Source organism: Eschscholzia californica, unplaced genomic scaffold (genome assembly GCF_041429995.1).
Source record: "Eschscholzia californica isolate CP2 unplaced genomic scaffold, dmEscCali1.0.p SCAF_5, whole genome shotgun sequence".
NCBI classification, from domain to species: Eukaryota; Viridiplantae; Streptophyta; class Magnoliopsida; order Ranunculales; family Papaveraceae; genus Eschscholzia; species Eschscholzia californica.
In genome coordinates this window covers 38,846,910-38,918,998 of record NW_028238472.1, presented here as the reverse complement: position 1 = coordinate 38,918,998, position 72,089 = coordinate 38,846,910, and the positions used below count along the sequence as shown (strand labels likewise).

The 72,089-nt window shown below is 35.2% G+C and overlaps 5 protein-coding genes across 5 annotated transcripts; 1 reads left to right on the top strand and 4 right to left on the bottom strand.

The window, feature by feature from the left end:
• Positions 1-12,923: 12,923 nt before the first annotated feature.
• LOC147539079 (protopine 6-monooxygenase) lies at positions 12,924-14,723 on the bottom strand. The gene has a single exon (XM_086644801.1). The coding sequence runs from the start codon at positions 14,631-14,633 to the stop codon at positions 13,059-13,061; it is 1,575 nt and encodes a 524-aa protein (XP_086500927.1). The 5' UTR covers positions 14,634-14,723; the 3' UTR covers positions 12,924-13,058.
• A 7,969-nt stretch (positions 14,724-22,692) lies between these two features.
• LOC147539078 (uncharacterized) lies at positions 22,693-33,592 on the bottom strand. Its single transcript, XM_086640573.1, has 10 exons — positions 32,405-33,592; positions 32,105-32,170; positions 31,845-32,025; positions 25,576-25,772; positions 25,293-25,343; positions 25,096-25,187; positions 24,117-24,235; positions 23,729-23,814; positions 23,353-23,457; positions 22,693-23,104 (listed from the first exon to the last, which is right to left on the bottom strand). Exons 1-10 carry the CDS (start codon positions 32,744-32,746, stop codon positions 22,967-22,969), a joined length of 1,377 nt encoding a protein of 458 aa, XP_086496699.1. The 5' UTR covers positions 32,747-33,592; the 3' UTR covers positions 22,693-22,966.
• A 5,758-nt stretch (positions 33,593-39,350) lies between these two features.
• LOC147539077 (egg cell-secreted-like protein) lies at positions 39,351-40,197 on the top strand. Its single transcript, XM_086643065.1, has one exon. The coding sequence runs from the start codon at positions 39,466-39,468 to the stop codon at positions 40,195-40,197; it is 732 nt and encodes a 243-aa protein (XP_086499191.1). The 5' UTR covers positions 39,351-39,465.
• A 913-nt stretch (positions 40,198-41,110) lies between these two features.
• On the bottom strand, positions 41,111-44,228 carry LOC147539076 (Calcium-binding EF-hand family protein). The gene is made up of 6 exons (XM_086643426.1): positions 43,854-44,228; positions 43,463-43,587; positions 43,192-43,288; positions 42,991-43,100; positions 42,181-42,255; positions 41,111-41,440 (listed from the first exon to the last, which is right to left on the bottom strand). Exons 1-6 carry the CDS (start codon positions 43,921-43,923, stop codon positions 41,390-41,392), a joined length of 528 nt encoding a protein of 175 aa, XP_086499552.1. The 5' UTR covers positions 43,924-44,228; the 3' UTR covers positions 41,111-41,389.
• Positions 44,229-47,699: 3,471 nt separating this feature from the next.
• LOC147539075 (pyrophosphate-energized vacuolar membrane proton pump) lies at positions 47,700-52,333 on the bottom strand. The gene is made up of 8 exons (XM_086640572.1): positions 51,954-52,333; positions 50,468-51,042; positions 49,956-50,335; positions 49,743-49,829; positions 49,297-49,627; positions 48,664-49,074; positions 48,518-48,577; positions 47,700-48,245 (listed from the first exon to the last, which is right to left on the bottom strand). Exons 1-8 carry the CDS (start codon positions 52,198-52,200, stop codon positions 48,039-48,041), a joined length of 2,298 nt encoding a protein of 765 aa, XP_086496698.1. The 5' UTR covers positions 52,201-52,333; the 3' UTR covers positions 47,700-48,038.
• Between the last annotated feature and the right edge of the window lie 19,756 nt (positions 52,334-72,089).

Below are 72,089 nucleotides of genomic sequence, written 5' to 3'. Positions count from 1 at the left end.
ACAATGGGACGTAGAATAGTGTAAGCATATGTTTCACTAACAAAAACGAAAAAAGAAACCTTGGACTGAGAAGGTAATAAAAGGAAAATCGACCTATTTTCTTTTCATTAGTGATCGTAACAGAAGCCTGTTAAATTATTAAACTTTTATACTTTTGAAATCTTATAATCGGACAATAAAAGAACCAAAGTTTCAGATATTATATACCCAAGATCATATGAGGAACTTAAATCATGTAACAAAAGATAATATGGAAGAAGTAAATAGCAAATTACCATTACATTACACCACATGCCATACGTAACTCAATAAAAGAACCAAAGCAGTCTAACATTGTACCCAAATTGGTACGAAGGAAGACGCCTCAAAGGCTCAAACTATGCAGGAGCTATGTGAAATTTAATGATTTTCAAGAAAGAACTACAAACTTTTAGCCAATCAGGTATTCTAACTTGGATTTTTCTATAATACACCTAGTATTCTTGAAGCCGAAGCTATATGCCTGTCTTGGGTTTTAACCAGGGGCGAAGCCAGAATTTTGTTTAGGCAGCGCTGACTCAAATAAAGTTTTGTCTATAAAATTTTAAGATACTACTACTTTAAAAAGACGATGACATTTTTTGTTCGATTACAATTGCTTCATTCTTTTATTATTTACAATGAAATTTTCTATTTTCTATCGTTAGACGCGCCAACATTTGAGAAGACAAAAAAAAAATTCGAAGTTAGATTTGTAACAAAAACAGAAAATTGAGGACATCAACTCTTTTGTCTTACCAAGTAGTTGGAACGAAATATGGTAGACATACCACGATAACTTCGCTAACAAGAAGTAGGGAAGAGCCTATGGTGATAGTTGAAGTGGTATTAGAAAAAAAGGTGGAAAAAGAGGAAAGACGGAAAAGGGGAAAGAGAAAAGAGAAAAAGTTGAGAGTGAAGGAATTTCACTGCTTGCAAAAGATAAATACATTTTTGCGTATCAAATTTGTAGTCAGAAGACATCCGAGTTAACAAAAGAAAAAGACATTTTTATTCAATTACAATTGCTTCATACGTTTAATTTTTATATGATTGTTTCTTTTCTCGTAATAAACATGCCTAAGATTTACGATAAAACGTTAAACATAAACTCTTTTGTCTTACAAAGTAAATTAAACAAAATATGGTAATATACTAAGTTGTCGTGTATAAAGAGGAAAAATCCCGTCAAAAGAGACTCTCCCCTTTACTACAACAACTACGATAAAAGAGAATACTGGAGAAAGACGAAGAGGAAGAGAGAAAGATGAAATCTAGAAGAGGAAAGATGAAGTGAAGAAGGATTAAAGAAAATAAAAAATGTAAGAATAACAAGAAAATTAAAATATAACAAAATAAGTGAAAAAAATGAGGGGTAAAAAGAAAGTCTAGACACAATTGAGTGTCAAAACGGCAGTTGGTTACTAATTAAGGGTATCATCAAGACTTCGTTATGAATTGGGGGTGTTCTTTGTGCCTCCCAAAAAAATTGAAAACACACTCGTACGGCATGTGGTTGTTTTCGAACCTCTGACCTCATATGCAACAAATAAACGTTTTACCAGCTGGGCTACCACGGTTAAGTGATAATACCATGGTGCAGAACTTATAAGAGGTAACCCAGGCTATAGCCTGATTAACCCTCACATAGCTCTGCCCCTGTTTTTAACCTCACCTAATGGCTTCAAGGCCAAAACCCAAATTTTAACTGCGTGTATAATCATTTGCTCAAGAAAAGAAAAAGGAAGTAAATGAAGGTGACAAGAAAGTGAAACATATCTTAGTTGCACAGTTTTGAAACCTAATACCATCTCGAGACAAAGGGTTTTGAATCCCCTCTAGATCTTCAAATCAGAGGGCTTTCAGAACCCTTTGGCTTGGAGATTGTGTAAGGTTTGAAACCTCGATGGATCAAAATCCTTTACCTTTCAAAGCGGAGGGAAAGAGACATTTTACGAGAGAGAAATCAAGGGACAAAGACATAGAAAAACAAATAAACATATCCATGGGGGGGGGGGGGATGAAGAGAAAAACAATAACTCGTCGGTGAAGGGAAAACCCCTTGGCCTTCGGTCGAGCGATCTTCCTATTCTTCTTATTATCTGTCCCTCTCTCTTTCCTTTCTAAAATTTTAAGGTTCAAGTTTAGCAAACACTTTTGTCCGAGTGAGTGGACCAAGTCAAGACAATTATGGATCGTAAATTTCGAAGACAAACAATGAACGTTTTTGTTTTTGTTACTAATTCTTTAAATGTAACGAAACAACTACGCTAACTAAGTGTTGTGTTAATAAAACTTAAATATTACATAAGAAGTAATGTTATACATGACCGAGGTTGCATTTTTTTCAAGCTCAACTAGTAAAATTATTTACTTATGAGTTATTTTGTTAAGGAGTGTAATTGAAGTAGACCGAGGTAAAGGAGGGAACAAATATCACGATTTGTTTGATCACGGTCTTAATTTTCCATGAAATGAATCAAGATTCGTAAGGTTGTGGATGATTGCTTTGAAGGATATATATAATTGAGGTCTGAAGGTATATCCTTCCGAAGGAATATCCTTCGACCAAGATGACAATGCGTACGATTTGGCTTATAGGATAATGATGACCTTATTTGGAGGATCAATCAATCCGGTTCAATTAGGAGTCGTAATGCTTAGCTAGAAGCCGCTTACAACTGTCGAATCACTTCGGTTATCCGCGTCTAACATAGACCGGATCCTACTACGGGTTACACATAAGAATGGTAACTTAAACAGTGAGAATAGACGGATGGGAACTAGTATATAGATAGATATGCTCCAGTCTGCTAATACTTAAAAATTAGAAAAGAATCGGACTCGAAAGGGAAGCCCGGAAAAAGAGCAAAACCCACTTTTAATGACCAACAAGGGATTCCCTTAAGGGGGGATCCCTGGCTGGCCTAATAAAAGGGGTCGGCCGGACAGACTAAGCCCATTAAGGGCTAGTCTGGCCGGCCATAGCATAAGGAAACCCTAATTAGGGTTTTACCCCTAATTAGGAGTTTTAGTTAGATTAAACTCTAACTTGTGCTTATCTTTTCTGAGGAACTCTTAGGATTCCTTATTTGAGTGAGACTCCTCTAAGGTAATGCCTATATAAGGACCAGTTATGAGTTCAGAAAAGGTGTGGAAATTTCTAAGAATGAAATCCCTTTCTTCACACAAATATTGGAGAGAAAAGATTTTAGAGAAAAAGTTCACAATCTATCAATTACGTCTAGAAGAAGAAGTTCTTCATCTCAACCTTCAAGAAGGTCCTAGCTGACTGCAAGGAGGGAGTTCAAGTTATACATTCAGTGTGTCAAGTAGAGGAGCTACACTTGAAGCTCTTTATCTTCCGAATACTGGTCGAGATTTAGTTCGTGGGAAAGCGAATCCAGGTATTCTTCTTTCTTCTAGTTCATTGATTAGTTCATGTATATGATCCTGGACAACTTAGTGTTAATCATATGATGATTGAGATTCCGCTTACGACACTAGTAACATGATTAGGATATGTATTAGATACATGTAATTTCCAACATGCTTGGTTGTCAGTTTCAATTTCGATCAAGGATATGTTAAATGATATCACCCAGTTGATGCCTCACTGGAGTGGGCTTTATAAATATTTTTTTTTGTTGCAACCAAGTTAGATATAGAATTATGAATAACCATACCAATTCCTAAAATTTCTTGTAAGTTTGTTGAGCACTAATATTAAGTTTAACAAACGAGGACAGCGGTCCCCGTTGGGCGTTGTCCTCGTGTGTGGTAGATCTAGTTCTTTTAAGTGCTTTAGAGTGGTATAATGGATTCGGGAGTGCTACATGTACAAAGTCCTTGACAAAATTCTTGACTTAATGACTCATTTTCACTAAAACACAAAAGTAGATCAAAGTTTTTCAAAGTTTGACTTTGATCGGGACCGTTCACTTAGCATTTTGTCAAGAATCTTGTCAAAGATTCTTTGTACATTTAGCATTTCCCTAATGGATTTTGATTGTAAGTAGGTGAAAAGTGGAGTAAATGAAATATGGTTTCTTTAATCGGACATCACATCTCACTTTCTAAATGTGCCCAAGGGTCAAACATAAGGGGCGGTTAATATGTTTCTTCGTACTTTTTATGAATTTCAAAGAGGGCGCCCGTTCAATTACAGTATGAGGTAATATGTGACTATAGAGAAACATAACACTATGAGTAAAATGACAATACAAGAGGATGAGGTTTATAATTTCCAAATGAATACCACAAAAAACACATGTCTAATCATTTTTGAAAGTATTGACCTATGAAATTTGACTGGTAAAGCATGACTACAAGATTTTCAATAAAAAAATGTTTCAGTTTTGGTAAAATATCAATATGCCAAATAAAGTACCAATCGATTAAGGTGGTCACAGAAATGTTTTCTTGGGATACGGGAGCTTTATACATTAAAGATAACGGTTATTTCCCAAACAGCCTGCAACTTTGTGACTAGCTTCCTGTCTAGCCCCCTACTTTATCAAAAATATCCAGATGACCTCCTTTTTCAGTTACCGTTATAACTCCGTTAACTAGTCATCACCTCTATCTCCTCCAATTTGTCGACCGACGACCTTCAAACATAAAAAAAAAAAAATTAATTTTTTCCTCTCTCCTCTCTTTCTCTAAAGAGCATTTTTGTTCTTCTCTCCTCTTTCTCTCTCTCTAAACACTCTAGCGAAGAGGTTTCCCTTCGTCGGAGTGTTTAGAGAGAGAGAGGAGAGAAGAAAAAAATAATTTTTTTTCAAGAGGACAGAGGAAAAAAAATTATGTTTGGAGGTCGTCGGCCGACGACACTCGCCGGTGAAAACGATGAGGTGACGAAAAGATAAGGTGACAGAGAGAGGCGATGAGATGGAAGAGAGATAGGTGATGACTAGTTAACGAAATTATAACGATAACTGAAAAAAGGGGTCATCTGAGTATTTTTGATAAAGTAGGAGGCTAGGCAGGAAGCTGGTCACGAAATTGGGGGTTATTTGAAAAATAACCCTAAAGATAATATGAACTAGGCTAATTTGGTGACTTTGTGATGGAGAGAGTTATTTTGAGAGGGGTGTGAATGTGTGGTCAAGATAGTGGAAACTATAAGAGGTTCAAAAGTATTGTGTAAAAGTGGAATATTCTAAGTGGAATTATGAATTAGCTATAAAAAACTTGGTTAAATTAATCTATAATAGAAGGGAGGGGGTGTATTAGGAATCCAATCATTCCAATGTGAATGTTGTTACCTTTATGAACATCTTAAATCAAAGTGAGAGAGGTTCTTCCTTAACAACAAAAAAGAAAGTGAGAGAGCTTCTAAATGAGAGTGAATACTGTTGTTACAAAACCCCACGAGTGATAGGATTTAAAAGTTCCAAGCTAATTTAGCTAAAAGGACTTCAATATCCAAATGACGATCATGCATTCCAAGACCACCTAAGTTCTTGGATCTGCGAATGTGGGTTAAGAACTTGGTGAAAACTTCTTTAGGTATCCCCCGGAATGATCGTTGAGCGGCTATAAGAATTCTGCAAATTTTTTTGGGATTGTAAAGCATTGCATATTGTATGTGGGGACAACATCTGTTATAGCAGGCATTACATTAATGCCACTAACTTGTGGTAGAAGCTTATCATGCCATTGAGGAAACTTCAATTTAAGTTGATAAACAATAAGGGTTATTTCCCTAATAGCCCCCAACTTTGTGACCGATTTCCTGCCTACCCCCTATTTTATAAAAAATATCTAGATGACCCCCTTTTTTTTACTTACCGTTAAATGTCCGTTACTCTCTCTCCTCCATCTTATCGCCTCTCTCTGCCACCTCATCGTCTAAGGTCGCCGACCGGAATCGGCCGGCGACCGGAATCGGCCGGCGACCTTTAAAAACCAAATTTTTTTTTTTGTTTATCTCTCTCGCTCTCTCTACAAAAAATCCTTTTTTTTTATCTCCTCTCTCTCTCTAAGTACTCCGGTGAAGGAGGTTCCCCTTCGTCGGAGTCTGTCGAACAAACCTTCAATGGTCTGTTCGACAGACTCAGGCAAAGGGAAACCCCCTTCGCCGGAGTACTTAGAGAGAGAGAGAGGAGAGAAAAAAAAATTTTCTTTAGAGAGAGAGGGGGGAGAAATAAAAAAATTGTTTTTTGTTTTTGAAGGTCGCCGACCAGAAAATTGGTCGGTCGACGCCTTTCGCCAGTGAAGACGATTAGGTGGCGAGAAGATGAGGTGGCAGAGAGAGGTGATGAGATGGAGGAGAGAGAGATGATGACTAGTTAACGGTGTTATAACGGAATCTGGAAAAGGAGACTATCTGGGTATTTTTGATAAAGTAGGGGGCTAGGCAGGAAGCTGGTCACAAAGTTGGGGGCTATTTGAGAAATAACCCAAAAAATAATGAACAAATAGTGATCTTATTGTTTTAGTATACAGTTTTATCGTCCTGTTTTTTTCAACAACAATAATTTCCTTCTGAAACTAATCAGATATAAACAAGTTCGATTTTAAATAAAAAGTCCTTTATAAAAAAGACAAAGTTCGTACTTTGTATTAAACACTAGTTAGGAATTGTATTTCAAATAATAAAGTGAGAAAAGAGGATAAAGAACAGAAACTATTTTAATCAGAACCGAGGCGAGTGATCTATTTCCTTAAGACAATCATTCGCCCTGTTTATTGTACCAACAGTATAGGCGATTTATCTCCCAGGATACAACGGATTACCTTTTCGGACCGAAGGTACTTGGATTCGAAAAAATTTCGAACGTCAGTGAGTATTGAAGAACTATTGAATGCTTTAAGCTCTGTTAATTCGAAGTGAGTTTTGAAGTTTGATTTTATGACTTATTTATAGGTGAGAGGTGACTATTAACAGACAATCACATTTGGAGGGAACAACCACGATCCTTTTAAAGGGAGGTACTAACCCACGGGTTTAATCTGGTTCGGGACTGTGATCGTCATAGTTAATCACAATGGTCACAATATCATCTAATTACGACCGTCAAATCCCAACGTTCGGATCTAGATCTAATCTTGTCCGTCAGATTTTTTGGTATAAAAATAAAAAAAGGCTCCTACGCTGCTAGCGACGATGCGCACGTGCAAAGTGCAAAGTGCGTGTGGGCGCCTCTAAAGCGCCCTAAACGTCCATTGGCTCATACGTGTGCGCGTGCGTGGTGCAAACCACGCAAAGCATTGGATCATGTTTGATTTATACTATAGTATGAGAGAACAACTTCTTATAAATCCTTCACCTTCTTTCTAATTACTCGATATGGGACTTCTCTTAAATGTTTCACATATTTCCATATTTAACCCCAAACTTCGAAAATCAATATCTTATTCACCGAATATTTAAACTCAAACTTCAAAAATGAATATCTTATTCATACCGAATCGGTTTTGAGCAAACCAAACGTTCAAATTCAAGCCCTCGACGATACGAACGCAACACTGCAATTTTGAGTTGTTTCGGCAATCGAAACCTTGTCAAAAGGCAAAAAACACTTCTGTTGGAGTGTCGATTCCAACATTCTTAGTGTCTATGAAAATTTGGAGCCCCTGCTATCAGTAAGCATGGGAAGGAAAAATCTCTAGGACCTAATGGTCTAACTACGGAGTTTATCATCTTTTGATTGTCGACAATTAAGACAACTTAATGAAACTTATGATAGAATTTAGCTCCAAAGAAAAACTTGGTTAGTGGTTAAATTGCAACTTCATTGAACTTATACCGAACTATTCATTCTACAAAATTGAAAATTTTCAAACCCATCAACTGGACATGGTTCACTTACAAAATTTTCTCTAAGGTTTTGGTTGCAAGGATTAAACCAATTATGCGCAAATTTTACGTTGAAGGGTGTCAAATTGTTTGAAAATATGTTCATTGTTAGAAAATATGTTCATTGTTAGAAAATGTTTAGATTCTAGACTACGAGGCAACCAAGCCTAGTTTGCTTATAAACCTCGATATGAAGAAGGATTTTGATCATGTGAATTGGATGGTTGTCGTTAAGCTTTTCAGTAAGATGGGTTTTTGTTAAAGATGGCGAAGATGAATGATATGGTGCACTTCAAGTCCTAGATTCTCTATTTTAGTGAATGCATGGAAAGTGATGATGTCGAAAAGTTATTTTCGTGGTTATTGTCTTGATAATCAACATGCAGGATCAGATGATGAACTTTTATATATGTGATTTGACAAAAATAGAGCCTGCAAAAAACTCAGAAACCACTTTGACGCTCGAATCAATAGAGTGTTTTGTAGTTTAAGGAAATGAATTCAATGTCTAAGTTAGAAATCAGACCCTTGGTCTTGGTCTAGGGCAAACCTGATATGCTTAAATAGGTTTCGTTGATGCTCGATTGAAATGATGCGGTGATAAGACACCGACTTTGGTCAAAGCCACATGTTGATGGTTGTTAGGAGGATAATATCTGATGATTGTGTATTATTTGACATTTGATAGATCCTCCGACATTCAATGATATGTGTATGAAAATTGAGTTTTTGTTCTTTCTAGCCTTCCACATCATTTTACTTTATTCCGGTTGTTTTGGAGCTCCGGATGACTGAGCTTTTCTCGGCTGTTCTCTCAACTCTAAACCTCAGACCAGATCAGGTCTTAGATTGGACAAATTACACCTCTGGTCCACCTTCCTGTGGATCGAGGCAATATGAGACTTAAGTTGTTGTGTTCATTTTCGTATACATGCCTTACTTTTTTCGGACTCAGAGCAGAGCTCTTGCCAAGGTCGACCCGGTTGTTTCCTCTAGCTTTCTAATGCAGATTGGGATCAAGGCACCTAATAGATTCATGTTGACCTTCCATGTTAGGGTCAGGTGGCAGGGATCCATCTGATCTACCTCCTTAGTGACTTTTAAATCGGTAGTTGCTCGGTGTCGCTAGCTCTGAAGTTTTGGATCACATGGCTGACGTTCCTTAGCCTTGTTCAAAAATCATCTTTTGTTCACCAGCTCTACTCAATCTGAGCTTTTGTGTTGGACTCAAAGCTTTCTTGTCAACTTCGTATTCTGATGTTTGCTTTTATATTTGAATTAATAAGAGATTTGCATACTAACACAGGGGATCTTCTCCCTTTCCAGTGCAAAGTGTAACAACGTCTATTCTAAGACTCATTTAACACTTTTCTTTTTTATTATTTGTCACACTTATAGATTTCTCCTTGTACATCACAAATTTTTCATGGATGGTTTTTCCCATTTCTCGAAACTCTTAGTTCTCTTGGTTTATTCTGTTTATAATGTTCTTCTTTGTGATATTGTTATTAAGGATCTTGTGTTTTTAGTCAAAGAGACTCTGCTAAGGTGGAGGGGCACTCAATGAGACTATGCTAACTATTGGAGCTCACCATTCTTCCATCGTCGTTGTTGGTCGTGGAACCGATCAGATTAGCTCTTGCTGCAATCTAATGGTTAAAGTCTTCCTTCTTCTCCCCATCCTTGTTAGAACTTAAAGGGGGTCAATTTCTTCCTTGGGGCTCATTCTATTTTTCTTTCTTTTTCCGGTGGACGCTCCACTCTGCAATTTCTTCTATAATATATTTTGGCTTGGCCTTTGAGTTTGTTCTTCTAGTTGTAATTTCTTCTGTAGTGAATCTTGCGATGTTGATAGAAAAATCTTGTTCTTTTGTCCATGTTGTACTATTTTCTTTTTTGTAGTGTGGGGTTTATTCTGAAAAGGCCGCGGCTTTGGGGAATAAAGAAAATTCTCCGGGGAATAAAGATTTTTCTTAAAACTAGTCAAATAAGATTGACTTTTTATGTTTCTTTTTATTGCTAAGGGGCTTCTAATTTTAGAATATGCTATAAAAAAGGCTCCTCCATCTCATCACCTCTCTCTGCCACCTAACCTTCTCGCCACCTCATCATCATCTTCTCCGGCGAAGGTCGCCGGCCGGCAAATTTTCCGGCCGGCGAATTCAAACATTAAAAAAAAATAATAATTTATCTTTTTCCTCTCTCCTCTTTCTCTCTCTAATTTTTTTTCTCACAATCACTCTTCTCTCTCTCTCTAGATCTGGTGAACCAGATCTGGTTCACCAGATCTAGATGGTCTGCGAACAGACCTTGTTGAAGGTCTGTTAATTTGCAGACCTTTAATGGTCTGTGAACAGACCTTCAACAAGGTCTTCGAGGAAAATTGGCCGGCCGGCGACCTGCGCCGGAGAAGATGATGATGAGGTGGCGAGAAGGTTAGGTGGCGAGAAGGTTAGGTGGCAGAGAGAGGTGATGAGATGGAGGAGAACTTTTAAAAAAATGTATTTTGTATTCCCTATAAAAATTTATTCCCCGGAGAACTTTAAAAAAAATCTGGATTCCCTCGAGAATTTATTCCCCGGAGAATTTTCTTTATTCCCCAAAGCCGCGACCTTCTGAAAAATCATTTGCGTTTTAGGCGTGGCCCTTTTTCTGAAGCTATCCTCTTATTTGCTCTTGAGCGGGAAGACTTCCTCGAATTATTGGCATAACTGCCACTTCGGTTACGAAGCGACGAATCCCATTTGACTTCTAAACTTGGACTCTGATTTTTGCTTTTGATATTCCCTTGACCATATTCAAAAGATTCCTTTTTAGAATTTCGTAATGTTATATGTTGAATGTGGCTTGATATTTAACCCAGTTTGCCACCTGCCAACCTAACTAAATTTTAGACCTCTCACCAGGGTTGGTTGCTTTACAGAGTATGCAAACCAGGGGCTCACGTAAGGCGGTTACTAATGTTATCGGTATTCATGTATATTTCAAGAATTTGTTGTTCGATTTGTATTTTTTTGAACATTTGTATTTTATTCCTAAGGAGTTTGTATCAGATTTATTTTGATGAAAGTATTCTAACTGTCTTTTTATTCTTCAATAATGTGATTAATGATTTCATTAACCTTAAATTGAATAGTTTATAAATGAACAAATGCAACATTAAAATACCAGCTAGATGCACTAGACATTTCCAGTTACATACTAGGTAATGCATCAAAAAAGTTCATCTGTGTCGGAGGCACGAGTTATACCTAGTACTAACAATAATAAGTTTGTCAGGCAAATGTTGCTAGGGTTTAGGCCCTTATAATCATTGGTTTAACTTTGGCAGTTATCGTACTTATCACATCATGATGATATATCAATACCTTGTAATGACTAACACAGATAGTAGTCGATTTCTCAAAAAAAAAAAATGGCAGTTGAAGCAAAAATAATTTCACCGAATGGAAGTCCCGCTGGGTTTATTCACGAATGTGGTTGGTATCCTCATTTGATGAAATTAGCTTTTCGTGTGTTATATTTCTTCTCCACCTCTTTCTCTCTCAATTTTTCTGTTCTTCTTCCATCAACTAAGAAAACCAGCTTGATTACAAAAAGAGTTTGAAAATTATTTTTCTTAATTCCTTCAAGCCACAAATTGTACGCATTAGAAGTTTTTCGATGAAGATCGATATAAAGAGATAAACGATATGGATGGGATCTTTAAATTCTGAAGCGGATAGTTTCTTTCACTGGATTATATGACTCGAACGACTTGCTATAAAAAATGTCTCTGATTGCCTAAACTGAGAAAATACTTGTGATGAAGAAGACAATAATACTTTTGTAGTCCAACAAAAACAATTTGTTCAACACAAAGATAAGTTTGTTCAAGACAAACAATATTTTCTTCGAGGCGAACTGTTCAAGATAAAGAACAGTTTTTGTTTAATAAAAGCTATTATTTGCTTGGCACAAATTTATTTTCTCGATACAAACTATTGTTTGCTAGATAAAAACAGTTGGGCCGATGATACAAACATGTTACCTGAAAAAGAATGAAAAGAGAAAAAAAAAATATCGAACAACCAACAATTTGTTCAAGGCAAACAACTGTTGTTTGTTACATACAAACTAATATGTGTTCGCTACTAAATGTTGTTTGTTCAATACAAACAATAGGGGCTAATGGGATAAATCGTTACCTAGAATGAAAAAGAAACTAAAATAATTAACAAGTGCAATAGTTTGTTCAAGGCAAACAACAGTTTGTTCGGGCAAACACAATTTGTTTGGTAGACAAACAAGTTTTCTCATCGTCGACCCAAGTAGGAAAAAAAACAAATCGAAAAATATGTTTTGAAAATAACTTTTTGGTATAAGAACATACAAAAAAATACTTCAGAGATAACAAAAAAACAACAAATACAACAGTAACAACGACAAAAATGACAGAAAAATAAAATCTGAAAACAAAAAAACAACCGAAAAACAGTAAAAAAAAAATGGAAGGGAATGAGAACAAAGATAAATGTTATTGTCCTTTTGGTAATTTCACACTTAGTGATTTTGTTTGCCATTACCAGTCTTTTTTTGTCAAATCTTCTATCTCCTCTATATATAAATACATTTGTATGGGTGTGTTGGTGAAAACACTTTTTTTTTTAACCTGTTGGGTTACCTAAAACATATATATTTTTTTGCATGTTTTAGGTAAAAAGAATTTAGTAGAATTCTACTGGATGAGCTTTTACAACGGAAAAATCAAGCTCTAATTCAAAGATTGGTGAAGCAATAAGATGATTTTTGGCTCTTCACATGGTCAAGAAAACTCTGCAATGATGCCCGGGAGCATCATTACTAAAGCCTACCACACCGGTTCAAAATTGTGGTATGAAATCTATATCTGACCAATAAATAGAAAAACAAGAAGGTAAAAGTGAATCAAACACTAATTTAAAGATTGGTGAAACACTAAAATGACTCTTTGGCTTTCCACATAGTCGAAAAAAAACTCTACAATAATGCCCCAAAGCATTACTAAACCAAACTACACCTGTTCAAAATTGTGGTACGAAATCTTTTATCTCACCAATAAATAGAAAAAAGAAGGTAAAAGTGACTTGAAATGAAATTTCATTTGTATATTACACGAATATATTTATTTTATCTTGTAAGTTGCAACAGAAAAATTTAGCAATTAACCGATCTTTGATTAAAATTTGAAAGAATGAAAAAGAAACCACATATAAAACTATTCGTACAACTTGTAATGTAGACGAGGGGTAAGGATGAGATCAAGAGGCGATGCTTTGTGGTTCACATGTCCTTCTGGGCTCTCCGTCAGATCCACATTTTCTTCGTTTAGAGTATTCAAATCGTATCCATGGATGAGGCGAGCAAGTACTAAATGCATGAATTGTAGTGCAAACGACACCCCAGGGCACACCCTTCGTCCTGCTCCAAATGGTAGCAACTCAAAATGCTGACCTCCAACATCTATATCCGCATTCTCCGTTAGAAATCTTTCGGGTCTAAATTCTGTTGGATCAACCCATACATTTGGGTCTCGTTGCAACTTCCACACATTCACTAGCAACCTAGTCCCACCTTTGACATGAAACCCGTCGATCTCACAATCCTCCTTAGTCTCACGTTCGAGAAGAGTACCTAATGGGTACATTCTCATTGTTTCCTTAACAATAGCATTCATGTAAACTAAATTCTTCAAATCCGAATCTTCAACTTGTCTGTCCTTTCCTACTAGTGCATCTAACTCTTCTCGAGCTTTCTTCAAAGCGTGACGATTATTCATTAATAAAGAAATGATCCATGTTAGACTCACTGCTGTGGTATCTGTTCCGCCCATGATCATGGCTAGACAAGTAGCTTTAATTACGGCATCAGCATCGTGACCAGACAACTTGCTCTCCTCAACAATCGACAACATAACATCCATGAAATCTTGCTGGCTTTCAGCAACTGAGTTCTTCTTCTTGCGATGCTCTTCCAACCAGTTCTCGAGGATTGCATCTACCTTCTTGGCATTTCGTTTCATGGCACTCAAGTTTCCTTGAAAGATGTCCACGAAACCAAGTAAAGGAGCAAAATCCGAGAACATAGACAAGCTAGCGAGACGTAAGAGCTCATCCATGACCTTCTTGTAATGGATAGCTTCCTCCTCACCTTGCACAATCTTAGACCCAAAGTTTTGTCTCCCCACAATTACCCTCATCACCACGTTGTTCGAGACCTCTTCGAACCATTTCTTCATATCAATCAAAATAGGAGCTGATCCACTTGGATTCTTACACTGGTCGTATAAGGTTTTGAAGCAGACGCTTACCTCCGAGGCTCTTACGTCCTTGATGGCTTGGAGACGATGGTTGGATAGAAGTTTAAGGGTGGATATCTTTCTAATCTCACGCCAGTAAGAACCGTAAGGTGTAAAGGCAACCGACTCATTATCGTAAGTCATGAGTTGAAAAGCTTTAGTGGAAGGACGGTTAGAGAAGAGGGTATCGTTGGTAGTGAAACATTCTTTAACGATACGGGTATCACTCACAACTAGTGTTGTGTGTTTACCAAACTTCATCCTGAAGGCTGAGCCATACTTGTCAGCCATGGCAGCTAGCATTTTATGAGGCAATTCACCAGAACCAAAGAGATGGAGATGACCGAGAATCGGCCAAGCACCCGTTGCCATGGGTGCTGTCCTAATCTTCTTATTTTGAAGAGTTCTTGAAGAAAAGAGATTGTAGAGGAAAACAAAAGCAATAATAGAAGCAACTGAAATTGGAACCCAATAAGCAAGCAAGAAGGAATCCATGTTTTTTTCTTTCTTCTTTTAGTACTGATATCTGTACCAATAACTGTAAGGAGAATTTGGAAGATAGGAAAATTTTAGAGGATTTCTGTTTTGTTTGGAAATGTGAAATTAGGTTTGATTTATATAGGTAGATAAAGAGAGAGAGAGAGAGAGGAGAATAATTGAGCTTGAAAGGGTTTGAGGCTGAGCTTCCCAGCAAATAACCCATATAGTATTATATTAAGGTCAAAGTTGTTGGCTGGCCATCAAAGTGGACATTAATGACTTAATACCTGTATCAGTCTCCTCTTACTTACTCTACCAATTAATTTGTATGTATAACTTGAGACTCATTCAAAAGTTTGAAGATCCCATTGTTGTATCATTATTTTATATTGGTCAAAACTTTTGCCAATGGTGACCATGTGTCATAACTCAGAAGACAAAATGTGGTCTTATCGTTTTCCCCAAATTAGATCTAGGATTTGCGGAAACCCAAACTAGATCTAGTGATTGGGTTTCTCCAAAATCTAGTGGGGGAGAAAGAATTTTTCAAAATAGAGTTATTTTTATTTCGGGCTCCTATTTTGTGCCCCGCTTCTTTTATGGTCTCCTGTTTTTTGTAATTTAAATTTGGTCCCTTTTTGTTAACACCGTTAGTTAACTTTTATGATTAATGATGAAGACCATCTTCCTATTGGGCCTCACGGCCATGGTGATAGTGGGCCTCACGGTCAAGAAGCTACATTAGCGTAGTTTCTATAATTAAGTATTTAGGGTTTCCATAATTATGAGTCTTAGCAATCAAGGAAAGTATTATTAGTAGTTATCTTATTTCCTTATTTGAGTCTATCTAGGAAAGTACAATCTCTATATAAGAGAAGTCTAGTCTGTCTTTGTTAACCAGATCAGAGAATATTATGAATCAAGTTTATTGTTAATCAAGTTTATCGTTTTGTTCTTTACTTTATCAGTTTATTTACGTATTTTATCAGTTTATTTACGTATTTTATCATTGTTATAATGGTGGATTCCATTACTTTTACGCTTCCGCAACAATCTACATCAATTAATTTTTTTGTTTTCATATTTGTCCTTCTTGTAAAAATGATTTTGTAAATTCGAAATTGACCCCCCTTTTAAATTTTGGTTGATTCTTAAAATATTATACTCTCCCGTCCCAAATTAAGAGTCCGGAATCCAACTTATTTTTATATTTTCTTTTCTTTCATATTTGCCCTTATCGATTTGATAATTTTTCTTGAAGTAATTCAAAGATTACAGTTTTCATTCTAGAAACACATGTAACCATATTAATTTCTCACTTGATTAATACAAAAAGAATGGATTTGTTTATTGAAAAACAAGTTTTTGTATTGAAAATCATCAAATGTCTTAATTAGCTTAATTAATGCACCATATGTTGGAAACATATAAGAAAGGGTACGTATGGAAAGTAAGGAATTTTGTATGATAAAAAGGAATGGGACTCTTAATTTGGGACGGAGGGAGTAACTACTTTAGAAAAAACTAGGGGCCAAAATGAAATACATTTAAAAAAATTTAAAACACCTCATCTCTCCCTCTATCTCTCTCCTTCATCTCATCGCCACTCTCCTCCACATCATCTCTGGGCACCTTCAAATTTTCCGGCGACCTTCAAACATAATTTTTTTTCAAATCTCTTCTTCTTCTCCCTCTTTTTTTTGTGCTTCATATCTCTCTAACCTCTCCCTCTCTCTCTATACAACTCCAGCGACGGGGAGGAGCCCTTTCGCAGGAGAAACCAGATTCGGTATGGTTTGAAACCAGACCAGAATCTGTCAAACCAGTCCTTCAAGGTCTGGTTTTTCTAGCGAAGTGGCTCATCCCCTTCGTCGGAGTTTATAAAGAGAAAAAGAGAGGTTACAGAGAGATGAAGCAAAAAAATAAGAGGGTGAAGAGGAAGAAATTTGAAAAAAATTACGTTTAAAGGTCACCGAATAATTTGGTTGCCCGACGACTTTCGCCGGAGAAGATGATGATGTTGTCAGAGATGATGTGCAGAAGAGAGGCGATGAGATAGAGGAGAGAGAGGCGATGAGATGGAGGAGAGAAAGAAAGAGATGAGATGTTTTTAATTTTTTTTTAAATGTATTACGTTTGGCCTCCTAGTTTGTTCTAAAGTAGTTATAATAATTTGGGAATTAACCCAAATTTAAAAGGGGGTCAATTTCGAATTTAAAAATTATTTTATAAAAGGGCAAATATGAAAACAAAAAATTAATCATAAAAGTTAACTAAAGTGTTAACAAAAAGGAGTCAAATTTGAATTTACCAAAAATAGAGGGTCATAAAGGAAATTGGTTACAAAGTAGGGGGAAAGGGAAATAACTCTTCTAAATATGAAGGTCGTCGGTCGGTCACGGGAAATTTTGGCCTACCAGCGACCTTATCGGAGAAGATGATGAGGTGGCGAGAGATGACAACGTGGAAGGATAGTTTTGGGAGAGGGAAAAAGAATTTAATGGACATGTGATAGTAACGGAAAAAGGGGACCATCTAAGTATTTTCGATAAAGTAAGGGAGTTACGCGGGAAGCTGGTCATAAAGTAGGAGGCCATTTGGGGAATAACCCTTTCATTTAATAAGTGCAGTCACTTCTCAGTGGAATAACAATTGTTTTCCTCACTTCTAAGTGCATGATATTTTCTTATATCACTTCTAACCAAGGAACGAAATTTTTGTCTCGATGAAAATTTCAATCGGTCCAAAACAGAAAATGTTTCATCAGAACATGTCGACCTGTGTGAAAATATTACAAATTTGCAGGAATGATAAAAATATGATGTAATTTTGCATAACAAGACTTTTTAACCATAATTAAGCATAAAATACTTAAATTAAGGGACTAAATTGAATTTTATATTTAACCCTAATGAGTTAGTTAGCAACCTAATTTGCAATAAAATAGTTAAATTGATATGCTAAATTGATTTGTTTAGCAACCTTAAAACAGTTAGCAAGTGGTCTAATCTGAAATAAAACAGTTAGTTTAGGGGGTTAAATTATATTACTTAACATTAAAATAGTTAGTTATGGGCCTAATTAGCAATAAAATAGTTAAATTGGGAGATAATAAGACGTAAAACATAAAATACATGTTTAGTAATACAAGTTATCTCCCCTCAAGATAACCCTTATACCCTAAAATCCCAAAATTTGAACCTAAACCGATTATTTCTTCCTCCTCTATCTCTCTATAATTTCTTACTAAATTCAAAACTAAAACCCCGAAATCGTATGAAGAAGATAAGAAACTCTATAAAAACAGAAGATATGAGAAGATTTAGTCAAGAAAGATAGAACAAATGAGCAGAAAAGTAGAATCCAACTTAATTTCTTTTAAATCATTTAACTTTTTCTATTTCATTTTGTCAGAATCCAACTTAATTCTTTCGAAACCCTAAATCTCTATTTCAAAATTCGTGTCATATTTTTAGTGAAAAACTGACACGACATATTTGTAAGTTGAATTTCTTTTCAGTATTGTGATTTTCTGACAAATTTCGGTCGAAACCGAAATTTGTCGACATTTGATTCCTTGCTTCTAAGGACTAATAAATGAACAATTCTCTCTTTTGATCTTACGTTAAATATTACTAGCATTCCGTACTACTTCATTAAGTGCATGATTCTAGAATAGTTTGTCGAAAAATATAGCCCGGAAAATTAAGATTTATGATGGAGAAATAGATCAAGTTGCATCATGGAGTTAGGGTGAATTCTATGCTTACTGAGATAGGAAGAGGCGGGGAACTTAGGTAAAAGAATGTTGAAAGCAAGGAATAAAATGTCGATTTCAGTGAAATTATTTATCGATGATAAAACGTAAAAATTACATTGTTACAATGACTATTAAGGGCTAAAGTGAGAAAAGTTTAACAGATTTATAACTAAAACTGTTAGTTTGGGGGTTAATATGTAATGACACAGCTAGACAAGGGGGATAGATTGAATTAATTGTTGATGGTAACATAGGAAAACTAATAGAGAAGTTTTAAAGGCGCCCTTTAAAAGGGTGGAAGGCGCTCCAGAACAATTAGGGAAGGAGGCGCTTTCAACACTTATGGGAGGCGACTATATATCTTCCCAAACAGATGTAGGGGTTTTTATTGAACCTCGGTTTTCTTTCCTCTTGTCTTCCTTGATAGTTTTTAGGGTTTCTTACTTTCTCTCTCTAGAATTCGAAATCAAAGAAAATCTCTTATATTTCTCTTCCAATTTTCGATTTCCTTCCTTTACTGCTTGATTGTCTTTACTTGGTAAATGGTTAATATCCGATTTCCTTTACTTTTAGGGTTTCTTACTTTTTAGGGTTTCTTATATTTTTTTGTTCGATTTCCTTCATATTTCGAAAATTACATAGGCAATTTCGACATTTCTTCATGTTTTGATCGAAATTTTACAAGAAATTTCTGTAAGCGTGTTTCTGTGCACCTAATTAGGAAAACTGGCATATTCAACTTTTCATTTCTTGGCTGAAAGGGAGGATTCTCCGCTAAAGTCATTTTAGTTGGGATCAGAGCATTGAAGGATTTTTTTTCGAACTCTGACCGAGTTTCTCTATGTTATAGAAGCGCCAATGCTGACACAAGTAGGTAGGGGTCCAAAACAACAGTTTTGGCTTCTTTGGGCCTCAGCCTTTCTTGTTATTGCCATTAAATTAGCATTGGACATTTGTTCTTAAGTCTGTTTGGGTTATATAAGAACGTTGGGCGCCTATAACAGATCCCTCCATCTCAATTCTCAAGCATGGATTACAGTAGGAGGTTCTATGGGTGCCCGTCATTATTGCTTAAGGTGTTGATACAATAAAATTTATTTGGGAATTGTTAAATGCACTCGCCATTTTTGTTATCTACACCTCCGTCATATGTATCTTTTGCTCTAAGTTAAAGGGAGATGTAAGTGTATATTGAAGATGGTTGTCATTTATGCCACCAAAATTGATATGTCTCATTCATTGAACTACGGTAATTATCAAAACATCAAGATAACAGTTAACAAGATCCCAGGGATAACAGAAATATGTCTATGTAATTTGTTATAAAAAATCTGTTGTAATTACACATATGTCTATGTAAGACATTTGTTTGCTTGTTTTCAATTTGTTTGATTTTGTTCAGGTCGAGGAGTTTTGACACAAACTAAAAGAAGAAGGAAAGTTGGAGTCTTCACACTAAGATAAGGTTTCTGCTAAGGGTTTAATCACAACCAGAAAATTGGTGAATTGGTGGTTAGGTTCTATTTTTGTAAAAAACTTTACCTTCAATTTGGTGCTCTGCCTTTCTCTTACATGTTTTGATTAGATAATTAGTCGCTGGATTTTTCAGCTTTAACTTCATTGAAACAAATGTAAATAACACGGTAACGAAATTTATATATTTAATTCATAGAATACTTTTGTTATCCATGCCGAAGGCACGGGTCATGCCTAGTAAATCATAAAACATGTGAAAATTTGTTAGAGTATGTTCATATACTTCTTTAGAGGCTAAATCATGTCCAAAAATTGATTTTATAGTCATTTGCTATTTTCCAAAAGAATTTGAAAGTTGTTTCATCCATGGTGGTTTGCTACAATATCAAAGAGATAGATCACCAAAGAGATTCCGAGACAAGAAGGGGAGTACTTAGGTTTTTGAATTTGAGAGAGCTTTAGAATTGAGAACGAAAGAGAATTAATGTGGTGATTGAAACCCTCCAACTGGGTTTTTGTACCCATTGCAAGAGGAGGGCCTCTGACCAAGCTTGGTCAATTCCAATTAACCTAGTTAACTACAAAAGCCGAAATATGTAACAAAATTTGGTCTGACCTCACTAAATTTATGTAAATAGTTACCCTCAAACTCACTCATGGTGTGTTTGGATGGCGGAATCATAAATCCAAGTAACATTTTTTAGTTAGTTTGGCAAATAATAGGAATCCTATATGATTTATTATTATTTGAGTACTTTCAAACGCTTGTTTAAAAAAATATTGAATCAACCTTGTTTTCGAAACTCGTTTTTTCAAATATCGTTTCATTCGAGAACTCTCCGTTTTCTTCGTAAATTTTTTTCGAGAACCGTTTTTTTAACTTTTTCCGTGAACAATTTTTTTTTTCAAAAATAGTTTTTCCCGTAAGGCGATTTTTTCTCAAAAACAAAATTCCCAAAATGTTTTTTTCAAAAACCATTTTTTCGGTAACCAAAATTTCATGAAACTTATTTTTTTTTACGAAAATCTTTACCCCCGAAAACTGTTTTTTTCGAGTCGATTTTTCTTTCAAAAACATGTTTGGAGGACAAACTGTTTTCAAAGAAAAATATGTTTTCTGGAAAAAAATCGGATATTGGCAAAAAAATAATTTGGGGAAGAATCGGTTTTCGGGAAAAAGAGGTTTGTCGAAAAAATCAGATTTGGCGGAAATTTCTTTTTTTGAAGAAAAAATGATTTTCGGGGAAAAAATGATTTTCAGAGAAAAAATGATTTCCTGAAAAAAAAAATTGATTTTTGCGAAAAAAAAAATGATTTTTGAAAAAAATAATATTTTTAAAATAATTATTTTGTATAAGGAAATTTTTTTTTTGTTGCTTTAAGTTTATTAATCCAAAATCCTTGCAAATCATTGGGGGTAGGGTGGGATTTTGGTCCAATACAAATTTTGGAATTAGGAATCCTTAGGATTCAAGAGTCTTAGGATTCTTGGTAGTCAAACAGATCAAGGATTTATAATTCTTACCAAATCCTACTTTTGCTAGGAATCCTGCAACCAAACACACCATAAATTCATCCCGCGTAAGTTAGCTAACTCACTAGAATTGAGTTGGTTGGGTATGAGCCTAATGTGTACAATTTAGTTCGAGTTTATCGGTTTCAACTCCGTTAACTTAACTGACTTAGTGGAGTTGAATTCGGTGGATTCGAACCGAAATTTATTTTGACCATGTCAAAGCGCTACTCACAGTCACATTCCGACCACCATCGCCTGATGAGGACCGTCAGCTGGTGAACTATCAATGATCTCAATCTGAAAAAAGGTCTTGTTTTCTTCCTCTCCAACACTAGCTCCACCACCACTTCGAACACCACCACCTCCAACACCACTACCTCTAACACCTTCACCACCACCACTACCTTTAGAACCTTCACCACTATTGCATGGGAACTCTGCATTGAGGGTTCTGGCGCTTTTTCCTCACTCTATAAGATCGAATTTCCTGGGTTCTGATGTTTTTTTCGAGAATCACGAAGGAAGTTTCGAGCTCATATTGGTCATGGGTTGACAACAGAAATCAAACTCTATAAGATCGAATTTCTTGTTGTTCCTCAATAACACAGTCGTAAAGCGATCAATTGTTAACTGATTAGTCCTAAGTTGGCTATAACAAAGTTTCTGTTATTCGAATTAACAGCTACTCTAGGAGGAATGTTTTTATGCAGGGCTAATAATTTAATACTTATATTTGTGGTTCCAATAGGTTTCAGTTTGTGCGCCTACTTATTATCTAAGTATACTAAATGAGATGTACGATCTGATGAGACTACAACGAACTATCTATGGCCCGAGACGGAATACTTGCACTTTGACTTAGTCAAAGCAATACTAACCAAGTCAAAGCAATATTAACCAAGTCAAAGTCAAAATGAGATGGTAAAAATGGCTAGTGTATTTAAATCCCCTTTATGGAATGATGCAGACCAGCCTTCTGAACCGCTAGTGATATTATTCGTTTTGACAATTTCTAGCCCCCACGTTTTAAAAAGCCTCACCTTGCACTACTTTGCAACACCTTTGTAAAAATATTGGACTTTTAATAAACAAACTACAAACATTTGAATTTTTAACAAAAAAAAATACAAATTTTGAATTTGTAATTGAAAAAATTTTAAAGTTAGGTCTTCAGCCAATTTCCCTTAAATATAAAAGGCAATAAACCAGGCACTAAATGTGGGTCTTCAGTCCAATTCCCCTTGAATATAAAACAAATCAAACCATGTTTATCATAACCCCTAAACAAAGTGGACTTCACAGTCTACCATAGCGACCAAAAATTGCTTTAATGTCACTTCTATTTGAAGACTAACAATCTTTAGGCCACATTTAGATTCACAAGAAAGATCTCTCTAAATGTGGAAGATTAACAGTTACAAACAGAGCCATTACATTTTCGTTTGTCTTTCTCGAGATATGAATCACATAAAGTATGGTAGAATTTGGTATAAAAAAATATTGAGTTAACTGGTCGGGTTGAAAAATACATGAAGATAGTCTGTTCTATATATTGCTGCTTGGTTCCGGTATAGACTGAAGAAACGGTGTTGACAATCAGAGAAGACAACTTTTGAATCCCTTCTCTAGGGCTTCTGCATCTAAGTTCCTCCCTATGAACACTATTTTATTGATTCTCTGTTCGTCTGGTCCCCATAATCGATCTGGTGAGCCCTGGAAAATGTCATGAACTCCCTGTGGAAACAAAAATCAAACTTAGTACATAAAGAGAATAGAATAAAATCAGCTGGGCGAAAAAGGAACTGTTGAAATATATAAATCTGACTTTGCTTGAATTGCAAGCTTTTCTTTTGCGTAGTTGAATTACAAGCTTGAGTTTGATTCATCTGAATCGACTAGTTCAAAGATAAATAGTAGTTTCAAAAAACTCTGAAATTATAAGACAAGCGTAACTAATGTTATTTGCAAGTGAAAGGTTTCACCTGAAAGACAAATCTTTCGTTCATACCCTCGACGGAGAGGAGACCTTTCATGCGATATATGTCGTCACTTCTTTCGATCAGCAACGTGCCCAACCACATATTCGCCTAGAGTAGACATTGAAACAGTCATAGACGCCCGATATATTCAGCCTTTTAGTCGACGAAACAGCAAGAGAAAGATTTCTCTAAATGGAAACAAAAAGCCAACAAATGCCGGAAGGAGAACAAATCGAAGGAATGGAACAAAAAGAAAAAAGATTTCTGCAGTGTCCAAAGTTTTTATCCCACTCAAATAAACAATAGCATGACTATATAGAGAAGCAGATAATGAGAGAAACATATTCAACAAAACAACGGAGAAAACCCTAAAACCAACCTTCTCAAGATCTAGGCTCCCTTCACAAACTATGCTAACAGAAGAAACGCCAGGATCATGAGTGTGATCATGAGCATGGTGATGGTCTGCATGCCCAAACGGAGTAAACAAGTTAGTATTCTTGTGGTAAGGAAATATATGAAGTATTACATTGCTACTGAAGGGATGAAAACTGATATCAAGATAAGAGAAAGATAATAATAACAGAAGACATACTTGATCAAGAAAATCACTATAAAATGCTGGGAACTACTTTTTAAATGGAGGAACTACTTTGCGAGGCCATAACTAAGGAGACAGTAACCAAAACAGATTTATGAAACCCACGCATATAATTGTTGGGGAACAGCAACTTAATTTGTGGCGAAATTCATAAAATTTAACATACCATGTTTATGTTCGTGTTCATGATCATGGTGATGATGCTTATCGTGCTCGTGATCATGATCATGATCGTGACTATGGTGGTCTTCTTCTGAATCTTTGGCATCAACAGCACTCTCAATCCTGACAGATTCCCAAAAGATATTATTTCAGAAACCCAACCGAGACAGCAAAAAATGAATGTACAAACAAGACAGAAAGCATCTTGCATATCTCAGAACTCGTGGTATCTTGAACTAGTTGAATACTGCAAATAAAATAGTAGCCGACTACATGGACTGATGTACATTTCAAGTCAAAAGCTTCTAAGAGATTTTCAACAATGATTGGGGTATGAAAATTAAAGTCAGACAAGTTTATGTAATTTTATTTTATTTCGCTTCTGTGACTTTTATTTACTTGTCTTAATGTTTTGGGTAAGTATATTTAATTTCCATAATTGCCAGTGGCGGATCCACAATATACATCCCTGTGTGCTAATATCAAAGCTAATATTTTCATTAAATGATCCTCTACACAAGTTATAGTTATTTCGAAATTTGTAATGAACCACTTCATATAAATATTATACATCATACATTTATAGTTGTCCTCTTTGGGTTCTCATCATCTGAACAGTCTCGTTTCTAATTAATGAAGGAACTTTTTAGGTTTAGTTAGAGTAATTTAAATTATTGTTGCCTAGTTTGTTTCTTAAAGTTCGAGTTGGAGTTTCATCTGATCTTCCAATGTAAACCTCCGCAGTTACTTCTGAGTTCTGCCTATGCGAAGTATAATGAAGCAGCAGAAATCTTCAGATGATGGTAAAAAAGGTGTACGAGCAACAAGCACATGTTATCCTTTCGTCTCAAGTCCAACAAGATGTAAAACCAAATGTATGAATGATGTATTTTGCTGCAAACGGCAAGGAAGTAAATGCAACCAAATTCCAGAAACAGAAGCAAAGATTGTTCAAACAAAAAAAAGAGGTGATGAAATAGAACCTCTCCAAGTCAAAGCCTCCAATTCCAAGCACATAATCCAGATCAACTTGTCCAAATTGGGTCCGCTTTAGTTCCGCCATAGTATTAATAGTCTGTATCCAGTAAGTTCAGTGTTACAATCAATTAAAGAACAAAGAGTGAATATTGGGTGCTTACAACCACATGTAGGAAAGAAACGACTGCAAATTCTACTGTACCTTTATCCGCTGGATCAAGGAAGCAATTTGTTGTTCGTTCACAAGGTCAGTCTAGACGCACAGGCGAAGCACAGAAAACCCCGTTAGTCAAGCAATACATCAACACGATCAACATATCCAAAAGAGATGATAGAAACTTAATGTACAGCTATTAAAAAACAGATGGTACAATAATTCAAAGGAACATAACAAGTAAACAGAAATCAGTCCTCGACCCTGAAGGGTTCAGCCTAATGAAATCTAAGATCCCCAACGCCGAAAACATTGTGTTTATAAAGTATACCTTGTTTACTATGATGCGATCTGCATAAGCAATTTGTTCAACTGCCTCATTAACTATTCCTTTGGGCTTTATCTCATCCAAGTGTAAACCAGCATGTTTCGCATCAACCAGTGTAACAACACCATCCAGCTTGACATCATTAAAAACTTGATCTTCAGCATAAAATGTCTGGATGATTGGCGACGGATTTGCCAAGCCTGCAAAGTTACAAGAGAACAGGTCGCAATGAATAAACTCAACAAGAAACAATCAGAACTTTGGACCTCAATTCATATTAAATGATGAAATCCAATACACATGAAAAAAACTAGAAGCAGAATACTAAATCATTAAGATTTCTCAAAAGAAATCCGAGCAAAGGAAAGCACATCATGACAAGCTAAGAAAAAATAGAAATACCCATCATACTTCCATAAGTCTATGTTCTAATGATATAGAGTATATGTCCCAACGATCCAACTCCGTTCATAGGAGGCAGATAGTTCTGTTATCCAAGCTAGTAATTAAAACCAGCAAATGCGAAAAGGGAATATAAAATTGACCAATGAACCGTAAAATAATAAAGAACTTCTTTTTTTGTGCTTCGTTATAAACCAAGAAGACAACCACCTGAAAAAAAGAACCTGCAGTAGATGAAGAAACAGAGATGGTGGAACAGAGGCACGAGATAGACTCATTGTCCTGAAGACTTAAAACGCCCATGCTACCAAAGAATTCGGTATTGCTTAGCAGTATCTGAGCGAAGTCCCCTAAGATTCAATTGTTCTATCAGGATCTAAAGAACCAAACTTCGTTTCTGATCTACTGAATTTGATAGAGCGATGGAGAGAATAAACAGACAGAGAAGAATAGAGTGGAGAGACATTTTGTTTTTTTGTGTGTTTTATTTCTAGGAAGTTAGGCTATTTATAGACTTGGATTCTATGATCTGACGACTCGCAATCGTTTTGATCCAACAGTCAAGCAACAACATGCATATAGCATGTACACCACGTAGTATGACTATTTCTACTAGCCAATAACGGGAGGAAAAAGCCTAAGCTAAACTGAGAAAAAAAGGAACTTCTCTGGTAGACCAAGATGAAGACCAGAACTAGAACTAGAGCCAGGGCCAGGTTGGTGACCCGACCCATGGGTGTGCACAAGTGAACAAGAAAGAAGGTGAGGGGTCGCACCCCTTACACTCATTTTAACTCATGAATTCAAACAAATTTCTACCGTTGAGCTATGTGGGAGTAAAAACTTTGCTTAAAGTTTCTCTATCTATTTGGTATAGAGGGAATAAAAAGTATTCCACATTATATTATAAAATTGTTTGAACAAAAGTTATTTTTGTTTGTTTATGAATAAAAAGTGTTCCCTCCAAAAGTGATCTTACTTTAATATTTTTTTATTCAATTAATTCAAAAAGTAACAGTTCTTATAAGGAACCTAAAGCCCAACAACATACTAAAGAGCCTAAAGCCCAACAAACTTATTATTTATACCTTTTTCATAACCTAAATTCAATAACTATGGATTCCACCTCCTCTGAGGGTCGAACATGGGACCTCCAGGATTTTGCAGTTTATGTCAACACTATCAACCACTTGGGCAAGGGACTAGAGAGCAAAGTTTGCAAACTTATAAAATCTTTATATAGTCTTAAACAAGCACCTAAACAATGGCATGAAAATTTTGATTAGATAGTATTGGCAAATGGGTTCAAAATTAATGAGTCAGATAAATGTGTACATTAAATGGATGTTATGTAATTAATTGTCTTTGTGTGGATGACGTGTTAATACAAGGCACTTCTTTAGATATCATAAACTGTACTAAGGAACTCTTAATCAGAAACTTTGAGATGAAAGACTTAGGACAAACAGATGTCATTCTAGGAATAAAAGTCATCAGATACCCTGAGGGGATTACCTTAGTTCAAACACATTATATAGTTTGTAACCAATTTGACTGCTCTCCTGCAAAGTACTTTTTGACCATTCTTTAGTCCTAAAGAACAATAAGGGTGAGGCAGTATCCCAACTAGAGTACTGTCACGGGGTAAAATTTCGCTCATTACTTTAGCACCGCGTGACACTTGTCTCAGCTTTCTCCTAAGCACAAGTCTAAGAGCATCTCCAATGCAACACTCAACTTACAAAACTCAATTTGACACGTAGGACTACTTGAGTTTTTGACAAAAAACAATCTCCAATGCAACACTCAACTAGAGTCTCAATGTGATGTGGCAACAATAAATATTGAGATACTCAAAAGAGAACTCAATTGTTGAGTTCTCTTTTGAGTATCTCAAAATTTATTGTTGTATCTCAATTGGTCCACATCAACATTTTATATATTAAAATAAGAACCAAAAGTAAATCTAAAGTAAATGTTGAGTTTTTTTTAGTGTTGCATTGGAGATGAATTTTGAATTGAGTATCTCAATAGTGCAACCTAGGAAAGAGAAACTCAACTCGTACTTGACACATTGGATTAATTGAGTTTTTGTCGAGTGTTGCATTGGAGATGCTCTAAGCCTTTCACTTGAATGCCTAGAGTAACCTTGACTTAACTAGGTTATTCCAACACTAAGAATGCTCCAAGAAAGGCAAGCTTCCAGAAATGCAAGAACACTTGAGAGAACTTGATCTTTATTGATAAGAACCCAAAGTTTATAAGTGTGGGCAAACTTCCCAAGTCACTCAAACTCTACACTCTATTTCTTGAATCCTCACTTGGATGATTACATGTGAAGGGGTGACCCCTATTTATACTAGTTAGCTTACAAAATGGATGCTTAAGATTAAACCATATGTCTGACATCTAATGGCTTAGAACAACGTAGAGATTTCTAAGGAAATCTCTAGATAACTCTTGGCTCCATCATTCTCTAAAGTCTTCCATCCAAAATATCTTCAAGTATCTCTAGAAATAGAAAATCCATTGGGTCTTGGGCCAACAAGTATGGAGCATGGAACCTTTCAACTACGCACAAGGTAGCCCGGCCCACAAGTGCTTTGTCCCCTCCTTGCTGGTTGTTTTCGGGCTGCTATTTTTTGGGCTGCTACTTGGGCTGGGAAAGCTGTTGGCTGGGCCATGGTAGCTACTGTTTTGTGTGCTTCTAAAAATGGTATGTGACAGTACGGTAGGGTGATAAGAAGTCTAATATACATGATGAACTGCACTAGATATTGCTTACGAGGTAAGAAGACTAAGTAGGTACACTTGCAACCCTGGCCAAAGCCATTGGGAATTGGATGCCCTAATTAAGGTACTGAGATACCTAAAGTACACACAGTTTACATTGCCCACGTTATCCTGCGGTTTTAGAAGGATATATCGATGCCAATTGGATTTCGGACTCAGAAGAATCCAAATTCACCAGTTGATTTGTCTTTACACTGGCAGAAGTCGCAGTTGCTTAGAAGTCATCCAAGTAGACATGCATTGCTATATCAACGATAGAAGCAAAATCCATCGAACTTGATAAAGCTGCAAAAGAAGCTGAATGGTTATGAAGCTTTTTGGATGATATCCCAATTTGGCCTAAATCAATGCCTTCAATTCTGATTCACCGTGATTCTATAGCTGCAATAGCTAAAGCGAAAAACAACATTTACAAATGAAAGTCTAGAAATATTCGTCGAAGACATAACTCAGTAAAGCAATTATTGGCTAATGCAGTAATATCCAAGACTTTGTGAAGTCTAAGGAAAACCTTGCAGATCCTTTGACGAAAGGATTACCGAGAGATGTTGTAAATGTAACGTCGAGGGGGATGTGCCTAAAGCTCATATCAGAGTAAATCATTTATGACGGACACCCAACCTTGGAACTGGAGATCTCATGACCTTGGTTCAATGGGACAACTAAGTTGTAGATGATAAATTTTGAACATTCAAAGGAGTGAACTCCTTCCTATCCCTATGACAAACAAAGAGTGTACCTCATCAATATGGGGGATGAGATCTATAGCTAGGGTATACCAAGTGGGGTGGAACATGACACCCTTGATGGACTCACCTATATGAGTGTGGAAGTGGGGTCGCTTCCTATGAGAATCGGGCAATTCACTAAGGCACTCGTGAATACTAGGATATGCTCATGGCCAATAACGAGCACAAACGAATGATCTTGACAACATCAAGAGGAATTGTGTGAAGTTTGTTGATCGAGTCTTGATGGAGACCATCAAGATGGGCCTCACGGCCGAACTAGTTAGAGGGCCTCATGGCCGAGTCCATTAGGGTTAGAGTTTAGGAGGTTCCATGTTTTAGTATTTCCTACTAAGTCTAGGTTTAGAAGTTTCTATGTTTGAGTATCTTTGATATTTAGGAATCCTAGTTTGAGTCTATTTAGAAGTTTCTAAGTTCCTATAAAAGGAAGTCAAGTTTATCCTTGTTATTCAGATCAGAGAATATTATGAATCAAGTTTATTGTTAATCAAGTTTATCGTTTATTATTAATCAAGTTTATCGTTTTATCGCTTTATCGCTTTTATCGTTATTTCATAAGCTTTACTTCATTAGTTTAGTTTAATAACAATGGTGGATTCCATTACTTTTACGCTTCCGCAACAATCTACATCAAGTCTCCAATACAGAAGTCCAATTCAAGAACATCATGTTTATTAAATGACTATTAGTCCCAGCAAACTATCACAAGGCAAATGTTCAAGAAATAACGACACCTTCTCTGACACACAATGCCTCGTATTCTTATGTTCCTCTCCTATCAGCTCTTTTGATTTTATTCATGCGAGGGATTGTTATTTTTTGAAATTAATTGAATAAAACAATATTCAAGTTAGATTACTTTTAGAGGCAAACTTTTGGAAGGAACGCCTTTTACCCATAAACAAACAAAAATACTTTTGTTCAAACAACTTTTACAGCATAAAGTGGAACACCTTTTACACACTCTAGACCAAAGTATATAAAGAAACTTTAAGCAAATTTTTTACTCCCACATAACTCAATGAGAGAAACTTGTTTGAGTTTAATGAGTTAGAATGGGTGTAAAGGTTGTGGCCCGTTGGGGTTACAATAGTTCTCTTCAGAGGAGAGACCTACCAGTTTTTAAGGGGCACACCCTCACCTTCTTTCTAGTTCACTTATGCACACCCACAGATTGGGTCACCAACCCGGCCCCGACTCAGGCTCTGGTCTTGGTCGTGGTCTACCAGTGTAATGCCTATTTTTTCTCAGTCAAACTCAGACTTTTTCCTCCCATTACTGGCTAGTGGAAATACTCATAGTACGCGGTGTACAGGCTATATGACTGTTGTTTGACTTTTGAATCAAAACAATTGCGAGTCGTCAGATCATAGAATCTAAGTTTATAAATGGTCCTAACTTCCCAGAAGTAAAACACACAGAAAACGAAATTTCTCTCCACTCTATTTTCTCTGCTCTGTTTTTTCTCTCCATCACTCTGTCAAGATCAATAGATCAGAAACGAAGTTTGCTTCTTTAGTTCCTGAGATAGAACAGTTGAATCCTATGGGACTTCGCTCAGATACTGTTATGCAATATTGAGTTCTCTGGTAACAAGGGTGTTTTAATTCGTTGGGATAGTGAGTCTAACTCGTGCCTCTGTTCCACCATCATTGTTTCTTCATCTATTACAAGTTCTTTTTCTCAGGTGGTTGTCTTCCTGGTTTATGATGAAGCACTAAAAAAGATAAGTTCTTTATTATTTTACTGTTCATTGCTCAATTTTATGTTCCCTTTTTCATTTGATGGTTTTAATTACTATTTTGGATTACAAGTTCATCACAGGTCAATCCGAGAGGCGAGAACCATCTGCCTTATGTCCCAAAATTCAACACCGTTCATATGTTCTGCTTCAAAAGGTTTTCAAATATAAAGGAAGCAATCGACCTTAGGTAAAACAATTGAATTGCGGCTTGAGAAACCATGAATTAATTGACAATTCGACTACGCCTAATCCTATCAAAGAAATCAATACTTGTCTTATGGTCAAGCATTTGGTAGGCCCTCTTACTTCTTTTCTCTTTTGCAATTTCGCTGAACTACGAAAGTTATGACACATAGTACTGAGCACTCTAATATACAGCCATATCTTATGCAAATACTACTTTTTCTAGCGATATCTTTTTGTCCTCGTGAACACAGTTCTAGTTACCTCAAACTTTTAGCAAATATGTCAAATAAAAAAGTGGGTTAATTCTCAATTAACCGCTTCCCCGATTTCACTTCCACACACAACAGACTCAAACTTACCAAAAAACATTGAATAACTAGTACAGAACTTAGTTATACCTGTTGTCTCTATAACTATATGATCAAATTTCCCTTTCTTTTTAGAAACCAATTCTGCAATCATTCGAACAAGATCACCCCTCACAGTGCAACAAAGACAACCATTATTAAGCATAACTATATCCTCAGCTCCTGTAGTTTTCGCAGCAACTAAAGAACCATCAATATCAACTTCACCAAACTGCAACATAATTACAAAACCAACTAATTACTTAAGCTCATAAATCATAACAAGTACACAAAATTCTCAAACTACTCACCTCGTTCTCAATCACTGCTATTCGTTTTCCATGATCAGCAGTCAGAATATGGTTGAGCAAAGTTGTCTGTCCAAAACAAAGACCATATATTGGACTCAATTAACAACAAGAACCCTAAACTTATCCATAACAACAACAACTTCAAATCAATCTTCTGACTACTATAAGATTAAGACATACTAAACAGACTAAAATGCTAAACCCTAACCTTAACTGATGTCAAATGACACAAATTGATAAAACGTTCCACAAAATGAGGGCTTAGTTAGAAAAAATGAATCTTCATTGAATATTATATACCTTTCCAGAGCCTAAGAATCCAGTAATTATAGTGGCAGGAATTCGATCATCTGGAGGAACTTTAGTCAAAACATCATCAGTAGAAGTATCGTTCTGGTTCTGGGTCGTAGCTGATGATGAAGCTGTAATTGTACGAACCCTAGTTCTATTTGCTAAGGAGTAATTACTAGATACGAGTACATTCAAATGAGAAGAAGTTGGATGAAGAGAAGAAGTGGAAAGAGAGGCTCTTCTTAGTAGAAAAGGGAAGGGTGTGGATGTGTGAAGAGTTGGAACAATGGTTGCCTTTCTTCTCAGTAACCCTAGGAAGGTCGTTGTTAAATCCAGTGACAGTGTCGCCATGGCCGCTGCTCAACCTAGTACAGTATTGGACAAAGCCCCAAGAGAAGAGTTTTGAGCTTCAGATTTTTCTCTCTTCGGAAAGAGGGTTTTAGAGATTTATCTAGAATGATTTTTTTTTGGGATAATTTTATTTTGGCCAAATGTAGATGACCAACTCACCAAAATGACCCCTACAAATGACCAGCTTCCAGATAGTCCCCTTTTGAGCAATTCCGTTAGTCGATTTTTTGGAATGATCCCTATTTACCATTCTTTTCGAACATTTTACCCTACTTATCTTTTCTTTCTCCGTTGTCTGAGAAAGGTCGTCAACGACGGGCGGATGTCACCTTATCAACAACCCATCAACACAAATTAAAAAACAAACTTATTTTTTGTTCTTCTTATCTTTTCTTTCTACCATCTTCTCTTCAAAAGTCAATTTCTTCTGAATCATTCTCTTCTCTCTCATCACTTCTTTTCTCTTTCTGAAATCTTTGTTCATGTTCATACCAAACTCGTGGTTTTTTCCCTCCTGATTTTGAAGCTCACCACCTTGAGCTATTTTTTCCCTGAGGGGATGACGGCTATGTGGAAGGTCAGATAACGTCAAAGATCTGTTTTCTTAATTGGAAGCAAAACTGACAAAGATACAATCTCCTTACGTGATTCTTTTATGTAAAATCGTTCCACGTGGCTATCAAGTGCGGTTGTCCATCTTGCCTCACCTATAGTATCATACAAGTTTGCCTTATTAAGGTATTTAAATCCAATCTTTTCGAATCTATTGATTTCTCATACTTGTGCGTTGAACTGACTTGAGCGTCAAAGTGTCTTCACATGTACCCCATCTCTCAAGTCTTCATCAGAGGAACAAAAAGAAGAAATCAATCAAGAGTTACAAGGTTATTTTCTTGTTGATACCAAATGATGATGTCTAAAATTGGCTTTCATGTTATCACAAAAACTATGGACATTTTGTTATGTACAATACATAATAAAATTTCTTATACATCAAGTCCAAAACGTCACTGAAACTTTATTGGACAGTTTGTTATGTATAGTACATAATAATATTTTCTATACATTCCTTCCAAAAGGTAAATTATTTCACTCAAAAGTTATAGGAAATTTTGTATTGTACACAATTAAATGTACAGTAAATGTGATCGTGTGATATACTTTTTTCAAATTTATTACACTTTTGGTGGATAAAGTATAGGACATTTTGTTATGTAGAGTACATGATCAAACGTCTTGTACTGTACTGTAACACCCCATGTATGTAGGGTGCCTTTAAAATTTGTACTAATACTAAACTCTAGAAAACAAAAACCCTCTTAAAACCTTATAACCTAAAATCCTCCACTTTCTTCCTTCCTTTATTATTTTTCAGCAACAAATAGGAAAAAATAGAGAGAGAAAGTGAAGGAGAAGAAGGGAATAGAGAGAGAAAAAACGAAGGGAAGAAGAAGTGCACTTTAGGTTTACTATTTTGAACTACAAGAACAAGTAGGTTTCCTTCTCCCTAATTTTTCTATAGTCAATTTCAATTAATTAACCTAGATATGGGTATTAGTTAGACAAATAGCATGTTAGTACCATCGTAGCAAATTTTTATTGTTGTAGCTTAGGTTGTATATTGAAATCAACAAGTAGATAATATGATTAACTAACTCCATATAATCTAAACTACTAGGATTGAAACACGATTATTGAGTTTATAGTTAAAACTAGATGTATATGATCGATTATTGAGTTAATTGTGTTATACATTGCGATAGTAGTTAACTGAGATTGTTGATTATGTTGTGTTGTTTGTTTGAACCTAATGATGTCAGAGACATGACAATTAGATAATAAGCTCCACATAGCGATTGGGTTAAGTCATTCGATGTAACAAGAATGGTTTCATATGAATTATATGGTTGTGATGTTTAAATATGTGTATGGATTGAATCATTCAGTTAAGTGATGAGAGTCAGAACTAGGCATGGTTGGCTCAACCCAATGGTCGATTATGAACACTGGTTTATTGATGCGATACCTGAAGGATCATGGGCTTGAGTTTTAGAATAGATGAGGATATTCCGTTGCATTTTGGTGGTTGACTCGACTTGAGAGTTGATGCAAACACGGGTAACTGTATGTATTGTACAAGCTTGTGGACCACACATGATACTTCTTATCTAAGGAGCATGTAACCAATCAGAAGTTAGCGCGCCTCCTGCTCATATGTGAAGTGATCATGTTGCACGAATTCCCTTTTTGAGAGGTCCCTTGTCTGTTGAGAGGTTTAAGTCGATTCAAACACGAGGGCCAAATAAGGGCGACTAGTGGACTTCAGAAATTGGTTGTAACCCATCATATGGGAAGTTATGTTGTGAAAACCTTCCTCAACGTTGTGATACGTTGAGTAGGTGTTATTTGGTACGAAAGTCGTGTCTTAGTTTAAGACTATTGTTTCTTCTCGTATATTCGGATCTTTGTTTAGTTATGATTTGGTCTATCGAGATTTTTAGGTATTTGGAAATCTACTAGCTGAGTTTTGACCCAACCTGTTATTTTTAGCTGATAGAGACCGGGGAGTGCCACCAGTTTGATCTCAGTTCGTCAGCTCAGAGTTTCTTTCGTCGTTTTTCGCTTTCAAGATTAAGTAATTGTTTGGACTTCTTTCTTAGATTCGTGGTATTTTCTTTCACACTCGTTTGCCAATTAATGTAATCGGATATTTCAAAGATTGTTATTCAGTTTATTCTTCGTTAGTTGGTTTATGATTTCTTATGAGCTTCATGCTATATTCGTTGCTCATTTATTTGGTTTTCATAATTATTATGTTGTGATTCTGTGGCGGAATACTCTATATCTTAGTTTTCATGGCGGCCGACGTGGAAATTTAGGACTTGTGTCGTTACATGCGCTTATGATTATGTCTTATACACATAATTATGTCCTAGACACTTGTCTAATTTCTTACAAATCTTAACAAAATTAACATCAAATTTGTTACTATCAACTAATGAATTACAAAGCAGTCCCTTTTTATTGAATCATCATCAACAACATCGTACGTACCGCACAAAAAAAATATGCAATCCTTCCTAATATCATCGCCCTCATACGCACAAAAAGAAAAAAATAATTTCATCGTCAAGCTTTCAAGTTTACAATTTTTTAGATCGATCTAGTACAGAAAAATCTAGATCTAATAATGAAGATCTATAAGATGAAGAAATCTAGAAAGAGAAAAGAAAAATGAATGGAGTCTTGTTGTTGATGGCATGTTCGTCTTCTTGATTTGCCGATGGGTTAATTCCGTTTTGGCCCCCGATTTGTGACCAACTGGCCGTTTTGGCCCCCATAAGTGTCCGGCAGTTTGTTTTGGCCCCAAAAAATTCCTAAATGGCCCCAAATTTTTTCAACCTCCCAATTTTACCCCCATGGCATTTTTGTAATTATCTTTTTTTTCTTTTTCTTTGTCCACCTCATCTAACAATCACCACATCACCTGTCCACCTCACCCTTCTTCTCCGGCGAAAGGTTGCCGGCCGGAATAAAAAATTCCGGCCGGCCACCTTTACCAAAAAAAAAAAAAAAAAAATTTTTTTCTTCATCTTCTTCATTTCTCTCTCTTCTTCCTCTCTTCTTCTTCTTTCTCTCTTCTTCCTCTTTCTCTCTAACCCCTCTCTCTTCTCTCTCTATAACTCCGGCGAAGGGGCGGAGCCCCTTCGCCGGAGAACCAGACCTTGAAGGTCTGGTTTCTACAACCAGACCTTGAAGGTCTGGTTTCTACAACCAGACCTTCAAGGTCTGGTTTCTACAACCAGACCTTGAAGGTCTGGTTTCTACAACCAGACCTTGAAGGTCTGGTTTCTACAACCAGACCTTGAAGGTCTGGTTTCTACAACCAGACCTTCAAGGTCTGGTTTCTACAACCAGACCTTGAAGGTCTGGTTTCTACAACCAGACCTTCAAGGTCTGGTTCTCCGGCGAAGGGGCTCCGCCCCTTCGCCGGAGTTATAGAGAGAGAAGAGAGAGGGGTTAGAGAGAAAGAGGAAGAAGAGAGAAAGAAGAAGAAGAGAGATAAAGAAGAAGAAGAGAGAGAAAGAAGGAGATGAAGAAGAGAGAGAAATGAAGAAGATGAAGAAAAAAAAAATTTTTTTTTTTTTTTTTTGGGTAAAGGTGGCCGGCCGGAATTTTTTATTCCGGCCGGCAACCTTTCGCCGGAGAAGAAGGGTGAGGTGGACAGGTGATGTGGTGATTGTTAGATGAGGTGGACAAAGAAAAAGAAAAAAAAGATAATTACAGAAATGCCATGGGGGTAAAATTGGGAGGTTGAAAAAATTTGGGGCCATTTAGGAATTTTTTGGGGCCAAAACGAACTGCCGGACACTTATGGGGGCCAAAACGGCCAGTTGGTCACAAATCGGGGGGCCAAAACGGAATTAACCCTTTGCCGATTTAGATACAAAACCGCATAACCAAATCTGCAACGCACATTAAACTCTCTTTCCTAACACAAAACTGAAATTTTTCAAAGTCTTTGTTGAAGAAAAAAAAAATTAACACTTGGGAGATAGAGAGGAAGATTTCAACAAAAAATTTAGAGAGAGAGGGAGAAATAACTCAACAAAAAACTAGAGGAAGGGAGATGAAGAAAAAATTTAAATAATTTAGAGAAAGAATGAAGATGAATATTAGATATGAGAGACCGAGAGAGAAGATGCAAGATGGGTGGAAAATCTACATGACAAGATTTGCTTCCATTCATTAGAAATGAATTTAAAGAAAGAATTCGCACTCAGTCAGAAACTGGGTCCACTGCTCCATGTACCGTGCAAGGGCTATATAGGAAAGAAAAAAATAAAAATATGAAAAAGTCAGATTAACCAGACATTTGGACCTCTTTAATATTTCAAGTTTTTGCTGGGGGGAACTTATTAACCCCCCACAATTTGGGCCTCCAACTCATTTAGGCTAAATTTATTTTGAAGAAATAATGTTATTTTGGTATAAGAAAAACAAACTTGTGTTCCAAATTTAGTACTTTTTCGAAACTCAAAGTCTCCCTAAAATTTCAAATCCATGACACATTTTCTCAACATCCAAGGGTGTCTTTCGCGTCACTTCCCTCTATCATTATTATGCATGGTACATATGGAACGGTAGGAGTGTAGATGGTAATTCATTGAATCGAATGTGCACATTTGTATCTGAATCAGTTTCTCACATCCCAAGTTGATAAGCTAATCAGAATTTAAAACTTTTAAAATATAACTTTTAATTTCTTATAAATAATGTCAATTTCTATGTAAATGACAATGAAACTAAATAAGGGTTTGTTTGATACGTGTGAAAATGTGAGTAAGAAAATCGTTTTCCCAAGAAAATCAGTTTTCCGCTGTTTGGTTGGTCACTTTGGGTAAGAAAATCGATTTCCTAAGAAAATGGTCTAATTTTTTTTTCCCACCTTTTAGATGAGAAAGTTGATTTCTCACTCTCTCCCTCCTCCCATAACTCTCTCATCCCGTAACTTTCTCTCTGTATTTCTCTCCTATCGTAACTCTCTATGTTCATCTATGTCCAATTAATAAATAAGCTGAAATTCTAAAGGCACCCACCCTTAAATTCTAAAGGCACCCCACCCTTAAATTCTAAAGGCACCATCCCCCCCCCCCCCCCTTAAATTTTAACATTTATATATTAGTTAAAGGCTCAATTAATAAATAAAATCTAATTAATAAAACATTAAGGAACCCCTTAAACTCTAAAGGCAGCCATTAAATGCCTAACATTTATATATTGGTTAAAGGCCCAATTAATAAATAAAACATAATTAATAAACATTTGCCCAAAGGCATTCTTTTTTTCACTATCTTATCAAACACCTCAAATTTGACTTCGAGGTAAGAAATCCCTTTTCTTTCTAATGAAAAAGAAAGTCATTTTCTTACTCATATATTTTCTCGCGTATCAAACGGGCCCTAAGGGTAAATCTAAATGCTTCCCACAAAAGGGTTATCGGTTGTCTCTCAAACCAAAATTTGGAGAAAGATTGTGAGGAACCGTCAATAACACTTTTGGGGGCGCATTTAAAACTTCCCACTAATTTAATTATTGGATTAATAAAAGTATTATTAATTTAAAGATATTAATGCATCGGATAATAACTTTCGGATACGGATTGAACATCTTACGTCGACAATCTTCTCCATAGAATCTGAACTCGGACTGAGTTTTGGATTTTTCAGACAACTATTGACAAGCTTATGGAACAGTTGGGCTCGCAAAGTTCACTTAAAAGCAAGGAATTAAATTTTGAAATTCCGTTTCCGTCGAAACGGAAATTTAACTAAGTTTCTCTTAACAATGTCTTGCCAAGGAAATAAATTTCAAATCTCGACTGAAATATTTCAATTTCCATTTCCACCGGACACCGAAATTTCATTTGTCGCCTAAAAATGGTCCAACATAGATGTACCTGAAGAGCAACCCATTTAGAACAGGTTTATTACATCAATGAGGATCATATTCATGTAGTGAAGAGACAGTCTAAGCATCCACATACCTAAACCCTTTCTTGGATGATCAAAGTTAATGTGCTTTCAATTTAAAATAATGTTACATTTAAACCACCCGTTTCGACCATGAATTTACACTTAAATTTAATAACTCCATCCCCATCTTGTATATAAAGACTACTCTCTAGCTCTTATTCCTCAAGCTATAGATCAATAACAATGGCTTCAAAATTGTTACTAGTTATCATAGTCATGTCGATCTCTACATCGGAGCTTGTTGCAGCACAACAAGTAGAAAAGTCATCGACCGGGATGGAGAAAACAGAAACATCACCAGAATGGTTAGGGCTTGGATCAGAAAATGGTAAGAGTTGTTGGGAATCAGTTTTGAACCCAGACTGTGTTACAGAAATCGGCTATGCGATCACCCATAAAAGTAACAACTACCCTTATACTTGTTGCAAAGCTATAGTTGATATTAGCAATAGTTGTCTCAAGCAAAGATTAGGGTTAGCAGTTAGTTTGCTCCAACCTTTGCTCAAGATAGCTTGTGACAATCTCTTCCATTCTCCTCATCCTCCCTCCACCACCACTCCTACAACCACCACCACCACCACAGTTGACTTCACTGCAGATAGCCCAACGGCCGTGGTGGTGGCTGGAGGAATATCGAGTTCTTTGGGTGAAAATAAACAAGAGTTTATTCAATGCTTATCGAATCTAAAGAGTGTGAATGGGTGTATAGAGGAAACTATCATGTCTTTCTTGACCTTGAAAGCTGGAATAGTTGGGCCTTCTTGTTGCAAAGCTATTATACAAATTACTGAGGATTGCTGGCCGAAGATATTACCTTTTAATCCTTTCTTCCCACCTTTGCTCAAAGATCACTGCAATAGACTGGTTCATTCGTCACCACCCAATGCTACTCCAAATCTTGGACATTTTAAGTAATTGAATCGTACAAATCATACAAGTTATCTCTTTATTCTGAAATATATATCTAGTATTTTGTTCTATATATATATATATATATATATACATTCTTTTGTTTCGGGGACAATTTTGTTATGTAATTAGAGGTATTAGAATCATTTGTTACTTTTTTAATTAAGATAATAGAATTACCTAAAACATAATTAATTAGTATCACTTTTTACTTTCATAACTTAATCTTGTTCACAAAACTACAGTTGTGGAACCTTTGTAAGTGTTTGTTTATTGGGAAATTTAGCAATACCCCTCCCTCCCCTCCCCACTTATGTCCAATTAAGGATGTCTTTTTTATAATTAGAAATTAGTGAAAATCTTTTTTTTTTCACCTAAAAGTACAAAAAGAAAACCTACTTTTGTTTATTTCTATGTCTGAATCTGACTTGTCTGAATTTAAAGTATCCTTACTGGATATTTCCTACTAATTACAGAATAGACTAGTCGAACGAACGAGTAATGCATTTATCAAACATAATTAAACATTCTAAAATCTGACTCGAGTCAATTTAGACTTCTGGTAATGCATAACTGCATCTTTCCTACTAATGATAAAATAGACTAGTCGGACGAACGAGTAATGCATTTGTCGGACACAAACAAACATTTTGACTAGTTCGTGTTAGCCATACAGAAAGTAATATTATTTGAATAAAAATAATAAGTACTATCTTAGGCCGAGAGCTGTTGAGTTGGAAACCAATGAGCCAGGCCAACCTAACAAGCAATGGATGAACACCTGAATCAAGAGAAAATATACATTTTGGGTTAAAAGAATATGCTCTGGCAGATAAGACCAATAATCTTTTAGGCCTCAATAGCATTTCTTTGTACCAAAACCAGCACCAACAAACTATTCAGTATGAAAAGAGGAGTATTTCTGCAAAATTGTATTATTTAACCAAACAAATTTCATACATGGGAAGTATTTTCGCAGTTTGAATATTTAGTAGATGCAATAACAGCTCATTACTACGATAATACACGGTTGAAGACCCAAAAAATAGATTTGTGCTTCTCTTTCTTTTATGTTTTCCTTCCGATTAAGTGAAACAAGAAATCTTGATTATAGACAGTGTGACTTAAGTTTTATTCAAAGCTTACTATGGTGGATATGGAGCTTCCTCTCCTTGTTCATTCCTCTGAATTCATCAAACTAGTCTACAGGAACTTCAACCTCCATCTTAAGGTTCGAATCGACGAGAATCTGACAAAACAATAACCAATTAGGAAGGCAGAGTGGCTAATTACAAAGTAATCTAACATAAGTTTTATGTTTTTATGGTACGCTGAATACCCTATCTCATCATGAAATGAACTATTAAGGGCTAAATAAAATAGTAAAACTCTGGAAATGTATTAAGAAAGTACAAACGATTAGGGCATACTAACGCACATAATCTAGGGCGCCAAACCAACCTGAAAGGCCTAATCAATGTTGAAAATAAAAGGTGTTGTGTGTTGATCCGGGTCTAGAAAGTCTTCCGAAGCAATGTGGGACTACAAATAAATACTATTTGGAACCCCTATCTAACATGAATACTGCATTTTAGTTCTTTTTTTTTGTCATGCTGATACTCGAATAACCGGATACTCATGTCAGAACTCAGATACTCAGTGACTTAGGCGGGTAGGATATGAGATTTGTATGTATATCTTGTGTGTACTTGGACAAAATCGGCGTTAAGGCCATCATGCATAATACAACAATATAGGCGTTTCCCCGTATTGGCACCATATGCCAAGCACCTTGTGCAAGTAACTGATACCGATACTGCTATAGGTGTTCATGTTACAAAGCTTCAATGCTTTTTATGCTTCAACCTTTCTTTAATTAAATTGATGTGCAGGAAATTTGGCTAGAAAACATTGAATTTCTGGAATGCTGAAGTTAAATCTTTTACTAAATAATGCTCCAAAGAAGCTCCAAAACGAGTAAGAAAATACCTTAATGAAGTCGTCCAATGAGAAAGACGATTCCACTGTGTAACCTGCTTCCCCCAACAACTGGCTCAAAACTTCCTAAAATGTTAACAATGAATAATGTTGAAAGCAACTTGTAAGCATTTAAAGTATGAATTTGTCATAAACTTTCTAGCTAATTATTTAGAAGAACAGTCACACTTCTAATAAATTAATCAAAAAGGGGCCAAAACAAAATTACGTTGACTGTCCTATCACATTTGAACATGTCAGAAATCTATGGCCGTGCAGTTTTCGTATTGACTACAGCAACTACCCAATGAATACAAAAAATTCTTCAGTGAAGCCTGACCCGAAAATCCAATCAAATAAAAACTTTTGTTCAGACATCAGACGCGTTTATGACTGACGATACCATTAATCCTGCGGTTTATTAGAATACAGATCTTTTCCCCTCAAAATTCGTCTGGGTAACACGTTTCTCCTTTCCTTAGTTCCAATTTACTTGTTTGACAACACTAATAATCCTGCAATTTATTAGGATGCAGATCTTTTCTCCTCCGAATTGGACTAGATACGATTCAGGGATTGGTATAAGATGTGTCTTGACATGCGGATGTAATTGAATTCACCAATCAGACAGGTGAAACGGACCAGTAAATAGATAAGCTCGCTATAAAAAAAAATATAATAAAATAAAATAAAATTTGTTTAGCTAAAAACTCTAGAAACTATCTCATCTACAACCATCATTACTCAAGTATATTTGGTCGATTAAAAGCTAAGTGAATGACATTGAAGTGGTGTAAATTCAAACACTTGTAAAAAGATTACCTCTCGTTGCTTCTCAGACATGAATGCACCTGTTAAATCCCGCAAAACCTCTAAGATATCATTAAAAGACACCTTTCCATTACCATCCGTGTCATATACTTTGAAGATGACTGAATCAGAAGGGACAACAACTTTGGGTCATTTTCATTTCGAAATACATAAATAATGTCAAAAGTAATAAATAATGTGAGAGAACCCCACGTTCGATCTTCTGTCGGAAGTTTGCTTTTGCAGTGAAAGCCGATAAGAAAGCCACAAAGTCCTTAAAATTCAAACCATCAATCATCTTAAGCAGCCGCTGAAATGAATAAAAGTACACATTAACATTCAAACCATCAACAATCTTATCCCATACAAAATAAAACCAAACAAACAACAAACACGACGACCCTATTTTAGAGATTAGGGCAAAACACTAAAGAATAAAACTAATATACACAATCTAAGATAGTTAAACTATTACAAAACTAACCTGAGAAAGAGGGTTCATAGCAAATTCAGGAACAGATAAGAACTCATCACTGGAGATAAAACCTTTGGCATTTCGATCAAGCTGACAAAATCTCTGGTAAAGAGATACAATTTCTTGCTGCGAGACTAAAAATAGAGTTCGATTCTCATAAGAACCTAATAAATTAATTGAAACCCTAAATGAACAAACTCAATCCCATTTCAATAAATTCAACCAGGAATCCTTAATTAATAAAAAAAAAAGCCAGAAAAACAGAAGTACCAAATATGGAGTAAAACCTAAAGAACAATGGGGAAGCAAATAAAACCCTAGAAAGATAAAATCACATATTTGATTGATTTCAATATTGATCCACTAAATAGAGTATGAAATCTTAAGAAGTAGAGCTTACAAAGATTGTGACAGTGTTCTTGTACTTCTTCAATATCGTACTGAGTGAGCATCGAAGACGTGCTTCCCATCTTCTCTCTCTTGTTTCTCTCTCTAGAATCAAGATGATCTTCTTCGTTTATTGAAGATAAAATTGAAGATAGAGAGAGAGAGAGAGAGAAATGGGAGGATTATTTAACGTTCGTTCGTTGGTTGTGGGGTCTTGTCATCATCGACGAACCTCAAGAAAATCGGTTAGATTCTTCGTCACCCGAAGTACTATACAAGAAAGGAAATTAGTCCTACTCATGAATATCTTGGGACTACCAATGTTAGAGTGCTCCCCGCCTTCCACTCTCTTCATGTTTAGACCATCTCCAATGCAACACTCGATCTTAGAAACTCTGAGTGTCGCATATAATTTTTAGAGTTTTTGCTTGAAAATTCTCTCCAAATGCAACACTCTATTTGAATCTCTCAGATAACATGTCGAGGGTGGAGTAGAGATATCTCAAGAGGACACTCTATGTTTAGAGTGTGTCCTCTTGAGATATCTCTAATTGTACAATTCATTAATATTTGATTTTCAACCAATAGAAATCGAGTCTTCTATATTCTTTAAAATAACTAATTATGTATTTACAAAAATAACTACAGAGTGACATATAAGTAAATAAGATAAGTTTAGAGTTTTGTGTTGGAGACAAAAAAAATTGAGGATCTCTATTTTCGCCACCTAGGAGTGAGAATCTCAATTGGAACTTGACACACAAGATGAATAGAGATTTTTTTATTTTGCATTGTCGATGCTCTTAATTCTTGTTCCACCCTCGACGCGTCATCTTATAGATTCAAATATAGTATTGCATTGGAGAGGGTTTTTCAAGCAAAAACTCTAAAAATCTTATGTGGCACTCAGAGTTTCTAAGATTGAGTGTTACATTGGAGATGCTCTTAGAGCATCTCCAATGGGACACTCTAACAAACGTTCAAAAAGTCTATGTGTCAAGTGTCAATGAAGATTCTTTTTCTTTGGTGTCAATATAGAAACACTTTAAATTTTTTGTCTCCAATGAAGATCTCTAGGATACCTCTACTTAATGCACATGTTACTCTTAAATTCAATAGATAAAAAGTAGTTAAAAAGCAAGGATCTCTATTGGTTAGAATTTTAAAGTGACACTTAGAGAGTCTTAAAGAGACACTCTAATTTTAGAGAGTCTTAAAGAGACACTCTAATTTTAGAGCGTCTCTATTAATAAATGTTTCACATCATCACAGAGTGTCTATTGAGTGTCCCATTGGAAAAGTTTTTTAACAGAATCTCTATAAATCCTAAGTGACACTCTAAGTTTTAGAGTTTGAGTGTCCCATTGGAGATGCTCTTAATAGTGGGAAAAAGACCCAAAAGATCGACTTTTGAAGAGTTGTCAGCAGCTTTCTGCACTACTTTTAATAACAGTAAAATGCATTAGAATAGCTCAGAAGAGCTATTAAATCTGTTTCATGGGATAGGAGGGAGCTGAAAATCTACTACCAGAGATGTAAAAGTAAGATGGTTCAAATCTCCCACTTAAATAATGACATAGCCAGAGGCGAGAGCAGCAGTAGAGAAGTGAGTCTGAAGCACCCATATGAGAATGGAGATAGCAAAAGAAAACTCATACTCTGGCATGACTAATAACTGAAGTACAAATTGTGATACTAATAGAAGAAAGTCTTCTAAAACTGAATGAGGAACATAGGTCTTGTTAAGTCAAATATCGGTCAACTTTGACCAAGTCAATAAATTGATTTCGTGTTGCATCCTGAAGATTACCATCTCACAGAAATTATCTCGTAAAGACGACTAGCTTCCAATATAAAAATTTTGTTTATGTTAGCCAACTATAACCAATTTCTTTTCTTATTTGATCTTTCCTTTAAAATTAATTTGTTTTGTGTCATGTTTGTTTTTCTTCATCGGGAAGAAGTAGTCGAGCAACTAGTTGTTGGCAGCCCTTGGTCAGAAGAAAAAAGTTCTTCTTTTTCTATTATACCCCTCGCACCTCCACTACCACCACTATCTCCTTTGTCATGATTGTAAAAGTCTGAATTCAGAAATGTTTCAATATAATCGAAGGGCGCAATTGTTTTTTTCATGCCCTCCCCTAAAATTAGGGATAGAAAATGGCTGGACATGATTATCTGTGGGCTACAATGTCATCAGGCAAACGAGTAAGGTAACTCTCGCTCTAATTAAGAGGGTAGACCGAGATACTCTCGTGGGTATAGTCTATTTTATGATGCTTAGAGCCCGACAGTTGGGCATCGGACGAACTGAATAAAAATAAGGCCAGCGTTTTGGAAAAATATGAATATCTTCAAGAGTGTAAAGACTTACGAACTGAATAAAAATAAGGCCAGCGTTTTGGAAAAATATGAATATCTTCAAGAGTGTAAAGACTTTGTCAAACATTGATTAACTTTAGTTAACCATTATTTTGTAATTTTTATAGAAAATAGAATCTCCATTGACACTTGACAACTAGGACTTTCAGAATTTTTGTTAGAGTGTTCTACTCGAGATGCTCTAACACTTCCCTTGATATAAACTATTGGGACGGTCTAGGTTTTGGGAGGACAAAACAGTTTTGACACTTGGTTTGGCAAAGGGTGTGAAGTTATAGGTATGACAAATGGGATTCGGACCCTAAAAATGTTAGAAACTACCGTAGAGATAACGTAACAAATCTTTTTTGTTGTGATCTCATGACTGTCTTCAACAATTAGTATCTCCATAAACGAAACAGTTAACACTAATAAAAATAAGAATAAATGTTTGTCTAACTCCCCATTGCATGAAAAAACCTATATCGACAACAATAAAGTCAACATTTATCAAGTCTTTGAGTAGTACTATGTATATATATATATATGAATATCACTAGGCTCTCTCCAATAAGTTTTAACATAAACCCAAAAAAGTATATACTTTAATTAAGAAAACCAATTAAATCGCAGCTAGAAAATGAAACACGAAAAAGGAACCCACCCAGTAGTTACTCTAATACTAATATTATCCATTTTCACGATAAACTACTCACCTATAACAGCATCTCGGGTAGTCAGTAAGACTTCTTCATCAAAGAGTTCAGACATTGTGACATATAGTGGAGGTGTAATTTCGCCCGAATTTCACATGTGGGGATGCCTTGGAGTAGGTCGTCTTGCAGCATTATGTGCGATTGCCTTAGGTCAAGCACTAGGTGGGTATATTGATTTCACCCAAAAAGACCCATGTTGCCAAATACTAGTTGTTGCTGGGGAGAATTGCTTGCCTACAGTCAAATGGTTGAAAGATGTACCTCGCAGGGTTAGGAAACTTTGCGAATGAGATCATAATCACCTCTATGTTTGATTACACCCTTTAATTTGTTTGATGTGCCCTTTTTCCTTTTAGTGCTATAATAAAAGAAGTTATGATGAAATTGATTTATTTCCTTTCTTAAGAACAGACAAATTCTTTCTCAACACAACAAAAAAAAAACAGATTCCAACCATCCATCCATGATGTGACGACATATCACTCCATCAAACAAATGGAGAGAGAACTGTGAAAGAATATGCTCAAATGAAATGTCATCACATCAGACGGAGGGACAAAAAGAACAGATGAATCGTGTTTTTGTTTTTTTATCCTCAAAATAATCTATACCTTCTAGAAAATTTGAAAGCCGTTCAATGTGAAATTGGGTTGGGAGAAAAGATTAATCTCCCCTCCAATTTCCTATTTATCAACTTTTTAAACATCACTCATAGTAGTGTCCATAGAAATGGGGATAAATTAAGGATGGACTAATAGCAATATTCAACCGAACACAAATCAGAGATCAAAATACTTCCAAATCATATACCCTTCAGAAATAGAAATCAATAGAGTTTTACCCAAAGGAAATGCTTAGGAAAAAAAATCCATACTTAACACCGACCGATAGATACTCTCACTCTCTCCCTATGAATATTAATAAAAAGTTTGTTTTGCCATCATCTTCTTCATCATCATCATCACCACCCAAATTAGGATACAAAAAAGATTTAAAGAGAAGAACAGAGTTAAGAAAATTGAGACTGCAAAGTACAATACTTCTTATCTGGTGAGAAAAATAATAATTAAGCTTAGTGTCCCCTAGTTGTCGTCGATCCTTCAGGTGATGTGGCTCTTAATCTAGAAAAGCTTGAAGAGAAGCCCGCCGTGCTTGGCGAAGAAAGGTGCAAAGACAAGAGACTCCACGGCCATGAGCTTGATGAGGATGTTGAGTGATGGGCCAGATGTATCCTTGAGTGGGTCTCCAATTGTGTCACCAATAACAGCTGCCTTGTGTGGGTCTGATCCTTTAGGTCCAAGACTCCTTGCGTGCTCCGATGCACCAGCCTAATCAATCAACACACCAACAATACAGTACATGAGATAACATAAATCACTATAAAAGTCATAATGTTTCCTTGTGTAGTTGAAATCGACCCCATGGAAAATTCCAAGTTACTTCTTATACATGAAACTTCAGACTATTGAAAGTATCATACATGTATAGAAGTCATGAAAACTCATCCTGAGTTACTTGGCAGGGCATTGGGATCGGTTGTTTAGCAAGGAGTAAATAACCCACATCTAGTCGGTAATCTTAAGTCCGAAGAAATGTTTACCTCAATATACTTCTTGGCATTATCCCATGCTCCACCAGTGTTGGATGCAGAGATAGCGACCTGCCAAGCATTATAACAAATGTAAGATTTAACATGCTTGTGACGGCAACGAACTTGATCAAAATCTCAAAGATGATTCATATTACCTGCACACCAGAAACCAGAGAACCAGCAAGGACACCAGAGAGTGTCTCGACACCAAACAAGGTACCGACGATGAGGGGAGTGAGCATGACCAAGGCACCAGGTGGGATCATTTCCCTGAGGGATGCATCTGTGGAGATCTTCACACAGGTGGCGTAGTCAGGCTTTGCAAGGCCTTCCATGAGACCAGGGATGGTGTTGAATTGTCTGCGAACTTCCTCAACCATCTTCAGTGCAGCACTTCCAACACTCTTCATTGTCATGGCTGAAAACCAGTATGGAAGCATAGCTCCAACAATCAAACCAATGAAAACCTTGGGAGTTAAGACATCCACGCTTGAAATATCGGCACGGCTCACATAGGCACCGAAAAGGGCCAAAGAGACCAGGGCAGCTGATCCAATAGCAAATCCCTATAAAAGACATTCAAAATTCAAATCATTATATGCGAAGTTAAAAGAATAAGAAATATAAGAGTAAAATTAATCATACAACAAACTTAAAACACATTCTATTTATGTGCTTCTCGTTGTTCCAACAGGTTTTGAATTTATTAAAAGCATCAAATGAAATCACTTTGTTGTATAACTGATGTTATTTTTCTGTACCACTTGCCTCTAAGGAGATAGAATTACCTTTCCAATAGCAGCAGTGGTGTTTCCAGCAGCATCTAGGGCATCAGTCCTTTCTCTAATCCTGTGACTCATGCCAGCCATTTCAGCAATGCCTCCAGCATTGTCACTGATGGGACCATAGGCATCAATAGCCAATCCAGTAGCAATGGTGCTAAGCATTCCAAGAGCAGCGACAGCAATTCCATACATGGCAGCAAGGCTGAAACTAACAAATATACTGACGGCGATGGCAAGGATTGGGATAATAACAGACTTGTATCCCAAAGCAAGACCAAAGATAACATTTGTAGCAGCTCCAGTTCTGCAAGAGTCGGCAACATCTTGCACAGGGCTACAAAATGAGATGAAGATATTAGATCTTTCGCAGATACCATTCATATCAAAGCATTGAAGTAGTAGTGTAGTACTACTGCAAAACATTGGGAATTTTGACTATGATTAGATACCTGTAAGCATTGCTGGTGTAATACTCTGTAACAAATCCGATGACTAATCCAGCCCAAAGACCAATGGCGACACAGAAGAATAGTTCCCTATGAACAGTCGCAACACAAATCAGAGTTAAAGCTTTTTCAAACCATTGATAATTAGTAACAAGAAATGAACAAAACCAAAAATGCTGTAATGTTCCAGATAGGAACCATATAGGTAGAGCTTACCAGTTCTTCACAACCTTCTGAGTTCCAAAATTGAAGATGGTGAAAGAAGATGGGAGGGCAATCCAACTAACAAGTGCAATTCCAGCAGTCATGAGAACAGTTGAGATAATTAGCTGCTTCTTAAGTGCAGGCTCGATTTCCTTGACAGCCTTAATTTCAAAGAAATCGGTTGCAAATAGGGTAGTGATCAAACACACAATAATACCGACGGAACTGATGAGAAGAGGATAACACATAGCGGTGAATTCATGGTTGATGCCGAAAGATGAGATGGAGGCAACAACAAGGGCAGCACATGAGGATTCAGCATATGAGCCAAAAAGATCAGAACCCATACCAGCAATGTCACCAACGTTATCACCAACATTATCAGCAATAACCTGATCGAGTTACAGAAATCATAAATTTAGTTAATTTTTCTAACAAGATATCATAAATTTAGTTACTAGCTTCTAGAAAAGAACAAGTAAGAAAAAGGCAAATCTCAAAACAATTGAAGTAGGGTTTCTTACAGCTGGGTTCCTCGGATCATCCTCAGGAATGTTCCTTTCAACCTTGCCTACAAGATCGGCTCCAACATCAGCAGCTTTTGTGTAGATACCTCCCCCAACTCTGCCAAAGAGGGCCATTGAAGATCCACCAAGACCATATCCCGTAATTGACTCGAAAAGGCCTTCCCAGTCATTACCATAGTAAATCTTGAAGACGTTGATGGTAATGTAAAGCACCAAGAGACCGTTAGCTGCAAGGAGAAAACCCATAACTGCACCAGACCTGAATGCGGTAATGAAAGCTTTTCCAACACCTTTCCTTGCCTCCAAGGTTGTTCTGGCATTAGCGTAGGTTGCAATTTTCATTCCAAGGAAACCAGATATCACCGAGGTGATAGCTCCAAGTACAAAAGATATTGTACTGAAGGTAGCATTTGCAAGGGCAGACTTGCACACGGTGGTCTTGTCAAAAGTGCAAGGGCGGAGCTTAGTACTAAAGCCTTCCACAGAGCCAAGAAATAGGAAAATCAGGACAGCAAATGCAACCATGAAGATCCCAACGTATTGGTATTCAGTGAAGAGGAATGAAGTTGCTCCTGTTATAAAATACATGTCCCATATTAGATATAACTCTATTTAGGCGCAACTGTACGATTTACAACAAAAAGACATTCACGAAAAAAGTGAGATTCAAAATTTCAAACATTTTTAACACATCAAATTTCAGTTTTTGTTTTTGTCAAAACTCATCATGGCCAAAACGCAAAATCAACAATAATTTAACTACAATAGTCATGGAATGACGAAAACCGGCCCACATCTATATCATGGCTGAAAATCTAATCAGATCCCAACCATACAATCAACACATCCCAAAGTGAACAAACAGATCAAATGATGAGATGACCTTCCAAAAAACCCTTTTTAGGATAAGACCCATCTATGTTACAAGAACATGGCGAATGCTAACCGACTTAGGGTTAGGGACCAGATTCCCCTTAACAAATTAATTATTGAAACCAATATCAACAAATAATTGTTTCTTAAACACAAATCATTTCAAATGATTTTAAAACATGGTACTTATTTTTTTAAACATGGGACTTAAGGGTTTGAAATCTTTACTCGGTACGAAAAAATTAAAAAAGAAAAAGAAAAACTTTATCAGAGCTAAAAACAATCCCAAAAAAGCACCCAAATCTATGAACCGAACTCATTTACAAAAAAAAGAACCCTAGTTTCAGATCTAATAAATACCCTAAATAACGATAATCACCCAGCTTTAGCAAATCAGGATAAAGTCATTTGAAAAAAAAATGAGACTTTTACATGGGAGAGTAAATTTTTAACTAGAACAAATCAACTAAATTACAAATCTAACAAAATAAATCAAGATATTCATATAAAAACGACTAAAAATAAATAAATTAGTATCAGATCTAACAAAATTATACATACAAAAAATGAAAATTTAAGTAAATGAAAGAGATCTAAACCTAAAACTGACCTTCAGAGATAGCACTCTGGATTTCAGCACATTTAAGAACAACATTGTGATCATTAAGACCTTCTTCCTCTTCGATGAGAGAATCATTATAACCATTTTTGTTACTATTTGAAGAAGTTTGTCTTTCAGGAGTAACCTTAACTTGAGAAACCAAATACCATTGAACAAGAGAGAAGATAATACCAATGGCTGCACAAACTGGAATCAGAATCTGTGTTAACAGATCTGTAAGAATAGGTGCTCCCATGACGGAAACCTCACCAGAATTTTCACCAGAAAAACAAACTAAATTCCGGTCCGATATCGGCCGGAATATTTGGGAAGAAGGGTGAGAGTAACCTCGAGGAGGAGGAAGAAACGAGGGTTTTTAGTTTGTGTTTTTTTAAGGTTGGGAGGGGTTCTTCTTATATACAAAATACGAGAAGGGAGGAGAGAGAAAGAGTGTTATTTTTAGAGAGAGAAAAAGAGGTGTGTTTGTTTTAGTCTAGAGAGTGAAAATATTCGAGAATAAAAAAAAAAAAGATAATTATTTTTTCAAAATGAAAGGTTGGAAAAGGCACATTCGGTTTTGGATAAAACCCTAAGAAGCGTAATTTAGACGCATTTTTGGGGTCCTTATCTCTTCTCTATTTTCTAATTATTCTTTTTCCTTTTTTTTCTTTTTTTGTGTTAACAATGGACTTTAAGAATCATTATTCTAGTTACATAGAATTGACGGCTACGAGATATAATAGGAGGATAAATCACGGACAAACTGCTTCCACCGAAACTCGAATGCATGATCTTACACGTTAAAGAGGAGAATGTAAACTGATTTGCTTTCATTTTTGTTTAGTATTTGATTCATAATATTTATTTCGATCATTGTTTCTTAGTTTGAAAAATATTTTAGAAAAATTTAACAAACATAGAAATGTACAATTACACTCCCATTAAAGTATTATCATTTTAGTTAAATTTATTGAATTATTTTCCCTGTTTATAGATAATATTACCACTAATCTGTAAGGAATCTATGCATTTTGATAATATTCCTAACATTGTTGTGTATAACTTTTTTCTGCATTTATCTAATATACATATACCCTGTCCAATTAGTTAGGTGGTTAAAAATTTATTTGATTAAAGTAGAAAAAAATTGTCACTTAAAATAATTATTTGATTATCAGATATTACAATATATTTTACTTCAGACTCATTAAATTACTTGCATAGAAAGTTAATATATGTTAAACAATAATAGACTTTCACAAAAAAAAAATAGAAATTATTGGTCAAATCAATCTTTAAAGTGGAAAGAAACATTTACTTATAAAAATCCACCAATAATAGTCATTACATAAGTAAAGACAATTAAAATTCATATTCCTCATCTCCTAAGTAAATAGTCTCCTAATTTTCAACAAAAAAAAAAGATCTTTACTAATGTAAATTTATTTTATCAATATCTGGAGATTAAAAAATGTCAATAGAACTAGATTTGAACCGTTGTGCTAACCAATTGATACAATTTCCTTAAAAAGAATAAAGTGTTGTAATATAAATAAAAAGAGTTTCCTCGATAATTTTTTGTTTCACTTGAGTTAAAATTTGGTTTTTATTTAAAGTTAGTTGAATTAAACTCTTGATATACACAACAATTTTACTTCAATGGTTTTTTTTTCCTTTAGGTGCAGTGCACCTCCGCAAAACTTCAACTACATTTCCAACACCATAATTGTACTTCCATCAACATCACCATACTCCTCTACCACCACAATTGCACCACCACCACCATGCTCCTATTGTCACACCGCAGCCCATAAGCTCAGATTCGTCTACCACCCGCTCGAGCTTATGTGTTTGTAGATGTCTGGTGTCCCAGACGAACACACCGTCTAGACCGTCGAGTTTAGTCGGATGGACATAGACAAAATGCTCTAACCGGCTTTCCTTTCGAATCCGACCAATAACCTTACCAATTAATATTTTCGACTTACTTAAACATTTTAATCACATATATATAGATTGCTATAATTAATTAATATAGTTTAGCATTTAGACTACACACTTACACGTATGTGCATGGAAAGACTATTTCTTATTTATAAAGTTTTGTATCTCTTTCATCTCACAGAGTTTACAGTGTGAGACTATGTTATTGTTACAAAATAAGTCTTGGTCTCCACATTTTAACCTCACATCAATAAGAAAAAAAGTGATTGGAGTTTCTCATAAAAGAGTTGAGGGACAGACCACTCTTGATTGGGCTACGTTTCTAGGTTTTCCGTGGGTGAATTCTTAATGAGTATCTTTTATGGTGACTAAAGTAAAAAAAATAACATTGTGCCCCTGTCTGAACGGTCCGGTGTCTGGATCGTCAGGCAATTTAGGCGGCACAGGTGGGCAACGGACAACCAAACTTTGTTAAGTGCCAACCCGTTTTGTCTGGATGTCTGAACGGACAAATTGAGAATTTATCTGTTCCGTCCGAACTAGAAGAGTAAGTGACAGTGGACTACCCGTCTGGTCCGTTTCCCACCCCTAATCACCACCATTATATCTTAACCACCATCACCACATTGCAACCATCCCCACTACCATACTTCAACCAGCACAACAACATACCTCCACCGCCACCACCACCACATCTTAATCGCTCCCATTTTACCAGCACCACCACCTTACCTCCACGCCTCCGCCACCATTACAACTACCGCACCTCCAGCACCGCCAACACTCTTCAACTGCCACCATACACCGACCATACATCCACAACCACCATTATCATAGTCCCACTAACACTATCATACTTCCACCAGCAGTATACCTCAACCTCCATCGTCCATCGTTATACCTCTGGCTACTTCCACCACAATTCAATCAGCACCATATCTCTTTCATCATATTGTAAGACTCCAACGCCAGCAACACTTCTATCATCCCAAAAATTACCATTACAACTACGTCCATCACTTCTATCATCAAACCTAAATAAATAAATAAAATTAAACATAAGTATTTTAATGAGAAAAGAAATAAAAATATTAACGTAAATTGTATTACAAAATTGATTTTTTGATTTTTTGAATTTTATTTTATTTATAATTAATTATTTCGTCAAACATCTTTTGAAACTTTTTCTTATTATAAAGCAGAAATACATCTACTAAAATACAATATTTATACTTTCCTTAAAACAGAAGACGCATTTTTTTTTAATATGGGCTACGATCTACACGAGTCATTACATGACATTGATACATCATGTGATAACCATGATAACCGTCTAAAGTTCAGCAAAGAATTAAAGAGGCCTAAAGTCCAACAACATACTAAAGAGACCTAAAATCCGACAAACTTATTATTTATACATTTTAATAACTTAAATTCAATAACCAAACTTTCCACCTCTTCTGAAAATCAAACCTCGACCTTCTAGGATTCGGAGTTTATATCAATACTTTCAACTACTTCGACCAACAATTGTTGAGAAAAGACACAAATTAAGTATGTTTTAGGGACCAATTATAAATATCGATTATTGGTAGAGCACCTATTAATAAGGTAGTCCTAGAGCATGTGATAATATCTCATATATTAATGACATTTATTTTTAGCATATCAAGTGGATAAGAGTGAGGGAGGGGATCCGAACGGCATTTCGATGTCCTGACGTGTAGCTGGCGCTGCTGCTGTCTACCGCTTCATTGAGTGGTGTGCAAATGGATAATCCCTTCATTTCTTTACCCCCCTTTTCCTTTATTAACTTTTTTCAGTTTTTCTGTTTTTATTTTTTTTAAATTCATTCCTTATAATCCTTGTCTTACCTGTTTTATTTTTATTAACTAATGGGAGAATTTGACATACACCCCCACTATTATATGAATATTAGGACTACACCCCCACTTTTTGAAAACTTTTGATATACACCCCCACCTGGACGGAAACCGTCAACTCAGAGTTAAGTTGGGTGTGTGTGAAACACACGCGCCAACCATGACGATTTTACCCTTTTGTAGATGTTGAAATATTTTGAGCGATTTTGACATACACCCCCACTATTATATGAATTTTTGGACTACACCCCCATTTTTTGAAAAAACAAAATTTTTCAATTTGCCCTCCAACGATCATCTTTTACCTTTTTTCTTATAAACTTATTTATCTTAAACAAGCTAAAAGATCAAAGCGAAAGAACTTATTTATCTTATATGTCAAATAAGATAAATAAGTTCCTCCCATATAAGATAAATAAGTTCTTTCGCTTGATATCCCAAATAGTTCCTCCCATCTTTTCTATAGTTTGATATCTCAAATAGTTCTTTCGCTTTGACCTTTTCGCTTGTCTAAAATAAATAAATTTATAAGACAAAAGGTAAAAGATGATCGTTGGAGGGCAAATTGAAAAATTTTGTTTTTTTCGAAAAATGGGGGTGTAGTCCAAAAATTCATATAATAGTGGGGGTGTATGTCAAATCGCTCAAAATATTTCAACAACTACAAAAGGGTAAAATCGTCATGGTTGGCGCGTGTGTTTCGCACACACCCAACTTAACTCTGAGTTGACGGTTTCCGTCCAAGTGGGGGTGTATATCAAAAGTTTTGAAAAAGTGGGGGTGTAGTCCTAATATTCATATAATAGTGGGGGTGTATATCAAATTCTCCCTTAACTAATTTACAGAAGTGCCCATATGGGTAATTACTACTTTGTTTCTAAAGTTCATTTTGAACTTGAAAGATTACTTTTAAAATTTACAGCCAATGTTGAATAATTGTTAGTTTTAGATACTTACCTTAATTCTGTTTTTTTTTGTTTGAGAGATCGATTACTATCTACGTTAGAGCACGATAACCGCCTAACTTAAATCATAATGAAAGAGGTTTAAAGCCCGATAAATTTGTCACAATATTTACTTTATATATTGTCTAAATTACGTGGGAGAAATCTTGATGACAAACTGCTTCCAGCGAGACTCGATCTCACGATCTCATGGGCTTAAGAGGGGTGTCCAACCGTTACACCAGAGGGTGGTGGACTGATTTTTGTTCTTAATAGGAAGGGAAATTTACTGATGAGTTGCTTAATAGGATACGTTACATAAGGAGGATCGAAAATAGGAGATCCGGCGGTCAAGATAAGTTGCAGAAATAATATACGTGTATGTACGTGACGGATCGAGAAGGCGAGATCCGACGATCAAGAAGAATTCAAAATATTGAAGATATATTAAAGATATATTGAAGATATGTGAAGATTTAGTTTCTTATATTCAGAATATCTCTTGTAACTATCTAATGGTAATATTAGATAGATTTTGTATTATTTCCTAGTTTAGTAATCAGAAACTAGGAAACCCTAAACCCTAAACCCTAAGTCATCTATAAATAGGAGAGGGTTCTAGGAATAAAACTCATCGAGTTATGTCTCACCAATGTAACCGATCAACTCCCACATACAATTGTATGTGGTGAATTATTAATAAAGAATTATTTCTCCGTGGATGTAGGTCTTGAGTAATCGACCGAACCACGTTAAATTATCGTGTCGTTATTTCATGTCTATATCTCCGATTATTATATAATCGTGAATTTAACATGGTATCATGAGCAGGTTATTTGTTCGTGTTTTATGCTTCCGCAAAATTTCCAACACTTTTATTCGTTGTGACATAATTAATCGATCAATTACTTTGACGATTTTTTTTCCCAAGTTTTTCTTGTGAATATCATATTCCAATGATTTTTTTATATATCATTGTGATTCAATAATCGATAAGTTATTTCGTCGATTTCTTTTCCCAAGTTAATCTTGTGATTATTTCTCATCGGTGTTACAAAGAAAAGGAAAGTGCAGTCTTCATGGTTGGTTATGTGAAAAAAAAGGTATGTTCTATATTTATTTCAAAATTTCCAATTTTTTCTGATTTTTTCGAATTTTTTAAGACCTAAAATAGGTCTGAAATTAAAAATAGAATTTTCAGAACCAAAATCTCAGATCTGGTTTGTTTTCAGAGAACCGATCCCGTATTTACCCTGTTCTAGAACAAATTAAAAACCCGGTTTTTTTTAAACCCGCGACCAAACAACCCCTTAAAACATGTTGACCAGTCCACTGTCTCTGACCCGTGTTTTTTTACGCACGCTGACGTCAGCATGACGTCATGCTGACGTCATCTTTCGCAACTTCCTTTTACCGCGAACTTGAGTCTTCTTCTCCACCGAATAGAATATCTTTTCAATGAATAGAATATCTCTATTTTTTCGGAATTATATCGATCTTGCATATTTTTGGCAATGAATTTAATGTCGACCATCTTTTTGGTTGTTTCTTCTCCAATATTTTTTGGCAATTACGACAATGATTTCTTGTCGATTTTAAACAAAACAACATTATTTTGTTGTCACTACTAAAGTTCATACTTGACGTTTTTATACGACAAGAATTGATCATCACAACCTTTCAGTTGTTGACATTTCCTTCATACAATGACCAACTTTACATACATGAGAAAAATACATGTAGTTTCGTTATCATTGATTTTCGCTCAATTTTTTGACCGCAACTACCAACCTTTTGGTTGTGACTTAATCATCGTTCAATCATCTTCCAACGCATCCACAATCCAAGAGTTGCAAGAAGACGAATACGACGAATCAAGAAGTATTTCCTTTTTTCTCTCTCCAAGTCGGACACTTCAAAATTTACGTGCTCCAACTTGCGGGGGGGTAATAGGATACGTTACATAAGGAGGATCGAAAATAGGAGATCCGACGGTCAAGATAAGTTGCAGAAATAATATACGTGTATGTACGTGACGGATCGAGAAGGCGAGATCCGACGATCAAGAAGAATTCAGAATATTGAAGATATATTGAAGATATGTGAAGATTTAGTTTCTTATATTCAGAATATCTCTTGTAACTATCTAATGGTAATATTAGATAGATTTTGTATTATTTCCTAGTTTAGTAATCAGAAACTAGGAAACCCTAAACCCTAAGTCATCTATAAATAGGAGAGGGTTCTAGGAATAAAACTCATCGAGTTATGTCTCACCAATGTAACCGATCAACTCCCACATACAATTGTATGTGGTGAATTATTAATAAAGAATTATTTCTCCGTGGATGTAGGTCTTGAGTAATCGACCGAACCACGTTAAATTATCGTGTCGTTATTTCATGTCTATATCTCCGATTATTATATAATCGTGAATTTAACATGGTATCATGAGCAGGTTATTTGTTCGTGTTTTATGCTTCCGCAAAATTTCCAACACTTTTATTCGTTGTGACATAATTAATCGATCAATTACTTTGACGATTTTTTTTCCCAAGTTTTTCTTGTGAATATCATATTCCAATGATTTTTTTATATATCATTGTGATTCAATAATCGATAAGTTATTTCGTCGATTTCTTTTCCCAAGTTAATCTTGTGATTATTTCTCATCGGTGTTACAAAGAAAAGGAAAGTGCAGTCTTCATGGTTGGTTATGTGAAAAAAAAGGTATGTTCTATATTTATTTCAAAATTTCCAATTTTTTCTGATTTTTTCGAATTTTTTAAGACCTAAAATAGGTCTGAAATTAAAAATAGAATTTTCAGAACCAAAATCTCAGATCTGGTTTGTTTTCAGAGAACCGATCCCGTATTTACCCTGTTCTAGAACAAATTAAAAACCCGGTTTTTTTTAAACCCGCGACCAAACAACCCCTTAAAACATGTTGACCAGTCCACTGTCTCTGACCCGTGTTTTTTTACGCACGCTGACGTCAGCATGACGTCATGCTGACGTCATCTTTCGCAACTTCCTTTTACCGCGAACTTGAGTCTTCTTCTCCACCGAATAGAATATCTTTTCAATGAATAGAATATCTCTATTTTTTCGGAATTATATCGATCTTGCATATTTTTGGCAATGAATTTAATGTCGACCATCTTTTTGGTTGTTTCTTCTCCAATATTTTTTGGCAATTACGACAATGATTTCTTGTCGATTTTAAACAAAACAACATTATTTTGTTGTCACTACTAAAGTTCATACTTGACGTTTTTATACGACAAGAATTGATCATCACAACCTTTCAGTTGTTGACATTTCCTTCATACAATGACCAACTTTACATACATGAGAAAAATACATGTAGTTTCGTTATCATTGATTTTCGCTCAATTTTTTGACCGCAACTACCAACCTTTTGGTTGTGACTTAATCATCGTTCAATCATCTTCCAACGCATCCACAATCCAAGAGTTGCAAGAAGACGAATACGACGAATCAAGAAGTATTTCCTTTTTTCTCTCTCCAAGTCGGACACTTCAAAATTTACGTGCTCCAACTTGCGGGGGGGTAATAGGATACGTTACATAAGGAGGATCGAAAATAGGAGATCCGACGGTCAAGATAAGTTGCAGAAATAATATACGTGTATGTACGTGACGGATCGAGAAGGCGAGATCCGACGATCAAGAAGAATTCAGAATATTGAAGATATATTGAAGATATGTGAAGATTTAGTTTCTTATATTCAGAATATCTCTTGTAACTATCTAATGGTAATATTAGATAGATTTTGTATTATTTCCTAGTTTAGTAATCAGAAACTAGGAAACCCTAAACCCTAAGTCATCTATAAATAGGAGAGGGTTCTAGGAATAAAACTCATCGAGTTATGTCTCACCAATGTAACCGATCAACTCCCACATACAATTGTATGTGGTGAATTATTAATAAAGAATTATTTCTCCGTGGATGTAGGTCTTGAGTAATCGACCGAACCACGTTAAATTATCGTGTCGTTATTTCATGTCTATATCTCCGATTATTATATAATCGTGAATTTAACATTGCTTGTTGAAAACAACGGTTTGTTCGTAGTAAGATTAGAATGAATATGTTTTTACATATTTTAAATTTTAACTCGTCTAACTCGTTTGATTTGTCTCAATTTGAATGATGTGAGTTTAACTTTTTTTAGTCAGAACACGAGTTATTTTTATCTGTTCTAGAAAATTAATTCTTAATTCAAAAATATTTTATGTCAGAATGGGTCCAAAATTGATAAGAGCAAGACATTCAGATAAACAAATTTTACAAATATATACATTATGACATCTAATTTGGTTCTACTAACATCTTGAATCAAACTTCGAATGTGAATAGGAGAAGAAACGAATCTTGTATGTTCATTTTTATTTGCAGGATGTATTCAAAATAGTTGCATGGATATGAGTTTCACAATTTTATCTTAGGTGTCATTTATTTTTAAGTATCTAGATATAATTTGTTTGTAGTTTTAGTTGTTTTGCATTATTTTGTCTTTTCGATTGAGCGATGTCTTAAAGTAAGTCTTTGTATCTATTACATGTGTCTTCAAAAAAAAAATGTGAATTTCGGGATGAAAACTTATTTTAGGCTAGTGTTATGGATACAAAAAGATTTTATTTCGAGGACAAAAGTCTTTTATAAGAAATCGGTCTATGATTTTATTGGGATAGTGGACTACGTGATTTTAAAGACTTAAGAATGGAACATAACTATTTTTTGGGCCATCTCTCATGTTCATCTTTTCCACCATGATATTTGTTGGTCACTCCATCATGAGCTACCATTGTGCGGCCGTCATCTTTATTTGCGGCTCTCTCGTGGTAATCTCTCTTTGCCTGTTCTACTCATATCTTTTATTCCATTTACCAATAACAAAAGAGACAACAAAGAAAAAAGAGTTTCAGATAGAACCTTCGCCGAGAGTATAGAGAATAAGAGGTAAAGAGAGGAAGAAAGGGGTGAACAATTGAGAGTGACAGTTGTGTCCGGTGGTGGTTGGCGCTGTGGTGATGGTGATGTTTCTGCAAAAAGAAAAAAATGAAGACGTTCTAAAATTAGTGCCCCTAAATATTTTCATCCCCAATAAAATCACATAAATTTTCATCTTTCGCTTAAACTTTTATACATATTTTGATCATTTTAGCATTTTCTGTGTTGGAAATTGATAAATGTAGTTGAGTAAGTCATTTTCATTTTTTCCCTCTTTAAGAATTTGAATGAGAAGACAAAGATGATGAGCTGTTAGCTGTAAGTGTGTGGTGAAATGAAATTCCTTACTAGATCTTTGTTATACTAGAGGCATATAAAACAAGTATATAACTTTTAAAAATAAAATGTTATCAAAAGTATATTTGTTAATGTCCCTTACAAGTCAAAAAGTCAAAAAGTTACTATGGTTAATTTACTTTTCTATTTTGTGTTTCTAATAAAGATATTTGATTTTAGTTGAATTTATTTCTTTAATTGAAGTCGGAAATTTTTCTCCTTATCAAACTATTTTTTTTTTTTACTTTTCTACTTAATAAATAAAAAAATAACTTATTTTAGTGTCATCAAATGACACCTAAATGTTAACGAGCCCAAGCAATCAAAATTCATCTTTGAAAAATTAAAGATTTTGTAATTCATCTTGCGTATTTGGTTAGAGCATAAAATTTCGATAACTGGTTCCAAATATTCATAAGGTTAAAAATTCAATTATTTGTATTAGGTAAATTCTCCATTTCATTTTCATAAAAAAAAAGATTTAATTATTTGTGTTAGGTAAGTTTTGTGAAATAGAAAGACATCATTTTTTTTCAACCGTGGTTTGTTCCAATAAAAAAAATCAAATAAGAACAAAAATAATGTACATTGGAGGTCGAGGACCAGTCTAAAATCCCATAGTCAACCTTCAAAGATTGAGCTCTAAAATTTGCCGAATTGCCGATAAAAATGATAAATATTCCTTAAAGATGTTAAGGGTATTTAAATTTTTAGGAATGCAAGAACAAGCCCATGAAATAATCATTGCCTATTTCACAAAATCAGGCTATCTTTATTTGCATAAAATCAAAACCTTCATTTATATAGAATCAAAACCCTAATTGGCATATTCTGCTAGATATTCCACAGAAACAATTTGCCTTTATTCACAAACGTACTTGAGCTCTGACCCACCAAAGAGTAGCATACAATCAATTAGGTTTGTCGGAAGTTGGGAAAATCTAAAGGCGTCCTGCATAATTATATTAGGCGCCCAAGTTTTGTCTGTGTAGAGGGTCTAACAGCAATTATCGGAGGCGCATATAGAACTACCCTTGGAAGCTACCCGGGAACCAGTTTAACCTACCCGGTCCTAAATTTGGTGTTTTACGTAAACAACTCCAGCACGCTTTTTTACCTTCCCGTCCGAAATGGTCCAATGAAGATGCCTTTTTTTGGTTAGTAAGGGACTTATCTTTTTTGCCATCACAAGTAAGTTATGTTATTTTCCTAATGCCCCCCTACTTTGTGACCAGCTTCCCCCTGGCCCCCTACTTTACGAGAAATACCCATATGTCACCCTTCCGTTATGACACCGTTACTCTCTCTCCTCCATCTCTTTATCTCTCTCTGCCATGTCACGCCACATCATCTGTTGCGCCACCTCATCACCTTCTCCGGCAGAGGTCCCCGGCCGACCAAATTTCCTGCCGGCGACCTTCAAACTAAATTTTTTTCTCTTATTCTTCTTCTTCCTCTCTCTCTCCTGTTTTCTCTCTCTTCTTCTTCTTCTTCCTCTCTCTCTCTCTCTCTCTCTCTCTCTTCTTCTTCCTCTCTCTCTTCTTCTTCCTCTCTCTCTTCCCCTCTCTTCTCACTCTTTCTCTCTCTAAAATGGCCGGCGAAGGGGGGAACCCTTCGCCGGCCGTCGGTCTGGGAAACCATTTTAGAGAGAGAGAGTGAGTGAGAAGAAAGGGGAAGAGAGAGAGAGAGGAAGAAGATGAGAGAGAGAGGAAGAAGAAGAAGAAAAAGAGAGAGAAAGAAGAAGAAGAAGAAGAGAGAGAAAGAAGAAGAAGAGAATTTTTTTTTAATAGTTTGAAGGTTGCCGGCCGGAAATTTAGACGGCCGACGACCTAGCCAGAGAAGGTGATGAGGTGGCGCAACAGATGATGTGGCGTGACATGACAGAGAGAGAAAAGGAGATGGAGGAGAGAGAGTAACGGTGTTATACGAAAGGGGGCCATATGGGTATTTCTCGTAAAGTAGGGGGCCAGACGAGAAGCTGGTCACAAAGTAGGGGGCCATTAGGGAAATAACCCTTTTTTTTTATGTATGACCAAACTAAGTCAAAGTTGAATGTAATTTCTTTTTCCTCGTTGTTTTCACCTTCTAAACATTTTTATCCTCGTCATCTTCTTGTTTCCACCACAATTATAACTTGGAAAATGCAAAACCTAAAATAAACAAAAAAGGAAAATGACAAACAAACTGCCAACATATCAAGAGTTCAGAAAGAGATAGAGAGAGAGAAGTTTGTTGCAGAAATGAAGAAAGAAAGATTCAGAGAGAGTGCGAGAGACACCAAAGGAGAGAGAGAAGGATAGAGAGAGCAAAAGAGATGAATAAAGTAATATATAAACAAGAAAATACTAGAGATCCGAAGATGAAATGAGGAAATGAAAGAGATAAAACAAAACAGAAAAAAGTGAGATACCGAAGGAGAAGTGAAAGAAAGGGAGAAATAGAGTGTCTGATCTGACACCAAATCACACTACAAAAATGAAGGATATTGCCGACGACATTAAACCGTCGGTATTTTGAAAAACCCGTCGGTCAAAACGGAGCATAAACTGTGTGCTAAAGACGCATCGGGAGAATTCCTCGCGAAGAATGTCTCGACGGAGGAAAAGCGTCGCGAAAGATTCTGCCGACGATATTTTAGCCGTCGGCAATAGGTAATCTATGTGCCAAAAAACCTTTTCCCGGATTTTTCTTGACTTTTGCCGTCGACATTGCTTTAAATATAACGTCGGCAATAGTTAAAGAATTTTTTTAAAAAATATTTTTTCCGCCCCCGTTGTCACAACAGGTGATCCATAAACTACGACAACATAATGAACAATACCCTACTATTATTACCATACATAAGTTTCAAAACAAAGTTCTAACACATCAACTAACATATAATAAATCTATAAAATTCAACACTTTCGTAAACAAATCATAACTATCAAAATCATTTGTGTATAATAAATCTTTGTTCTCTAAAATCCATACTTCTTCGTCATTAATTTTAATCCCCGCAAAACAAGAAACAACACATATATCTTAGTATCGACTGACTTAGAAATCACAATAAAATCATGGGGTATTATGAATTATCTTCTTTAGTCTTCACTGACTGAAATTTCAGTAATCCTGAAAAAAATAAAATTTCGCAAACATGAATGCGAATCAATTACCTCCATAGCACAAACATTACAAAAAAGCAAAGTAACAAGAAGCTGGTGTTGCTTTTGAACTATTGGAATGATAGTGGCTGCATAAAGATATATACTGAGTCAAAATCAGTAATTAGGGGATGTTATGAACTAAAAGATTATCAGTTCAATTCAGTTTCGTAAGTGAAGTTACTAAAACAAGTGATGAAAATGATTTAACATCGGCTAATAAACCCTAAAACATGAAGAACTTGCAACTGAAAGTCAAAATTTCCCAATTTCTTACTAATCAAGCACAAAAACTGTATTTTTTTTTCTTAAAGAGAGAAAAGAAAACGTGCTTGCTTCTTCTGTGTTGGGGTTCCACTTCTTTATAAGATCTCAAGCTCGACGAGCCCAAGAGACATAAACCAAGTGTCAAACCAGACATTATCCCTCCAAAAACAACCAGAAAGTATGAAAATCCAACAAAGGTGAACCATCTTAAGCAAATCCATTGATATAAACAGGTTGAAAGAATACTAACAATAACATAAAAATAGTTAGATTTACTCACGAGCAAAATAATTCATAAATATAACATAATCAAATCAAGAGACTAGGGTTTCAAGATGATCCGCCAAGTTAAAGAATGGGAGGAACCGAAGAGGAACTCAACGATTTATTAATCTGAACCCGGAGTCGCCTAGGCTTCTAGAAATCCGACCACCTCTTCTAATAATTAATCCCTAAGGTTCCAATGGACCTGGTAATCAAATGGGAGAAGAAGATTGAACTTATTTCTCCGCAACTGACCTAATGTTGTGTCTGGGGCTAACATTATATTCCACGCTGGAAGAGAGTAAAGAGAAGAAAGAAGATAAAAGTGGAGGCTATTCTTTGTTTTCTCCTTGAATGACTTCCAAATACTAAAAAAACATCACATACTATTAAACAAAATCCAATTCAACTAACACAATGCTAGAGAATATTTCATAACTCTGTAAAACCAAGTCATGAATTTTGAAATTTAAAGTATACATCATATGAGCATAACTAATTAGAAGATGGGGGACAATGGGACATGATCAATGGGTTTTGAGGATTAAGGCCCGAATCTCCTACAAAACATAAATAAGTTGCAAGTCCACAAGCCAGTTTTCTGGAAGTGAACAAATGAAAGTTACGACATTGGGGTGTATTTTACAAGATATTTACAGATTCGCATTGAAGAAAATCCCGTAAAATCCCGTACTGTTGATATTATTTTATGGTAAAATTACATGTGTCATCCGCTAGAATAATGTGTACGTACACTTTTTTTTCCCTTTTCTGCTCTTTCTCCAAACTGAATTATCCTCCCTCTAAAATTGCTTTTCTGATTTTTCTTCTCTCTCCAATTTCTACCTTCTCTCCAATTTTTATTTTTCTTTCCAAATTCTATTTTCTCTCTCTACATTTTATTCTTTCTCCCCATTTTTTCTCTATCTTTTTTCTCTCTATTTTCTTTTTATTTCCTCTCACACATATTTTCTCTCTTCAGTCTAAGCAAATTTTTTCTCTCTTACAATTTTTCTGTCCAATATTTTTTTTTAATTTATACTTTCTTTTTCTAAATATTTTTATTCCATTTTATACTTAATCTCTCTACACATAATTTTCTCTCTCTAACTACTTTCTTTTTTCTCTACTTCTCTATCTTATATTTTTAAGATTTCTAAGTTTCCTTGTATGTAAGAGACAACCACAAATGTACTACACATAAACGAAGGCTTCAGAAAATATTCCGCATTTAACGATGCACATGACATAATCAAATGTCCTATACGTTCCTTCCAAAATATAAGTTATTTTAATATAATTTATAGGACATTTTGTTGTGTACAATACATAACCAAATGTACTATGCTATACATATGGTTACGTCATATACATTTTTCAAATTTCTTACACTTTTTAGGGAGAGTTATAATACATTTTGTTATTTACCATACATAATCAAGTGTTCTGTACATATGATTCTGTCATCTACACTTTTTAAAAAATTTACAGATTCTAACAAGATTAACATCAACAAATGAATTACAAAACAACCCCTCTTTATCATCATCATCAACGACAACAAATGAAGTACTACCTATCGTGCATGTCTTTTGGCGGTAAAAGAGGAAATCCGTCAGAATTTCTCAATTTTTTTTGACGGAATTTTGCAATTCCGTTGAAAATAGTGGATTTTTACGATGACTTTTTAAATTCCGTCGAAAATAGTCAGTCAGAAAAAGCCCAGATTTTTGTAGTGCCATCATCATCATCATCATCATCCCCATCATACAAAAAGAGAAAACAATTTTATCTTGAAGCCTTCATATCTTCTACCATCTGGTAGTCGTGGAATTAATGGATCTATAAGAGAAAACTGAAGGCTGTTGGAAAAAAATGGCATTTAAGTTGAAACGGAAGGTGGAAAAATAATCGAATAAAATCACGTTGATCACTAGACTTCAAAGCTCGATAAATCGATTCTTTTAGACAGTAATTCGCCCCCTTCTGGTAAGAAACCACGAGTACACAACGGGTCAGGAATTATGCCTTCAGGATACGATGAAGCCCTTCAACAACTGCTTGGTTCAAAGTATGTACGCTTTGACCAAAACCAAAAAACACTCTGTATTAATAAACTGATAATGCCAAAATATCAACTCGGAATCACACCCATTCATTCTTTACTGTTTAATAAAGATGCCACCTTCCACCGCAATGCCCTTCACGGCCAAATACATCACTTAAAATTGTCGAAAATTTCCAACAAAGGCAAATATTTACAAGATCTCAATAGTACGTATATGCTAAAAAAAACTTTCAGATCTTTACAAGGAAAAAATCCAGATTTGTTTAAGAAAAAAAAAACTCCCGATTCTGTTAAAGAAAGGTAATCCTTGTATTTTGATATTGAATATTTCAGATATGTTAAAAAGAATCTTTATAACCCAATAACCTTTGCTTCATTGATTTATACAAGAAATCATGCTCTTATTGATGGGAACTTCGTCGTAAACACTAAAAACTGCAACATCTTCAGCAGCAAGATTTATCCATGAATCTTTGTTTTATAAAATCTATCTAAAATTTGTTTAGGAAAAAGATCAGTAAGTTTCTTAAAGAGAGAGAGAGAGAGATCCTGAAGAAAAATTCAGAGAAAGAGATGAAAGCTAAAAAATTTGAAGACATCTGTTAAAGAAGATTTCATTCTTGGATGAGACATGGAGTAAATGCAATGTGACATTTCGTCAGAAAAATGGAGGGTTTGCTGCTAAATGTACAGTACAAGGGTAATACATGAAGGGAAAAAGTAAAATCCGAGCTACAACATATTTTTTATGGCAAGAGGACATGCGACTAATTTAATAGGGTGCATTGGGGACAAATCTTATTAAGAGGGATTCTTTTGTGGACCTCTATTGCTAATTTCCGGTTAGAAAATGGAAAAGAAGTTTTGACATTTTAGTGATCACCAACAATGCTTCCTCGCTCTAAGGATAAAAGAAGCAAAACTGAGTCCTCTCACAATCTTGTTGATTCTCGAGTTGAACGAATTATCAAGCAACTCTCATGGTGATGTGAAGGCTGCCTTTTCAAAATGATTTTGTAAGAGTCAAGACACAATCAAACGAGGAGGAAAAGTACTTAATATGAGTTTCAAACTGTAGCAAACGAAATAAAAGTCAAGTGTCACTTCAAACAAACGATCTGCTTAGTCAAATAGCTCGATCTCCCTAACTTTCAATTGCTTGATTTTGATTAAGTCAACATTCGCCTTTTCATTATGCTAAGGCCACGACCTCATCACCGATTCCTAAGACACTTGTGACACTTTCATTACTAGAGGGACCCAAGATATATATACTAAAAAAGACTCAAAACCCTAATAAACGACTAGGAATAGCATCATCTCAAGTGCGAGGCAATTCAAAATCTAAAATATGTTTCAAACACAAAAACAGTAATGATATGACTATGTTCAGTTCCAATGTTTTAGGCATATAAGGGTTATTCAATATGTTTTTTTCAAACGAATCTCCAAATGAAAGGATAAAACAATTGCTCGTTATTAGAACAAACTTATATATCCAATCAAACCGTAATCAACCGTAATGCATAGACATAATATGGGCACAACAACATGAGTATTATTAGGATTACGAATATTAATTATAATCAATTTTTTTGAAACAATTATAACTAGCTACCTTACACAAACAACACAAATTAGATTGTTAATTAATTAATTAATCATAGAGAGAGAGAGGGAAAGTTGGATGGAACAAAGACATTTGACTAGGATGTTTCAATTTCTAGACAAAGATTAGGAGTTGGTTGGGAATTTGGACTACCAAATCAAAAGCAAAGATTAAGTTAAGTGTTAATACATGTGATTATGGGTGGCGGTTTTCATTTCATTTTCAAAATGTAGTTAAACTAATCTTTTCCCAAACCTAAAGTTTTTTTCTTATTATATTAAAGTATTAATTAATATACTTGTGTAAGTGAGGTTCAAGTTGAGCAGGTAACAGTCTGGAATCATTTTTGTTCTTGTATATCTTGTAGTCATGAGTATTGTAAGTTTAACTTTGTCCTTACAATTTATATAGTTTAGTAAAAAACATATGGAAATAACTCCAAGTTTAGGGCCCACTACAGACCTAACGGTGATGTGATCGACTCACATTGGCCAGACCATGGGAGAGAAATGACCTGATTAATCATTCGGTCTGTGATCAGTTCTCATTTTCAGACCACTTTCAAATTTCTCGTGGTTTAAATAAAGGGAGGAGTGCAAAACCTTGGTTCCAATATTTGAGGTATTTTTATTTTGTTTTGTTGGATCTGGTCCCCTACTGGGCCATTAAAAATACTCCTAATAAGATAATGTAGAAAATAGAAGGACATTATATTTTGAGAGAACACATGATTTAACAAGTTTGGCTTCAAACTTCACATATTTAGTGCAAACTAATTAGTCATATAATCTCGCGAATGATATTACATATTCTTTTATCAACAAGTATTGACGATATTGATCAGGAATCAAATTTAGATTTGACCCGGACTTTGATAGATTAATTTATCATGTAATTATTCAAAATTAACTTGTAAAGAAAACAGATGACTTCAAATGATGTGATGTTGCTAAGTTGTTGTTAATATATTAGGAGATATTTTGGTAGGACAAATGCTAAACGAAGCTGCATAATTGCTTCATAAAGCTATTTGCTAGACACAACTATTTATTTTTTATTAAATTACTAAACAACACCAAAGATCGATTTATTGGTTTTATCTAGCAAATAATTTTTTGAATCTTAGATTGCTAAATACAACTATGTTTTAACTTCCCATTATTTACTAGACACAATTTTGTCTTCTATTAAACTATTAAACAAAAATAAAATTGGTTGTATTAGTGTTATCTAATATTTAAAAAAAAAACTTAAATGTGTTATAGGTTTTAAAATAATATACATTATTTTTATGTCGTATGATTTTATGAAATATACATTATTAAGGTTTAAACTAAGCATAAAAATATCCATAATGATTTTATGAATATCCCATGGGATTTTTTTTTTAAATATATCCGTTTGATTATTTTTTTGTTGAACAATATCCGTTGGACTTGATAAACCAAAATCCTAATCTATATATTTTTTTTAGTTATTTGTTCATATTTGGTTAACTTTTTAGTTTAATGTTCGAATAAATTTTATTTATGAATAATTAATTATGGTAATAGAAATTTGAACTAAAGATTTTTTGAGAAAAAATTAAGTTATATTTGATTTTTTTTTCTTTGGATTTTACTTCAAATTACAGCATGAATGTTCTGATTGGAATATAATATTTTTTTTTGTTATTTTTTAATATTTGGTTAACTTTTTAGTTTAATGTTCGAATAAATTTTATTTATGAATAATTAATTATGGTAATAGAAATTTGAATTTTGAGAAAAAAATTCGATTATATTTGATTTTTTTCTTTTAGAGTTGGGTTTAGCAATTTAAACAAAATTCAATTAATTTTATTTAGTTATTTTGTGTAATATTTTTATTAGAATTGTGTATAGAATGGAGGAGAGATTCGGTTATAGTTGATTTTTAGTGTTGGTGTTTGTTAGCAATTTATGACACAATTTTAATTAGTTTTATTTAGTTATTTTTGTCTAATAGTTGTCCTTAGCAAAATTGAAGTTGCATATAGTAGCATCCTTCTGGTAGATAAATGGGTTTATGACTCCTAGGTTTTGTCCATGATATCAATTTAATGTATTGGTCTGGATCAGATCTGTAACCAAATAAAATAGTGACCCAGAATCTCGGATGAGATCTAGATATCATGGACTATACCAATATTTAAATGTAGCAATTAATTAAATTATTAATTAGTTTCAACAAAAAAAAAAACAATAAACTATTAATTTGCTGACCTTAGAAGACCCAATTCCTCTTGTTTTACATTACAAGCAAACAAAAATATTGTAAAAGAAAAGAATGTGATTCTCCATTAGGTATGGAAATTAAAGTAGAGCCATGTAGGATGTATAAATGCTAGGTATAATTATGTGTTTACTGTACAGATGCCTAGTTGAGCACTTTAAAGTTTACATGTTAAAACACGCCTCAAATCTATAAACATATATAGTTAAATATAACGAAAATAAACAAGATATACAGATAAAAATGGGTAAATTTCTTCTTCACATCTAGAAAAGAAATAGAAAATTACATTTCCTACAAATAACTTCGAAAATTCAAACAAGCACTTGATAAAATGTTATATTTCTGCTCTCGATCAATTAGTGTTAGGATGATGTAACTTAATAAAATGTTATATTTCTGCTCTCGATGGATTAGTGTTTGGATAATGTAACTTACTTTGTAATTTTAT

Excerpts from the sequence above, each read along its gene's own strand:
- LOC147539077 (XM_086643065.1), top strand. The coding sequence starts at position 39,466 with ATGGCTTCAAAATTGTTACTAGTTATCATAGTCATGTCGATCTCTACA.
- LOC147539075 (XM_086640572.1), bottom strand. The coding sequence starts at position 52,200 with ATGGGAGCACCTATTCTTACAGATCTGTTAACACAGATTCTGATTCCA. Across the intron at positions 49,628-49,742 it reads TACACCAGCAATGCTTACAG|CCCTGTGCAAGATGTTGCCG; the intron begins GTATCTAATCAT and ends CTCATTTTGTAG. Across the intron at positions 48,246-48,517 it reads ATGCCAAGAAGTATATTGAG|GCTGGTGCATCGGAGCACGC; the intron begins GTAAACATTTCT and ends TTGATTGATTAG.
- LOC147539078 (XM_086640573.1), bottom strand. The coding sequence starts at position 32,746 with ATGGCGACACTGTCACTGGATTTAACAACGACCTTCCTAGGGTTACTG. Across the intron at positions 32,171-32,404 it reads GATTCTTAGGCTCTGGAAAG|ACAACTTTGCTCAACCATAT; the intron begins GTATATAATATT and ends TGTTTTGGACAG. Across the intron at positions 25,344-25,575 it reads ATCGCATCATAGTAAACAAG|ACTGACCTTGTGAACGAACA; the intron begins GTATACTTTATA and ends CTGTGCGTCTAG.
- LOC147539076 (XM_086643426.1), bottom strand. The coding sequence starts at position 43,923 with ATGGGAAGCACGTCTTCGATGCTCACTCAGTACGATATTGAAGAAGTA. Across the intron at positions 43,289-43,462 it reads CTATGAACCCTCTTTCTCAG|CGGCTGCTTAAGATGATTGA; the intron begins GTTAGTTTTGTA and ends TATTCATTTCAG. Across the intron at positions 42,256-42,990 it reads TGTCTGAGAAGCAACGAGAG|GAAGTTTTGAGCCAGTTGTT; the intron begins GTAATCTTTTTA and ends TTAACATTTTAG.
- LOC147539079 (XM_086644801.1), bottom strand. The coding sequence starts at position 14,633 with ATGGATTCCTTCTTGCTTGCTTATTGGGTTCCAATTTCAGTTGCTTCT.